Source organism: Carassius carassius, unplaced genomic scaffold (assembly GCF_963082965.1).
Source record: "Carassius carassius unplaced genomic scaffold, fCarCar2.1 SCAFFOLD_78, whole genome shotgun sequence".
In the NCBI taxonomy this organism is placed as follows: domain Eukaryota; kingdom Metazoa; phylum Chordata; class Actinopteri; order Cypriniformes; family Cyprinidae; genus Carassius; species Carassius carassius.
Genome location: NW_026775039.1, coordinates 27,285 through 99,373, shown reverse-complemented (window position 1 = coordinate 99,373; position 72,089 = coordinate 27,285).

The following is a 72,089-nucleotide window of genomic DNA, read 5'->3' as shown; positions in this document are numbered from 1 at the left end:
AGAGAAAGCTGCTTCATTCAATATTCAGTGCAAATCTTGCCAAACTGAAAGATGCTTATGCCTTATGAAATACAATGTTTTTGCAAATGCTGTAAGACAGTTTTTAATGTGTTAAAGGTTATATGCACAAAACCTTATGTTAGGACTTCAATGCTCAAGATTGTCAGTTTACAGGTTTCTGAGACCAGTATTGTTGAAATAGTGCTTCTGTTCAAATGAAGTGAAATCTAGCCTAAATCTGCTCAAAAGCTTGTCTCTCTATGAGAGAAAGCTGCTTCGTTCAATATTCAGTGCAAATCTTGCCAAACTGAAAGATGCTTATGCCTTATGAAAAACAATGTTTTTGCAATGCTGTAAGACAGTTTTTAATGTGTTAGAAGTTATATGCACAAAAACTTATGTTAGGACTTCAATGCTCAAGATTGTCAGTTTACAGGTTTCTGAGACCAGTAATGTTAAAATAGTGCATCTGTTGAAATTAAGTGAAATCTAGCCCAAATCTGCTCAAAAGCTTGTCTCTCTATGAGAGAAAGCTGCTTTATTCAATATTCAGTGCAAATCTTGCCAAACTGAAAGATGCTTATGCCTTATGAAATACAATGTTTTTGCAATGCTGTAAGACAGTTTTTAATGTGTTAGAAGTTATATGCACAAAAACTTATGTTAGGACTTCAATGCTCAAGATTGTCAGTTTACAGGTTTCTGAGACCAGTAATGTTAAAATAGTGTTTCTGTTCAAATGAAGTGAAATCTAGCCTAAATCTGCTCAAAAGCTTGTCTCTCTATGAGAGAAAGCTGCTTCATTCAATATTCAGTGCAAATCTTGCCAAACTGAAAGATGCTTATGCCTTATGAAATACAATGTTTTTGCAATGCTGTAAGACAGTTTTTAATGTGTTAGAAGTTATATGCACAAAAACTTATGTTAGGACTTCAATCCTCAAGATTGTCAGTTTACAGGTTTCTGAGACCAGTAATGTTAAAATAGTGCTCCTGTTCAAATGAAGTGAAATATAGCCCAAATCTGCTCAAAAGCTTGTCTCTCTATGAAAGAAAGCTGCTTCATTCAATATTCAGTGCAAATCTTGCCAAACTGAAAGATTCTTATGCCTTATGAAATACAATGTTTTTGCAATGCTTTAAGACAGTTTTTAATGTGTTAGAAGTTATATGCACAAAAACTTATGTTAGGACTTCAATGCTCAAGATTGTCAGTTTACAGGTTTCTGAGACCAGTAATGTTGAAATAGTGCTTCTGTTCAAATGAAGTGAAATCTAGCCCAAATCTGCTCAAAAGCTTGTCTCTCTATGAGAGAAAGCTGCTTCATTCAATATTCAGTGCAAATCTTGCCAAACTGAAAGATGCTTATGCCTTATGAAATACAATGTTTTTGCAAATGCTGTAAGACAGTTTTTAATGTGTTAGAAGTTATATGCACAAAAACTTATGTTAGGACTTCAATGCTCAAGATTGTCAGTTTACAGGTTTCTGAGACCAGTAATGTTCAAATAGTGCTTCTGTTCAAATGAAGTGAAATCTAGCCCAAATCTGCTCAAAAGCTTCTCTCTCTGTGATTTAGAGCTGCTTCATTCAGTGTTAAGTGCAAATCTTGCCAAACTGAAAGATGCTTATGTCTTATGAAATAAAATGATTTCTGCAATGCAGTGAGACAGTTTTTAATGTGTTAGAAGTTATATGCACAAAAATTTATGTTAGGACTTCAATACTCAAGATTGTCAGTTTACAGGTTTCTGAGACCAGTAATGTTGAAATAGTGCTTCTGTTCAAATGAAGTGAAATCTAACCCAAATCTGCTCAAAAGCTTGTTTCTCTATGAGAGAAAGCCGCTTCATTCAATATTCAGTGCAAATCTTGCCAGACTGAAAGGTGCTTATGCCTTATGAAATACAATGTTTTTGCAAATGCTGTAAGACAGTTTTTAATGTGTTAGAAGTTATATGCACAAAATTTTATGTTAGGACTTCAATGCTCAAGATTGTCAGTTTACAGGTTTCTGAGACCAGTAATGTTCAAATAGTGCTTCTGTTCAAATGAAGTGAAATCTAGCCCAAATCTGCTCAAAAGCTTCTCTCTCTGTGAGTTAGAGCTGCTTCATTCAGTGTTCAATGCAAATCTTGCCAAACTGAAAGATGCTTATGTCTTATGAAATAAAATGATTTCTGCAATGCAGTGATACAGTTTTTAATGTGTTAGAAGTCATATGCACAAAAACTTATGTTAGGACTTCAATGCTCAAGATTGTCAGTTTACAGGTTTCTGAGACCAGTAATGTTGAAATAGTGCTTCTGTTCAAATGAAGAGAAATCTAGCCCAAATCTGCTCAAAAGCTTGTCTCTCTATTAGAGAAAGCTGCTTCATTCAATATTCAGTGCAAATCTTGCCAAACTGAAAGATGCTTATGCCTTATGAAATACAATGTTTTTGCAATGCTTTAAGACAGTTTTTAATGTGTTAGAAGTTATATGCACAAAAACATGTGTTAGGACTTCAATGCTCAAGATTGTCAGTTTACAGGTTTCTGAGACCAGTAATGTTAAAATAGTGCATCTGTTGAAATTAAGTGAAATCTAGCCCAAATCTGCTCAAATGCTTGTCTCTCTATGAGAGAAAGCTGCTTCATTCAATATTCAGTGCAAATCTTGCCAAACTGAAAGATGCTTATGCCTTATGAAATACAATGTTTTTGCAAATGCTGTAAGACAGTTTTTAATGTGTTAAAGGTTATATGCACAAAACCTTATGTTAGGACTTCAATGCTCAAGATTGTCAGTTTACAGGTTTCTGAGACCAGTATTGTTGAAATAGTGCTTCTGTTCAAATGAAGTGAAATCTAGCCTAAATCTGCTCAAAAGCTTGTCTCTCTATGAGAGAAAGCTGCTTCATTCAATATTCAGTGCAAATCTTGCCAAACTGAAAGATGCTTATGCCTTATGAAAAACAATGTTTTTGCAATGCTGTAAGACAGTTTTTAATGTGTTAGAAGTTATATGCACAAAAACTTATGTTAGGACTTCAATGCTCAAGATTGTCAGTTTACAGGTTTCTGAGACCAGTAATGTTAAAATAGTGCATCTGTTGAAATTAAGTGAAATCTAGCCCAAATCTGCTCAAAAGCTTGTCTCTCTATGAGAGAAAGCTGCTTTATTCAATATTCAGTGCAAATCTTGCCAAACTGAAAGATGCTTATGCCTTATGAAATACAATGTTTTTGCAATGCTGTAAGACAGTTTTTAATGTGTTAGAAGTTATATGCACAAAAACTTATGTTAGGACTTCAATGCTCAAGATTGTCAGTTTACAGGTTTCTGAGACCAGTAATGTTAAAATAGTGTTTCTGTTCAAATGAAGTGAAATCTAGCCTAAATCTGCTCAAAAGCTTGTCTCTCTATGAGAGAAAGCTGCTTCATTCAATATTCAGTGCAAATCTTGCCAAACTGAAAGATGCTTATGCCTTATGAAATACAATGTTTTTGCAATGCTGTAAGACAGTTTTTAATGTGTTAGAAGTTATATGCACAAAAACTTATGTTAGGACTTCAATGCTCAAGATTGTCAGTTTACAGGTTTCTGAGACCAGTAATGTTAAAATAGTGCTCCTGTTCAAATGAAGTGAAATATAGCCCAAATCTGCTCAAAAGCTTGTCTCTCTATGAAAGAAAGCTGCTTCATTCAATATTCAGTGCAAATCTTGCCAAACTGAAAGATTCTTATGCCTTATGAAATACAATGTTTTTGCAATGCTTTAAGACAGTTTTTAATGTGTTAGAAGTTATATGCACAAAAACTTATGTTAGGACTTCAATGCTCAAGATTGTCAGTTTACAGGTTTCTGAGACCAGTAATGTTGAAATAGTGCTTCTGTTCAAATGAAGTGAAATCTAGCCCAAATCTGCTCAAATGCTTGTCTCTCTATGAGAGAAAGCTGCTTCATTCAATATTCAGTGCAAATCTTGCCAAACTGAAAGATGCTTATGCCTAATGAAATACAATGTTTTTGCAAATGCTGTAAGACAGTTTTTAATGTGTTAGAAGTTATATGCAAAAAACCTTATGTTAGGACTTCAATGCTCAAGATTGTCAGTTAACAGGTTTCTGAGACCAGTAATGTTGAAATAGTGCTTCTGTTCAAATGAAGTGAAATCTAGCCTAAATCTGCTCAAAAGCTTGTCTCTCTATGAAAGAAAGCTGCTTCATTCAATATTCAGTGCAAATCTTGCCAAACTGAAAGATTCTTATGCCTTATGAAATACAATGTTTTTGCAATGCTGTAAGACAGTTTTTAATGTGTTAGAAGTTATATGCACAAAAACTTATGTTAGGACTTCAATGCTCAAGATTGTCAGTTTGCAGGTTTCTGAGACCAGTAATGTTGAAATAGTGCTTCTGTTCAAATGAAGTGAAATCTAGCCCAAATCTGCTCAAAAGCTTGTCTCTCTATGAGAGAAAGCTGCTTCATTCAATATTCAGTGCAAATCTTGCCAAACTGAAAGATGCTTATGCCTTATGAAATACAATGTTTTTGCAATGCTGTAAGACAGTTTTTAATGTGTTAGAAGTTATATGCACAAAAACTTATGTTAGGACTTCAATGCTCAAGATTGTCAGTTTACAGGTTTCTGAGACCAGTAATGTTAAAATAGGTCTTCTGTTCAAATGAAGTGAAATCTAGCCCAAATCTGCTCAAAAGCTTGTCTCTCTATGAGAGAAAGCTGCTTCATTCAATATTCAGTGCAAATCTTGCCAAACTGAAAGATGCTTATGCCTTATGAAATACAATGTTTTTGCAATGCTGTGAGACAGTTTTTAATGTGTTAGAAGTTATATGCACAAAAACATGTGTTAGGACTTCAATGCTCAAGATTGTCAGTTTACAGGTTTCTGAGACCAGTAATGTTGAAATAGTGCTTCTGTTCAAATGAAGTGAAATCTAGCCCAAATCTGCTCAAAAGCTTGTTTCTCTATGAGAGAAAGCCGCTTCATTCAATATTCAGTGCAAATCTTGCCAGACTGAAAGGTGCTTATGCCTTATGAAATACAATGTTTTTGCAAATGCTGTAAGACAGTTTTTAATGTGTTAGAAGTTATATGCACAAAAACTTATGTTAGGACTTCAATGATCAAGATTGTCAGTTTACAGGTTTCTGAGACCAGTAATGTTAAAATAGTGCATCTGTTGAAATTAAGTGAAATCTAGCCCAAATCTGCTCAAATGCTTGTTTCTCTATGAGAGAAAGCTGCTTCATTCAATATTCAGTGCAAATCTTGCCAAACTGAAAGATGCTTATGCCTTATGAAATACAATGTTTTTGCAAATGCTGTAAGACAGTTTTTAATGTGTTAAAGGTTATATGCACAAAACCTTATGTTAGGACTTCAATGCTCAAGATTGTCAGTTTACAGGTTTCTGAGACCAGTAATGTTGAAATAGTGCTTCTGTTCAAATGAAGTGAAATCTAGCCTAAATCTGCTCAAAAGCTTGTCTCTCTATGAGAGAAAGCTGCTTCATTCAATATTCAGTGCAAATCTTGCCAAACTGAAAGATGCTTATGCCTTATGAAATACAATGTTTTTGCAATGCTGTAAGACAGTTTTTAATGTGTTAGAAGTTATATGCACAAAAACTTATGTTAGGACTTCAATGCTCAAGATTGTCAGTTTACAGGTTTCTGAGACCAGTAATGTTGAAATAGTGCTTCTGTTCAAATGAAGTGAAATCTAGCCTAAATCTGCTCAAAAGCTTGTCTCTCTATGAGAGAAAGCTGCTTCATTCAATATTCAGTGCAAATCTTGCCAAACTGAAAGATGCTTATGCCTTATGAAATACAATGTTTTTGCAATGCTGTAAGACAGTTTTTAATGTGTTAGAAGTTATATGCACAAAAACATGTGTTAGGACTTCAATGCTCAAGATTGTCAGTTTACAGGTTTCTGAGACCAGTAATGTTCAAATAGTGCTTCTGTTCAAATGAAGTGAAATCTAGCCCAAATCTGCTCAAAAGCTTGTCTCTCTATTAGAGAAAGCTGCTTCATTCAATATTCAGTGCAAATCTTGCCAAACTGAAAGATGCTTATGCCTTATAAAATACAATGTTTTTGCAAATGCTGTAAGACAGTTTTTAATGTGTTAGAAGTTATATGCACAAAAACTTATGTTAGGACTTCAATGCTCAAGATTGTCAGTTTACAGGTTTCTGAGACCAGTAATGTTCAAATAGTGCTTCTGTTCAAATGAAGTGAAATCTAGCCCAAATCTGCTCAAAAGCTTCTCTCTATGTGAGTTAGAGCTGCTTCATTCAGTGTTAAGTGCAAATCTTGCCAAACTGAAAGATGCTTATGTCTTATGAAATACAATGTTTTTGCAAATGCTGTAAGACAGTTTTTAATGTGTTAGAAGTTATATGCACAAAAACTTATGTTAGGACTTCAATGCTCAAGATTGTCAGTTTGCAGGTTTCTGAGACCAGTAATGTTCAAATAGTGCTTCTGTTCAAATGAAGTGAAATCTAGCCCAAATCTGCTCAAAAGCTTCTCTCTCTGTGAGTTAGAGCTGCTTCATTCAGTGTTCAATGCAAATCTTGCCAAACTGAAAGATGCTTATGTCTTATGAAATAAAATGATTTCTGCAATGCAGTGAGACAGTTTTTAATGTGTTAGAAGTTATATGCACAAAAACTTATGTTAGGACTTCAATGCTCAAGATTGTCAGTTTACAGGTTTCTGAGACCAGTAATGTTCAAATAGTGCTTCTGTTCAAATGAAGTGAAATCTAGCCCAAATCTGCTCAAAAGCTTCTCTCTCTGTGAGTTAGAGCATTCAGTGTTAAGTGCAAATCTTGCCAAACTGAAAGATGCTTATGTCTTATGAAATAAAATGATTTCTGCAATGCAGTGAGACAGTTTTTAATGTGTTAGAAGTTATATGCACAAAAATTTATGTTAGGACTTCAATACTCAAGATTGTCAGTTTACAGGTTTCTGAGACCAGTAATGTTGAAATAGTGCTTCTGTTCAAATGAAGTGAAATCTAGCCCAAATCTGCTCAAAAGCTTGTTTCTCTATGAGAGAAAGCCGCTTCATTCAATATTCAGTGCAAATCTTGCCAGACTGAAAGGTGCTTATGCCTTATGAAATACAATGTTTTTGCAAATGCTGTAAGACAGTTTTTAATGTGTTAGAAGTTATATGCACAAAAACATGTGTTAGGACTTCAATGCTCAAGATTGTCAGTTTACAGGTTTCTGAGACCAGTAATGTTAAAATAGTGCTTCAGTTGAAATTAAGTGAAATCTAGCCCAAATCTGCTCAAAAGCTTGTCTCTCTATGAGAGAAAGCTGCTTCATTCTATATTCAGTGCAAATCTTGCCAAACTGAAAGATGCTTATGCCTTATGAAATACAATGTTTTTGCAATGCTGTAAGACAGTTTTTAATGTGTTAGAAGTTATATGCACAAAAACTTATGTTAGGACTTCAATGCTCAAGATTGTCAGTTTACAGGTTTCTGAGACCAGTAATGTTAAAATAGTGCTTCTGTTCAAATGAAGTGAAATCTAGCCCAAATCTGCTCAAAAGCTTCTCTCTCTGTGAGTTAGAGCTGCTTCATTCAGTGTTAAGTGCAAATCTTGCCAAACTGAAAGATGCTTATGTCTTATGAAATAAAATGATTTCTGCAATGCAGTGAGACAGTTTTTAATGTGTTAGAAGTTATATGCACAAAAATTTATGTTAGGACTTCAATACTCAAGATTGTCAGTTTACAGGTTTCTGAGACCAGTAATGTTGAAATAGTGCTTCTGTTCAAATGAAGTGAAATCGAGCCCAAATCTGCTCAAAAGCTTGTTTCTCTATGAGAGAAAGCCGCTTCATTCAATATTCAGTGCAAATCTTGCCAGACTGAAAGGTGCTTATGCCTTATGAAATACAATGTTTTTGCAAATGCTGTAAGACAGTTTTTAATGTGTTAGAAGTTATATGCACAAAAACTTATGTTAGGACTTCAATGCTCAAGATTGTCAGTTTACAGGTTTCTGAGACCAGTAATGTTGAAATAGTGCTTCTGTTCAAATGAAGTGAAATCTAGCCTAAATCTGCTCAAAAGCTTGTCTCTCTATGAGAGAAAGAGGCTTCATTCAATATTCAGTGCAAATCTTGCCAAACTGAAAGATGCTTATGCCTTATGAAATACAATGTTTTTGCAATGCTGTAAGACAGTTTTTAATGTGTTAGAAGTTATATGCACAAAAACTTATGTTAGGACTTCAATGCTCAAGATTGTCAGTTTACAGGTTTCTGAGACCAGTAATGTTGAAATAGTGCTTCTGTTCAAATGAAGTGAAATCTAGCCCAAATCTGCTCAAAAGCTTGTCTCTCTATGAGAGAAAGCTGCTTCATTCAATATTCAGTGCAAATCTTGCCAAACTGAAAGATGCTTATGCCTTATGAAATACAATGTTTTTGCAAATGCTGTAAGACAGTTTTTAATGTGTTAGAAGTTATATGCACAAAAACTTATGTTAGGACTTAAATGCTCAAGATTGTCAGTTTACAGGTTTCTGAGACCAGTAATGTTAAAATAGTGCTTCTGTTCAAATGAAGTGAAATCTAGCCCAAATCTGCTCAAAAGCTTGTCTCTCTATGAAAGAAAGCTGCTTCATTCAATATTCAGTGCAAATCTTGCCAAACTGAAATATGCTTATGCCTTATGAAATACAATGTTTTTGCAATGCTGTAAGACAGTTTTTAATGTGTTAGAAGTTATATGCACAAAAACTTATGTTAGGACTTCACTGCTCAAGATTGTCAGTTTACAGGTTTCTGAGACCAGTAATGTTAAAATAGTGCTTCTGTTCAAATGAAGTGAAATCTAGCCCAAATCTGCTCAAAAGCTTGTCTCTCTATGAGAGAAAGCTGCTTCATTCAATATTCAGTGCAAATCTTGCCAAACTGAAAGATGCTTATGCCGTATGAAATACAATGTTTTTGCAATGCTGTAAAACAGTTTTTAATGTGTTAGAAGTTATATGCACAAAAACATGTGTTAGGACTTCAATGCTCAAGATTGTCAGTTTACAGGTTTCTGAGACCAGTAATGTTAAAAAAGTGCATCTGTTGAAATTAAGTGAAATCTAGCCCAAATCTGCTCAAAAGCTTGTCTCTCTATGAGAGAAAGCTGCTTTATTCAATATTCAGTGCAAATCTTGCCAAACTGAAAGATGCTTATGCCTTATGAAATACAATGTTTTTGCAATGCTGTAAGACAGTTTTTAATGTGTTAGAAGTTATATGCACAAAAACTTATGTTAGGACTTCAATGCTCAAGATTGTCAGTTTACAGGTTTCTGAGACCAGTAATGTTAAAATAGTGTTTCTGTTCAAATGAAGTGAAATCTAGCCTAAATCTGCTCAAAAGCTTGTCTCTCTATGAGAGAAAGCTGCTTCATTCAATATTCAGTGCAAATCTTGCCAAACTGAAAGATGCTTATGCCTTATGAAATACAATGTTTTTGCAATGCTGTAAGACAGTTTTTAATGTGTTAGAAGTTATGTGCACAAAAACTTATGTTAGGACTTCAATGCTCAAGATTGTCAGTTTACAGGTTTCTGAGACCAGTAATGTTAAAATAGTGCTTCTGTTCAAATGAAGTGAAATCTAGCCCAAATCTGCTCAACAGCTTGTCTCTCTATGAGAGAAAGCTGCTTCATTCAATATTCAGTGCAAATCTTGCCAAACTGAAAGATGCTTATGCCTTATGAAATACAATGTTTTTGCAATGCTGTAAGACAGTTTTTAATGTGTTAGAAGTTATATGCACAAAAACATGTGTTAGGACTTCAATGCTCAAGATTGTCAGTTTACAGGTTTCTGAGACCAGTAATGTTGAAATAGTGCTTCTGTTCAAATGAAGTGAAATCTAGCCTAAATCTGCTCAAAAGCTTGTCTCTCTATGAGAGAAAGCTGCTTTATTCAATATTCAGTGCAAATCTTGCCAAACAGAAAGATGCTTATGCCTTATGAAATACAATGTTTTTGCAATGCTGTAAGACAGTTTTTAATGTGTTAGAAGTTATATGCACAAAAACTTATGTTAGGACTTCAATGCTCAAGATTGTCAGTTTACAGGTTTCTGAGACCAGTAATGTTAAAATAGTGCTTCTGTTCAAATGAAGTGAAATCTAGCCCAAATCTGCTCAAAAGCTTGTCTCTCTATGAGAGAAAGCTGCTTCATTCAATATTCAGTGCAAATCTTGCCAAACTGAAAGATGCTTATGCCGTATGAAATACAATGTTTTTGCAATGCTGTAAGACAGTTTTTAATGTGTTAGAAGTTATATGCACAAAAACATGTGTTAGGACTTCAATGCTCAAGATTGTCAGTTTACAGGTTTCTGAGACCAGTAATGTTAAAATAGTGCATCTGTTGAAATTAAGTGAAATCTAGCCCAAATCTGCTCAAAAGCTTGTCTCTCTATGAGAGAAAGCTGCTTTATTCAATATTCAGTGCAAATCTTGCCAAACTGAAAGATGCTTATGCCTTATGAAATACAATGTTTTTGCAATGCTGTAAGACAGTTTTTAATGTGTTAGAAGTTATATGCACAAAAAACTTATGTTAGGACTTCAATGCTCAAGATTGTCAGTTTACAGGTTTCTGAGACCAGTAATGTTGAAATAGTGCTTCTGTTCAAATGAAGAGAAATCTAGCCCAAATCTGCTCAAAAGCTTGTCTCTCTATTAGAGAAAGCTGCTTAATTCAATATTCAGTGCAAATCTTGCCAAACTGAAAGATGCTTATGCCTTATGAAATACAATGTTTTTGCAATGCTGTAAGACAGTTTTTAATGTGTTAGAAGTTATATGCACAAAAACTTATGTTAGGACTTCAATGCTCAAGATTGTCAGTTTACAGGTTTCTGAGACCAGTAATGTTCAAATAGTGCTTCTGTTCAAATGAAGTGAAATCTAGCCCAAATCTGCTCAAAAGCTTCTCTCTCTGTGAGTTAGAGCTGCTTCATTCAGTGTTAAGTGCAAATCTTGCCAAACTGAAAGATGCTTATGTCTTATGAAATAAAATGATTTCTGCAATGCAGTGAGACAGTTTTTAATGTGTTAGAAGTTATATGCACAAAAATTTATGTTAGGAATTCAATACTCAAGATTGTCAGTTTACAGGTTTCTGAGACCAGTAATGTTGAAATAGTGCTTCTGTTCAAATGAAGTGAAATCGAGCCTAAATCTGCTCAAAAGCTTGTCTCTCTATGAGAGAAAGAGGCTTCATTCAATATTCAGTGCAAATCTTGCCAAACTGAAAGATGCTTATGCCTTATGAAATACAATGTTTTTGCAATGCTGTAAGACAGTTTTTAATGTGTTAGAAGTTATATGCACAAAAACTTATGTTAGGACTTCAATGCTCAAGATTGTCAGTTTACAGGTTTCTGAGACCAGTAATGTTGAAATAGTGCTTCTGTTCAAATGAAGCGAAATCTAGCTTAAATCTGCTCAAAATCTTGTCTCTCTATGAGAGAAAGCTGCTTCATTCAATATTCAGTGCAAATCTTGCCAAACTGAAAGATGCTTATGCCTTATGAAATACAATGTTTTTGCAATGCTGTAAGACAGTTTTTAATGTGTTAGAAGTTATATGCACAAAAACTTATGTTAGGACTTCAATGCTCAAGATTCAGTTTACAGGTTTCTGAGACCAGTAATGTTGAAATAGTGCTTCTGTTCAAATGAAGAGAAATCTAGCCCAAATCTGCTCAAAAGCTTGTCTCTCTATTAGAGAAAGCTGCTTAATTCAATATTCAGTGCAAATCTTGCCAAACTGAAAGATGCTTATGCCTTATGAAATACAATGTTTTTGCAATGCTGTAAGACAGTTTTTAATGTGTTAGAAGTTATATGCACAAAAACTTATGTTAGGACTTCAATGCTCAAGATTGTCAGTTTACAGGTTTCTGAGACCAGTAATGTTCAAATAGTGCTTCTGTTCAAATGAAGTGAAATCTAGCCCAAATCTGCTCAAAAGCTTCTCTCTCTGTGAGTTAGAGCTGCTTCATTCAGTGTTAAGTGCAAATCTTGCGAAACTGAAAGATGCTTATGTCTTATGAAATAAAATGATTTCTGCAATGCAGTGAGACAGTTTTTAATGTGTTAGAAGTTATATGCACAAAAATTTATGTTAGGACTTCAATACTCAAGATTGTCAGTTTACAGGTTTCTGAGACCAGTAATGTTGAAATAGTGCTTCTGTTCAAATGAAGTGAAATCGAGCCCAAATCTGCTCAAAAGCTTGTTTCTCTATGAGAGAAAGCCGCTTCATTCAATATTCAGTGCAAATCTTGCCAGACTGAAAGGTGCTTATGCCTTATGAAATACAATGTTTTTGCAAATGCTGTAAGACAGTTTTTAATGTGTTAGAAGTTATATGCACAAAAACTTATGTTAGGACTTCAATGCTCAAGATTGTCAGTTTACAGGTTTCTGAGACCAGTAATGTTGAAATAGTGCTTCTGTTCAAATGAAGTGAAATCTAGCCTAAATCTGCTCAAAAGCTTGTCTCTCTATGAGAGAAAGAGGCTTCATTCAATATTCAGTGCAAATCTTGCCAAACTGAAAGATGCTTATGCCTTATGAAATACAATGTTTTTGCAATGCTGTAAGACAGTTTTTAATGTGTTAGAAGTTATATGCACAAAAACTTATGTTAGGACTTCAATGCTCAAGATTGTCAGTTTACAGGTTTCTGAGACCAGTAATGTTGAAATAGTGCTTCTGTTCAAATGAAGCGAAATCTAGCTTAAATCTGCTCAAAAGCTTGTCTCTCTATGAGAGAAAGCTGCTTCATTCAATATTCAGTGCAAATCTTGCCAAACTGAAAGATGCTTATGCCTTATGAAATACAATGTTTTTGCAATGCTGTAAGACAGTTTTAAATGTGTTAGAAGTTATATGCACAAAAACTTATGTTAGGACTTCAATGCTCAAGATTCAGTTTACAGGTTTCTGAGACCAGTAATGTTGAAATAGTGCTTCTGTTCAAATGAAGAGAAATCTAGCCCAAATCTGCTCAAAAGCTTGTCTCTCTATTAGAGAAAGCTGCTTAATTCAATATTCAGTGCAAATCTTGCCAAACTGAAAGATGCTTATGCCTTATGAAATACAATGTTTTTGCAATGCTGTAAGACAGTTTTTAATGTGTTAGAAGTTATATGCACATAAACTTATGTTAGGACTTCAATGCTCAAGATTGTCAGTTTACAGGTTTCTGAGACCAGTAATGTTCAAATAGTGCTTCTGTTCAAATGAAGTGAAATCTAGCCCAAATCTGCTCAAAAGCTTCTCTCTCTGTGAGTTAGAGCTGCTTCATTCAGTGTTAAGTGCAAATCTTGCCAAACTGAAAGATGCTTATGTCTTATGAAATAAAATGATTTCTGCAATGCAGTGAGACAGTTTTTAATGTGTTAGAAGTTATATGCACAAAAATTTATGTTAGGACTTCAATACTCAAGATTGTCAGTTTACAGGTTTCTGAGACCAGTAATGTTGAAATAGTGCTTCTGTTCAAATGAAGTGAAATCGAGCCCAAATCTGCTCAAAAGCTTGTTTCTCTATGAGAGAAAGCCGCTTCATTCAATATTCAGTGCAAATCTTGCCAGACTGAAAGGTGCTTATGCCTTATGAAATACAATGTTTTTGCAAATGCTGTAAGACAGTTTTTAATGTGTTAGAAGTTATAGGCACAAAAACTTATGTTAGGACTTCAATGCTCAAGATTGTCAGTTTACAGGTTTCTGAGACCAGTAATTTTGAAATAGTGCTTCTGTTCAAATGAAGTGAAATCTAGCCTAAATCTGCTCAAAAGCTTGTCTCTCTATGAGAGAAAGAGGCTTCATTCAATATTCAGTGCAAATCTTGCCAAACTGAAAGATGCTTATGCCTTATGAAATACAATGTTTTTGCAATGCTGTAAGACAGTTTTTAATGTGTTAGAAGTTATATGCACAAAAACTTATGTTAGGACTTCAATGCTCAAGATTGTCAGTTTACAGGTTTCTGAGACCAGTAATGTTGAAATAGTGCTTCTGTTCAAATGAAGCGAAATCTAGCTTAAATCTGCTCAAAAGCTTGTCTCTCTATGAGAGAAAGCTGCTTCATTCAATATTCAGTGCAAATCTTGCCAAACTGAAAGATGCTTATGCCTTATGAAATACAATGTTTTTGCAATGCTGTAAGACAGTTTTTTAATGTGTTAGAAGTTATATGCACAAAAACTTATGTTAGGACTTCAATGCTCAAGATTGTCAGTTTACAGGTTTCTGAGACCAGTAATGTTGAAATAGTGCTTCTGTTCAAATGAAGAGAAATCTAGCCCAAATCTGCTCAAAAGCTTGTCTCTCTATTAGAGAAAGCTGCTTCATTCAATATTCAGTGCAAATCTTGCCAAACTGAAAGATGCTTATGCCTTATGAAATACAATGTTTTTGAAATGCTGTAAGACAGTTTTTAATGTGTTAGAAGTTATATGCACAAAAACTTATGTTAGGACTTCAATGCTCAAGATTGTCAGTTTACACGTTTCTGAGACCAGTAATGTTCAAATAGTGCTTCTGTTCAAATGAAGTGAAATCTAGCCCAAATCTGCTCAAAAGCTTCTCTCTCTGTGAGTTAGAGCTGCTTCATTCAGTGTTAAGTGCAAATCTTGCCAAACTGAAAGATGCTTATGTCTTATGAAATAAAATGATTTCTGCAATGCAGTGAGACAGTTTTTAATGTGTTAGAAGTTATATGCACAAAAATTTATGTTAGGACTTCAATACTCAAGATTGTCAGTTTACAGGTTTCTGAGACCAGTAATGTTGAAATAGTGCTTCTGTTCAAATGAAGTGAAATCTAGCCCAAATCTGCTCAAAAGCTTGTTTCTCTATGAGAGAAAGCCGCTTCATTCAATATTCAGTGCAAATCTTGCCAGACTGAAAGGTGCTTATGCCTTATGAAATACAATGTTTTTGCAAATGCTGTAAGACAGTTTTTAATGTGTTAGAAGTTATATGCACAAAAACTTATGTTAGGACTTCAATGCTCAAGATTGTCAGTTTACAGGTTTCTGAGACCAGTAATGTTGAAATAGTGCTTCTGTTCAAATGAAGTGAAATCTAGCCTAAATCTGCTCAAAAGCTTGTCTCTCTACGAGAGAAAGCTGCTTCATTCAATATTCAGTGCAAATCTTGCCAAACTGAAAGATGCTTATGCCTTATGAAATACAATGTTTTTGCAATGCTGTAAGACAGTTTTTAATGTGTTAGAAGTTATATGCACAAAAACTTATGTTAGGACTTCAATGCTCAAGATTGTCAGTTTACAGGTTTCTGAGACCAGTAATGTTGAAATAGTGCTTCTGTTCAAATGAAGCAAAATCTAGCCCAAATCTGCTGAAAAGCTTGTCTCTCTATGAGAGAAAGCTGCTTCATTCAATATTCAGTGCAAATCTTGCCAAACTGAAAGATGCTTATGCCTTATGAAATACAATGTTTTTGCAATGCTGTAAGACAGTTTTTAATGTGTTAGAAGTTATATGCACAAAAACTTATGTTAGGACTTCAATGCTCAAGATTGTCAGTTTACAGGTTTCTGAGACCAGTAATGTTAAAATAGTGCTTCTGTTCAAATGAAGTAAAATATAGCCTAAAATCTGCTCAAAAGCTTGTCTCTCTATGAGAGAAAGCTGCTTCATTCAATATTCAGTGCAAATCTTGCCAAACTGAAAGATGCTTATGCCGTATGAAATACAATGTTTTTGCAATGCTGTAAGACAGTTTTTAATGTGTTAGAAGTTATATGCACAAAAACATGTGTTAGGACTTCAATGCTCAAGATTGTCAGTTTACAGGTTTCTGAGACCAGTAATGTTAAAATAGTGCATCTGTTGAAATTAAGTGAAATCTAGCCCAAATCTGCTCAAAAGCTTGTCTCTCTATGAGAGAAAGCTGCTTTATTCAATATTCAGTGCAAATCTTGCCAAACTGAAAGATGCTTATGCCTTATGAAATACAATGTTTTTGCAATGCTGTAAGACAGTTTTTAATGTGTTAGAAGTTATATGCACAAAAACTTATGTTAGGACTTCAATGCTCAAGATTGTCAGTTTACAGGTTTCTGAGACCAGTAATGTTAAAATAGTGTTTCTGTTCAAATGAAGTGAAATCTAGCCTAAATCTGCTCAAAAGCTTGTCTCTCTATGAGAGAAAGCTGCTTCATTCAATATTCAGTGCAAATCTTGCCAAACTGAAAGATGCTTATGCCTTATGAAATACAATGTTTTTGCAATGCTGTAAGACAGTTTTTAATGTGTTAGAAGTTATATGCACAAAAACTTATGTTAGGACTTCAATGCTCAAGATTGTCAGTTTACAGGTTTCTGAGACCAGTAATGTTAAAATAGTGCTTCTGTTCAAATGAAGTGAAATCTAGCCCAAATCTGCTCAAAAGCTTGTCTCTCTATGAGAGAAAGCTGCTTCATTCAATATTCAGTGCAAATCTTGCCCAAACTGAAAGATGCTTATGCCTTATGAAATACAATGTTTTTGCAATGCTGTAAGACAGTTTTTAATGTGTTAGAAGTTATATGCACAAAAACTTATGTTAGGACTTCAATGCTCAAGATTGTCAGTTTACAGGTTTCTGAGACCAGTAATGTTCAAATAGTGCTTCTGTTCAAATGAAGTGAAATCTAGCCCAAATCTGCTCAAAAGCTTCTCTCTCTGTGAGTTAGAGCTGCTTCATTCAGTGTTAAGTGCAAATCTTGCCAAACTGAAAGATGCTTATGTCTTATGAAATAAAATGATTTCTGCAATGCAGTGAGACAGTTTTTAATGTGTTAGAAGTTATATGCACAAAAATTTATGTTAGGACTTCAATACTCAAGATTGTCAGTTTACAGGTTTCTGAGACCAGTAATGTTGAAATAGTGCTTCTGTTCAAATGAAGTGAAATCTAGCCCAAATCTGCTCAAAAGCTTGTTTCTCTATGAGAGAAAGCCGCTTCATTCAATATTCAGTGCAAATCTTGCCAAACTGAAAGATGCTTATGCCTTATGAAATACAATGTTTTTGCAATGCTGTAAGACAGTTTTTAATGTGTTAGAAGTTATATGCACAAAAACTTATGTTAGGACTTCAATGCTCAAGATTGTCAGTTTACAGGTTTCTGAGACCAGTAATGTTAAAATAGTGCTTCTGTTCAAATGAAGTGAAATCTAGCCCAAATCTGCTCAAAAGCTTGTCTCTCTATGAGAGAAAGCTGCTTCATTCAATATTCAGTGCAAATCTTGCCAAACTGAAAGATGCTTATGCCGTATGAAATACAATGTTTTTGCAATGCTGTAAGACAGTTTTTAATGTGTTAGAAGTTATATGCACAAAAACATGTGTTAGGACTTCAATGCTCAAGATTGTCAGTTTACAGGTTTCTGAGACCAGTAATGTTAAAATAGTGCATCTGTTGAAATTAAGTGAAATCTAGCCCAAATCTGCTCAAAAGCTTGTCTCTCTATGAGAGAAAGCTGCTTTATTCAATATTCAGTGCAAATCTTGCCAAACTGAAAGATGCTTATGCCTTATGAAATACAATGTTTTTGCAATGCTGTAAGACAGTTTTTAATGTGTTAGAAGTTATATGCACAAAAACTTATGTTAGGACTTCAATGCTCAAGATTGTCAGTTTACAGGTTTCTGAGACCAGTAATGTTAAAATAGTTCTTCTGTTCAAATGAAGTGAAATCTAGCCCAAATCTGCTCAAAAGCTTGTCTCTCTATGAGAGAAAGCTGCTTCATTCAATATTCAGTGCAAATCTTGCCAAACTGAAAGATGCTTATGCCTTATGAAATACAATGTTTTTGCAATGCTGTAAGACAGTTTTTAATGTGTTAGAAGTTATATGCACAAAAACATGTGTTAGGACTTCAATGCTCAAGATTGTCAGTTTACAGGTTTCTGAGACCAGTAATGTTAAAATAGTGCTTCTGTTCAAATGAAGTGAAATCTAGCCCAAATCTGCTCAAAAGCTTGTCTCTCTATTAGAGAAAGCTGCTTCATTCAATATTCAGTGCAAATCTTGCCAAACTGAAAGATGCTTATGCCTTATGAAATACAATGTTTTTGCAAATGCTGTAAGACAGTTTTTAATGTGTTAGAAGTTATATGCACAAAAACTTATGTTAGGACTTCTATGCTCAAATTGTCAGTTTACAGGTTTCTGAGACCAGTAATGTTCAAATAGTGCTTCTGTTCAAATGAAGTGAAATCTAGCCCAAATCTGCTCAAAAGCTTCTCTCTCTGTGACTTAGAGCTGCTTCATTCAGTGTTAAGTGCAAATCTTTCCAAACTGAAAGATGCTTATGTCTTATGAAATAAAATGATTTCTGCAATGCAGTGAGACAGTTTTTAATGTGTTAGAAGTTATATGCACAAAAAATTATGTTAGGACTTCAATACTCAAGATTGTCAGTTTACAGGTTTCTGAGACCAGTAATGTTGAAATAGTGCTTCTGTTCAAATGAAGTAAAATCTAGCCCAAATCTGCTCAAAAGCTTGTTTCTCTATGATAGAAAGCCGCTTCATTCAATATTCAGTGCAAATCTTGCCAGACTGAAAGGTGCTTATGCCTTATGAAATACAATGTTTTTGCAAATGCTGTAAGACAGTTTTTAATGTGTTAGAAGTTATATGCACAAAAACTTATGTTAGGACTTCAATGCTCAAGATTGTCAGTTTACAGGTTTCTGAGACCAGTAATGTTAAAATAGTGCTTCTGTTCAAATGAAGTGAAATCTAGCCCAAATCTGCTCAAAAGCTTCTCTCTCTGTGAGTTAGAGCTGCTTCATTCAGTGTTCAATGCAAATCTTGCCAAACTGAAAGATGCTTATGTCTTATGAAATAAAATGATTTCTGCAATGCAGTGAGACAGTTTTTGATGTGTTAGAAATTATATGCACAAAAACTTATGTTAGGACTTCCAATGCTCAAGATTGTCAGTTTACAGGTTTCTGAGACCAGTAATGTTGAAATAGTGCTTCTGTTCAAATGAAGTGAAATCTAGCCTAAATCTGCTCAAAAGCTTGTCTCTCTATGAGAGAAAGCTGCTTCATTCAATATTCAGTGCAAATCTTGCCAAACTGAAAGATGCTTATGCCTTATGAAATACAATGTTTTTGCAATGCTGTAAGACAGTTTTTAATGTGTTAGAAGTTATATGCACAAAAACTTATGTTAGGACTTCAATGCTCAAGATTGTCAGTTTACAGGTTTCTGAGACCAGTAATGTTAAAATAGTGCTTCTGTTCAAATGAAGTGAAATCTAGCCCAAATCTGCTCAAAAGCTTGTCTCTCTAAGAGAGAAAGCTGCTTCATTCAATATTCAGTGCAAATCTTGCCAAACTGAAAGATGCTTATGCCGTATGAAATACAATGTTTTTGCAATGCTGTAAGACAGTTTTTAATGTGTTAGAAGTTATATGCACAAAAACATGTGTTAGGACTTCAATGCTCAAGATTGTCAGTTTACAGGTTTCTGAGACCAGTAATGTTAAAATAGTGCATCTGTTGAAATTAAGTGAAATCTAGCCCAAATCTGCTCAAAAGCTTGTCTCTCTATGAGAGAAAGCTGCTTTATTCAATATTCAGTGCAAATCTTGCCAAACTGAAAGATGCTTATGCCTTATGAAATACAATGTTTTTGCAATGCTGTAAGACAGTTTTTAATGTGTTATAAGTTATATGCACAAAAACTTATGTTAGGACTTCAATGCTCAAGATTGTCAGTTTACAGGTTTCTGAGACCAGTAATGTTAAAATAGTGCTTCTGTTCAAATGAAGTGAAATCTAGCCCAAATCTGCTCAAAAGCTTGTCTCTCTATGAGAGAAAGCTGCTTCATTCAATATTCAGTGCAAATCTTGCCAAACTGAAAGATGCTTATGCCTTATGAAATACAATGTTTTTGCAATGCTGTAAGACAGTTTTTAATGTGTTAGAAGTTATATGCACAAAAACATGTGTTAGGACTTCAATGCTCAAGATTGTCAGTTTACAGGTTTCTGAGACCAGTAATGTTAAAATAGTGCATCTGTTGAAATTAAGTGAAATCTAGCCCAAATCTGCTCAAATGCTTGTCTCTCTATGAGAGAAAGCTGCTTCATTCAATATTCAGTGCAAATCTTGCCAAACTGAAAGATGCTTATGCCTTATGAAATACAATGTTTTTGCAAATGCTGTAAGACAGTTTTTAATGTGTTAGAGGTTATATGCACAAAACCTTATGTTAGGACTTCAATGCTCAAGATTGTCAGTTTACAGGTTTCTGAGACCAGTAATGTTGAAATAGTGCTTCTGTTCAAATGAAGTGAAATCTAGCCTAAATCTGCTCAAAAGCTTGTCTCTCTATGAGAGAAAGCTGCTTCATTCAATATTCAGTGCAAATCTTGCCAAACTGAAAGATGCTTATGCCTTATGAAATACAATGTTTTTGCAAATGCTGTAAGACAGTTTTTAATGTGTTAGAAGTTATATGCACAAAAACTTATGTTAGGACTTCAATGCTCAAATTGTCAGTTTACAGGTTTCTGAGACCAGTAATGTTCAAATAGTGCTTCTGTTCAAATGAAGTGAAATCTAGCCCAAATCTGCTCAAAAGCTTCTCTCTCTGTGACTTAGAGCTGCTTCATTCAGTGTTAAGTGCAAATCTTTCCAAACTGAAAGATGCTTATGTCTTATGAAATAAAATGATTTCTGCAATGCAGTGAGACAGTTTTTAATGTGTTAGAAGTTATATGCACAAAAATTTATGTTAGGACTTCAATACTCAAGATTGTCAGTTTACAGGTTTCTGAGACCAGTAATGTTAAAATAGTGCTTCTGTTCAAATGAAGTGAAATCTAGCCCAAATCTGCTCAAAAGCTTGTCTCTCTATGAGAGAAAGCTGCTTTATTCAATATTCAGTGCAAATCTTTCCAGACTGAAAGGTGCTTATGCCTTATGAAATACAATGTTTTTGCAATGCTGTAAGACAGTTTTTAATGTGTTAGAAGTTATATGCACAAAAACTTATGTTAGGACTTCAATGCTCAAGATTGTCAGTTTACAGGTTTCTGAGACCAGTAATGTTCAAATAGTGCTTCTGTTCAAATGAAGTGAAATCTAGCCCAAATCTGCTCAAAAGCTTCTCTCTCTGTGAGTTAGAGCTGCTTCATTCAGTGTTAAGTGCAAATCTTGCCAAACTGAAAGGTGCTTATGCCTTATGAAATACAATGTTTTTGCAAATGCTGTAAGACAGTTTTTAATGTGTTAGGAGTTATATGCACAAAAACTTATGTTAGGACTTCAATGCTCAAGATTGTCAGTTTACAGGTTTCTGAGACCAGTAATGTTAAAATAGTGCTTCTGTTCAAATGAAGTAAAATCTAGCCTAAATCTGTTCAAAAGCTTGTCTCTCTATGAGAGAAAGCTGCTTCATTCAATATTCAGTGCAAATCTTGCCAAACTGAAAGATGCTTATGCCGTATGAAATACAATGTTTTTGCAATGCTGTAAGACAGTTTTTAATGTGTTAGAAGTTATATGCACAAAAACATGTGTTAGGACTTCAATGCTCAAGATTGTCAGTTTACAGGTTTCTGAGACCAGTAATGTTAAAATAGTGCATCTGTTGAAATTAAGTGAAATCTAGCCCAAATCTGCTCAAAAGCTTGTCTCTCTATGAGAGAAAGCTGCTTTATTCAATATTCAGTGCAAATCTTGCCAAACTGAAAGATGCTTATGCCTTATGAAATACAATGTTTTTGCAATGTTGTAAGACAGTTTTTAATGTGTTAGAAGTTATATGCACAAAAACTTATGTTAGGACTTCAATGCTCAAGATTGTCAGTTTACAGGTTTCTGAGACCAGTAATGTTAAAATAGTGTTTCTGTTCAAATGAAGTGAAATCTAGCCTAAATCTGCTCAAAAGCTTGTCTCTCTATGAGAGAAAGCTGCTTCATTCAATATTCAGTGCAAATCTTGCCAAACTGAAAGATGCTTATGCCTTATGAAATACAATGATTTTGCAATGCTGTAAGACAGTTTTTAATGTGTTAGAAGTTATATGCACAAAAACTTATGTTAGGACTTCAATGCTCAAGATTGTCAGTTTACAGGTTTCTGAGACCAGTAATGTTAAAATAGTGCTTCTGTTCAAATGAAGTGAAATCTAGCCCAAATCTGCTCAAAAGCTTGTCTCTCTATGAGAGAAAGCTGCTTCATTCAATATTCAGTGCAAATCTTGCCCAAACTGAAAGATGCTTATGCCTTATGAAATACAATGTTTTTGCAATGCTGTAAGACAGTTTTTAATGTGTTAGAAGTTATATGCACAAAAACATGTGTTAGGACTTCAATGCTCAAGATTGTCAGTTTACAGGTTTCTGAGACCAGTAATGTTAAAATAGTGCATCTGTTGAAATTAAGTGAAATCTAGCCCAAATCTGCTCAAATGCTTGTCTCTCTATGAGAGAAAGCTGCTTCATTCAATATTCAGTGCAAATCTTGCCAAACTGAAAGATGCTTATGCCTTATGAAATACGATGTATTTGCAAATGCTGTAAGACAGTTTTTAATGTGTTAGAGGTTATATGCACAAAACCTTATGTTAGGACTTCAATGCTCAAGATTGTCAGTTTACAGGTTTCTGAGACCAGTAATGTTGAAATAGTGCTTCTGTTCAAATGAAGTGAAATCTAGCCTAAATCTGCTCAAAAGCTTGTCTCTCTATGAGAGAAAGCTGCTTCATTCAATATTCAGTGCAAATCTTGCCAAACTGAAAGATGCTTATGCCTTATGAAATACAATGTTTTTGCAATGCTGTAAGACAGTTTTTAATGTGTTAGAAGTTATATGCACAAAAACTTATGTTAGGACTTCAATGCTCAAGATTGTCAGTTTACAGGTTTCTGAGACCAGTAATGTTGAAATAGTGCTTCTGTTCAAATGAAGCGAAATCTAGCCTAAATCTGCTCAAAAGCTTGTCTCTCTATGAGAGAAAGCTGCTTCATTCAATATTCAGTGCAAATCTTGCCAAACTGAAAGATGCTTATGCCGTATGAAATACAATGTTTTTGCAATGCTGTAAGACAGTTTTTAATGTGTTAGAAGTTATATGCACAAAAACATGTGTTAGGACTTCAATGCTCAAGATTGTCAGTTTACAGGTTTCTGAGACCAGTAATGTTAAAATAGTGCATCTGTTGAAATTAAGTGAAATCTAGCCCAAATCTGCTCAAAAGCTTGTCTCTCTATTAGAGAAAGCTGCTTCATTCAATATTCAGTGCAAATCTTGCCAAACTGAAAGATGCTTATGCCTTATGAAATACAATGTTTTTGCAATGCTGTAAGACAGTTTTTAATGTGTTAGAAGTTATATGCACAAAAACTTATGTTAGGACTTCAATGCTCAAGATTGTCAGTTTACAGGTTTCTGAGACCAGTAATGTTCAAATAGTGCTTCTGTTCAAATGAAGTGAAATCTAGCCCAAATCTGCTCAAAAGCTTCTCTCTCTGTGAGTTAGAGCTGCTTCATTCAGTGTTAAGTGCAAATCTTGCCAAACTGAAAGATGCTTATGTCTTATGAAATAAAATGATTTCTGCAATGCAGTGAGACAGTTTTTAATGTGTTAGAAGTTATATGCACAAAAATTTATGTTAGGACTTCAATACTCAAGATTGTCAGTTTACAGGTTTCTGAGACCAGTAATGTTAAAATAGTGCTTCTGTTCAAATGAAGTGAAATCTAATCCAAATCTGCTCAAAAAATTGTCTCTCTATGAGAGAAAGCTGCTTCATTCAATATTCAGTGCAAATCTTGCCAAAGTGAAAGATGCTTATGCCTTATGAAATACAATGTTTTTGCAATGCTGTAAGACAGTTTTAATGTGTTAGAAGTTATATGCACAAAAACATGTGTTAGGACTTCAATGCTCAAGATTGTCAGTTTACAGGTTTCTGAGACCAGTAATGTTAAAATAGTGCATCTGTTGAAATTAAGTGAAATCTAGCCCAAATCTGCTCAAATGCTTGTCTCTCTATGAGAGAAAGCTGCTTCATTCAATATTCAGTGCAAATCTTGCCAAACTGAAAGATGCTTATGCCGTATGAAATACAATGTTTTTGCAATGCTGTAAGACAGTTTTTAATGTGTTAGAAGTTATATGCACAAAAACATGTGTTAGGACTTCAATGCTCAAGATTGTCAGTTTACAGGTTTCTGAGACCAGTAATGTTAAAATAGTGCATCTGTTGAAATTAAGTGAAATCTAGCCCAAATCTGCTCAAAAGCTTGTCTCTCTATGAGAGAAAGCTGCTTTATTCAATATTCAGTGCAAATCTTGCCAAACTGAAAGATGCTTATGCCTTATGAAATACAATGTTTTTGCAATGTTGTAAGACAGTTTTTAATGTGTTAGAAGTTATATGCACAAAAACTTATGTTAGGACTTCAATGCTCAAGATTGTCAGTTTACAGGTTTCTGAGACCAGTAATGTTAAAATAGTGTTTCTGTTCAAATGAAGTGAAATCTAGCCTAAATCTGCTCAAAAGCTTGTCTCTCTATGAGAGAAAGCTGCTTCATTCAATATTCAGTGCAAATCTTGCCAAACTGAAAGATGCTTATGCCTTATGAAATACAATGATTTTGCAATGCTGTAAGACAGTTTTTAATGTGTTAGAAGTTATATGCACAAAAACTTATGTTAGGACTTCAATGCTCAAGATTGTCAGTTTACAGGTTTCTGAGACCAGTAATGTTAAAATAGTGCATCTGTTGAAATTAAGTGAAATCTAGCCCAAATCTGCTCAAATGCTTGTCTCTCTATGAGAGAAAGCTGCTTCATTCAATATTCAGTGCAAATCTTGCCAAACTGAAAGATGCTTATGCCTTATGAAATACGATGTATTTGCAAATGCTGTAAGACAGTTTTTAATGTGTTAGAGGTTATATGCACAAAACCTTATGTTAGGACTTCAATGCTCAAGATTGTCAGTTTACAGGTTTCTGAGACCAGTAATGTTGAAATAGTGCTTCTGTTCAAATGAAGTGAAATCTAGCCTAAATCTGCTCAAAAGCTTGTCTCTCTATGAGAGAAAGCTGCTTCATTCAATATTCAGTGCAAATCTTGCCAAACTGAAAGATGCTTATGCCTTATGAAATACAATGTTTTTGCAATGCTGTAAGACAGTTTTTAATGTGTTAGAAGTTATATGCACAAAAACTTATGTTAGGACTTCAATGCTCAAGATTGTCAGTTTACAGGTTTCTGAGACCAGTAATGTTGAAATAGTGCTTCTGTTCAAATGAAGCGAAATCTAGCCTAAATCTGCTCAAAAGCTTGTCTCTCTATGAGAGAAAGCTGCTTCATTCAATATTCAGTGCAAATCTTGCCAAACTGAAAGATGCTTAGCCGTATGAAATACAATGTTTTTGCAATGCTGTAAGACAGTTTTTAATGTGTTAGAAGTTATATGCACAAAAACATGTGTTAGGACTTCAATGCTCAAGATTGTCAGTTTACAGGTTTCTGAGACCAGTAAGGTTAAAATAGTGCATCTGTTGAAATTAAGTGAAATCTAGCCCAAATCTGCTCAAAAGCTTGTCTCTCTATTAGAGAAAGCTGCTTCATTCAATATTCAGTGCAAATCTTGCCAAACTGAAAGATGCTTATGCCTTATGAAATACAATGTTTTTGCAATGCTGTAAGACAGTTTTTAATGTGTTAGAAGTTATATGCACAAAAACTTATGTTAGGACTTCAATGCTCAAGATTGTCAGTTTACAGGTTTCTGAGACCAGTAATGTTCAAATAGTGCTTCTGTTCAAATGAAGTGAAATCTAGCCCAAATCTGCTCAAAAGCTTCTCTCTCTGTGAGTTAGAGCTGCTTCATTCAGTGTTAAGTGCAAATCTTGCCAAACTGAAAGATGCTTATGTCTTATGAAATAAAATGATTTCTGCAATGCAGTGAGACAGTTTTTAATGTGTTAGAAGTTATATGCACAAAAATTTATGTTAGGACTTCAATACTCAAGATTGTCAGTTTACAGGTTTCTGAGACCAGTAATGTTAAAATAGTGCTTCTGTTCAAATGAAGTGAAATCTAATCCAAATCTGCTCAAAAATTGTCTCTCTATGAGAGAAAGCTGCTTCATTCAATATTCAGTGCAAATCTTGCCAAAGTGAAAGATGCTTATGCCTTATGAAATACAATGTTTTTGCAATGCTGTAAGACAGTTTTAATGTGTTAGAAGTTATATGCACAAAAACATGTGTTAGGACTTCAATGCTCAAGATTGTCAGTTTACAGGTTTCTGAGACCAGTAATGTTAAAATAGTGCATCTGTTGAAATTAAGTGAAATCTAGCCCAAATCTGCTCAAATGCTTGTCTCTCTATGAGAGAAAGCTGCTTCATTCAATATTCAGTGCAAATCTTGCCAAACTGAAAGATGCTTATGCCTTATGAAATACAATGTTTTTGCAAATGCTGTAAGACAGTTTTTAATGTGTTAGAGGTTATATGCACAAAACCTTATGTTAGGACTTCAATGCTCAAGATTGTCAGTTTACAGGTTTCTGAGACCAGTAATGTTAAAATAGTGCTTCTGTTCAAATGAAGTGAAATCTAGCCCAAATCTGCTCAAAAGCTTGTCTCTCTATTAGAGAAAGCTGCTTCATTCAATATTCAGTGCAAATCTTGCCAAACTGAAAGATGGTTATGCCTTATGAAATACAATGTTTTTGCAAATGCTGTAAGACAGTTTTTAATGTGTTAGAAGTTATATGCACAAAAACTTATGTTAGGACTTCAATGCTCAAATTGTCAGTTTACAGGTTTCTGAGACCAGTAATGTTCAAATAGTGCTTCTGTTCAAATGAAGTGAAATCTAGCCCAAATCTGCTCAAAAGCTTCTCTCTCTGTGAGTTAGAGCTGCTTCATTCAGTGTTAAGTGCAAATCTTGCCAAACTGAAAGATGCTTATGTCTTATGAAATAAAATGATTTCTGCAATGCAGTGAGACAGTTTTTAATGTGTTAGAAGTTATATGCACAAAAATTTATGTCAGGACTTCAATACTCAAGATTGTCAGTTTACAGGTTTCTGAGACCAGTAATGTTGAAATAGTGCTTCTGTTCAAATGAAGTGAAATCTAGCCCAAATCTGCTCAAAAGCTTGTTTCTCTATGAGAGAAAGCCGCTTCATTCAATATTCAGTGCAAATCTTGCCAGACTGAAAGGTGCTTATGCCTTATGAAATACAATGTTTTTGCAAATGCTGTAAGACAGTTTTTAATGTGTTAGAAGTTATATGCACAATAACTTATGTTAGGACTTCAATGCTCAAGATTGTCAGTTTACAGGTTTCTGAGACCAGTAATGTTAAAATAGTGCTTCTGTTCAAATGAAGTGAAATCTAGCCCAAATCTGCTCAAAAGCTTCTCTCTCTGTGAGTTAGAGCTGCTTCATTCAGTGTTCAATGCAAATCTTGCCAAACTGAAAGATGCTTATGTCTTATGAAATAAAATGATTTCTGCAATGCAGTGAGACAGTTTTTAATGTGTTAGAAGTTATATGCACAAAAACTTATGTTAGGACTTCCAATGCTCAAGATTGTCAGTTTACAGGTTTCTGAGACCAGTAATGTTGAAATAGTGCTTCTGTTCAAATGAAGTGAAATCTAGCCCAAATTTGCTCAAAAGCTTGTCTCTCTATGAGAGAAAGCTGCTTCATTCAATATTCAGTGCAAATCTTGCCAAACTGAAAGATGCTTATGCCTTATGAAATACAATGTTTTTGCAAATGCTGTAAGACAGTTTTTAATGTGTTAGAAGTTATATGCACAAAACCTTATGTTAGGACTTCAATGCTCAAGATTGTCAGTTAACAGGTTTCTGAGACCAGTAATGTTGAAATAGTGCTTCTGTTCAAATGAAGTGAAATCTAGCCTAAATCTGCTCAAAAGCTTGTCTCTCTATGAGAGAAAGCTTCTTCATTCAATATTCAGTGCAAATCTTGCCAAACTGAAAGATGCTTATGCCTTATGAAATACAATGTTTTTGCAATGCTGTAAGACAGTTTTTAATGTGTTAGAAGTTATATGCACAAAAACATGTGTTAGGACTTCAATGCTCAAGATTGTCAGTTTACAGGTTTCTGAGACCAGTAATGTTAAAATAGTGCATCTGTTGAAATTAAGTGAAATCTAGCCCAAATCTGCTCAAATGCTTGTCTCTCTATGAGAGAAAGCTGCTTCATTCAATATTCAGTGCAAATCTTGCCAAACTGAAAGATGCTTATGCCTTATGAAATACAATGTTTTTGCAAATGCTGTAAGACAGTTTTTAATGTGTTAAAGGTTATATGCACAAAACCTTATGTTAGGACTTCAATGCTCAAGATTGTCAGTTTACAGGTTTCTGAGACCAGTAATGTTGAAATAGTGCTTCTGTTCAAATGAAGTGAAATCTAGCCTAAATCTGCTCAAAAGCTTGTCTCTCTATGAGAGAAAGCTGCTTCATTCAATATTCAGTGCAAATCTTGCCAAAATGAAAGATGCTTATGCCTTATGAAATACAATGTTTTTGCAATGCTGTAAGACAGTTTTTAATGTGTTAGAAGTTATATGCACAAAAACTTATGTTAGGACTTCAATGCTCAAGATTGTCAGTTTACAGGTTTCTGAGACCAGTTATGTTAAAATAGTGCTTCTGTTCAAATGAAGTGAAATCTAGCCCAAATCTGCTCAAAAGCTTGTCTCTCTATGAGAGAAAGCTGCTTCATTCAATATTCAGTGCAAATCTTGCCAAACTGAAAGATGCTTATGCCGTATGAAATACAATGTTTTTGCAATGCTGTAAGACAGTTTTTAATGTGTTAGAAGTTATATGCACAAAAACATGTGTTAGGACTTCAATGCTCAAGATTGTCAGTTTACAGGTTTCTGAGACCAGTAATGTTAAAATAGTGCATCTGTTGAAATTAAGTGAAATCTAGCCCAAATCTGCTCAAAAGCTTGTCTCTCTATGAGAGAAAGCTGCTTTATTCAATATTCAGTGCAAATCTTGCCAAACTGAAAGATGCTTAAGCCTTATGAAATACGATGTTTTTGCAATGCTGTAAGACAGTTTTTAATGTGTTAGAAGTTATATGCACAAAAACTTATGTTAGGACTTCAATGCTCAAGATTGTCAGTTTACAGGTTCCTGAGACCAGTAATGTTAAAATAGTGTTTCTGTTCAAATGAAGTGAAATCTAGCCTAAATCTGCTCAAAAGCTTGTCTCTCTATGAGAGAAAGCTGCTTCATTCAATATTCAGTGCAAATCTTGCCAAACTGAAAGATGCTTATGCCTTATGAAAAACAATGTTTTTGCAATGCTGTAAGACAGTTTTTAATGTGTTAGAAGTTATATGCACAAAAACTTATGTTAGGACTTCAATGCTCAAGATTGTCAGTTTACAGGTTTCTGAGACCAGTAATGTTAAAATAGTGCTTCTGTTCAAATGAAGTGAAATCTAGCCCAAATCTGCTCAAAAGCTTGTTTCTCTATGAGAGAAAGCCGCTTCATTCAATATTCAGTGCAAATCTTGCCAGACTGAAAGGTGCTTATGCCTTATGAAATACAATGTTTTTGCAAATGCTGTAAGACAGTTTTTAATGTGTTAGAAGTTATATGCACAAAAACTTATGTTAGGACTTCAATGCTCAAGATTGTCAGTTTACAGGTTTCTGAGACCAGTAATGTTGAAATAGTGCTTCTGTTCAAATTAATTGAAATCTAGCCTAAATCTGCTCAAAAGCTTGTCTCTCTATGAGAGAAAGCTGCTTCATTCAATATTCAGTGCAAATCTTGCCAAACTGAAAGATGCTTATGCCTTATGAAATACAATGTTTTTGCAATGCTGTAAGACAGTTTTTAATGTGTTAGAAGTTATATGCACAAAAACTTATGTTAGGACTTCAATGCTCAAGATTGTCAGTTTACAGGTTTCTGAGACCAGTAATGTTAAAATAGTGCTTCTGTTCAAATGAAGTGAAATCTAGCCCAAATCTGCTCAAAAGCTTGTCTCTCTATGAGAGAAAGCTGCTTCATTCAATATTCAGTGCAAATCTTGCCAAACTGAAAGATGCTTATGCCGTATGAAATACAATGTTTTTGCAATGCTGTAAGACAGTTTTTAATGTGTTAGAAGTTATATGCACAAAAACATGTGTTAGGACTTCAATGCTCAAGATTGTCAGTTTACAGGTTTCTGAGACCAGTAATGTTAAAATAGTGCATCTGTTGAAATTAAGTGAAATCTAGCCCAAATCTGCTCAAAAGCTTGTCTCTCTATGAGAGAAAGCTGCTTTATTCAATATTCAGTGCAAATCTTGCCAAACTGAAAGATGCTTATGCCTTATGAAATACAATGTTTTTGCAATGCTGTAAGACAGTTTTTAATGTGTTAGAAGTTATATGCACAAAAACTTATGTTAGGACTTCAATGCTCAAGATTGTCAGTTTACAGGTTTCTGAGACCAGTAATGTTGAAATAGTGCTTCTGTTCAAATGAAGTGAAATCTAGCCTAAATCTGCTCAAAAGCTGTCTCTCTATGAGAGAAAGCTGCTTCATTCAATATTCAGTGCAAATCTTGCCAAACTGAAAGATGTTTATGCCTTATGAAATACAATGTTTTTGCAATGCTGTAAGACAGTTTTTAATGTGTTAGAAGTTATATGCACAAAAACTTATGTTAGGACTTCAATGCTCAAGATTGTCAGTTTACAGGTTTCTGAGACCAGTAATGTTAAAATAGTGCTTCTGTTCAAATGAAGTGAAATCTAGCCCAAATCTGCTCAAAAGCTTCTCTCTCTGTGAGTTAGAGCTGCTTCATTCAGTGTTAAGTGCAAATCTTGCCAAACTGAAAGATGCTTATGTCTTATGAAATAAAATGATTTCTGCAATGCAGTGAGACAGTTTTTAATGTGTTAGAAGTTATATGCACAAAAATTTATGTTAGGACTTCAATACTCAAGATTGTCAGTTTACAGGTTTCTGAGACCAGTAATGTTGAAATAGTGCTTCTGTTCAAATGAAGTGAAATCTAGCCCAAATCTGCTCAAAAGCTTGTTTCTCTATGAGAGAAAGCCGCTTCATTCAATATTCAGTGCAAATCTTGCCAGACTGAAAGGTGCTTATGCCTTATGAAATACAATGTTTTTGCACATGCTGTAAGACAGTTTTTAATGTGTTAGAAGTTATATGCACAAAAACTTATGTTAGGACTTCAATTCTCAAGATTGTCAGTTTACAGGTTTCTGAGACCAGTAATGTTCAAATAGTGCTTCTGTTCAAATGAAGTGAAATCTAGCCCAAATCTGCTCAAAAGCTTGTCTCTCTATGAGAGAAAGCTGCTTCATTCAATATTCAGTGCAAATCTTGCCTAACTGAAAGATGCTTATGCCTTATGAAATACAATGTTTTTGCAATGCTGTAAGACAGTTTTTAATGTGTTAGAAGTTATATGCGCAAAAACATGTGTTAGGACTTCAATGCTCAAGATTGTCAGTTTACAGGTTTCTGAGACCAGTAATGTTAAAATAGTGCTTCAGTTGAAATTAAGTGAAATCTAGCCCAAATCTGCTCAAAAGCTTGTCTCTCTATGAGAGAAAGCTGCTTCATTCTATATTTAGTGCAAATCTTGCCAAACTGAAAGATGCTTATGCCTTATGAAATACAATGTTTTTGCAATGCTGTAAGACAGTTTTTTAATGTGTTAGAAGTTATATGCACAAAAACTTATGTTAGGACTTCAATGCTCAAGATTGTCAGTTTACAGGTTTCTGAGACCAGTAATGTTAAAATAGTGCTCCTGTTCAAATGAAGTGAAATCTAGCCCAAATCTGCTCAAAAGCTTGTCTCTCTATGAAAGAAAGCTGCTTCATTCAATATTCAGTGCAAATCTTGCCAAACTGAAAGATTCTTATGCCTTATGAAATACAATGTTTTTGCAATGCTGTAAGACAGTTTTTAATGTGTTAGAAGTTATATGCACAAAAACTTATGTTAGGACTTCAATGCTCAAGATTGTCAGTTTACAGGTTTCTGAGACCAGTAATGTTGAAATAGTGCTTCTGTTCAAATGAAGTGAAATCTAGCCCAAATCTGCTCAAAAGCTTGTCTCTCTATGAGAGAAAGCTGCTTCATTCAATATTCAGTGCAAATCTTGCCAAACTGAAAGATGCTTATGCCTTATGAAATACAATGTTTTTGCAAATGCTGTAAGACAGTTTTTAATGTGTTAGAAGTTATATGCACAAAAACTTATGTTAGGACTTCAATGCTCAAGATTGTCAGTTTACAGGTTTCTGAGACCAGTAATGTTAAAATAGTGCTTCTGTTCAAATGAAGTGAAATCTAGCCCAAATCTGCTCAAAAGCTTGTCTCTCTATGAGAGAAAGCTGCTTCATTCAATATTCAGTGCAAATCTTGCCAAACTGAAAGATGCTTATGCCGTATGAAATACAATGTTTTTGCAATGCTGTAAGACAGTTTTTAATGTGTTAGAAGTTATATGCACAAAAACATGTGTTAGGACTTCAATGCTCAAGATTGTCAGTTTACAGGTTTCTGAGACCAGTAATGTTAAAATAGTGCATCTGTTGAAATTAAGTGAAATCTAGCCCAAATCTGCTCAAAAGCTTGTCTCTCTATGAGAGAAAGCTGCTTTATTCAATATTCAGTGCAAATCTTGCCAAACTGAAAGATGCTTATGCCTTATGAAATACAATGTTTTTGCAATGCTGTAAGACAGTTTTTAATGTGTTAGAAGTTATATGCACAAAAACTTATGTTAGGACTTCAATGCTCAAGATTGTCAGTTTACAGGTTTCTGAGACCAGTAATGTTGAAATAGTGCTTCTGTTCAAATGAAGTGAAATCTAGCCTAAATCTGCTCAAAAGCTGTCTCTCTATGAGAGAAAGCTGCTTCATTCAATATTCAGTGCAAATCTTGCCAAACTGAAAGATGTTTATGCCTTATGAAATACAATGTTTTTGCAATGCTGTAAGACAGTTTTTAATGTGTTAGAAGTTATATGCACAAAAACTTATGTTAGGACTTCAATGCTCAAGATTGTCAGTTTACAGGTTTCTGAGACCAGTAATGTTAAAATAGTGCTTCTGTTCAAATGAAGTGAAATCTAGCCCAAATCTGCTCAAAAGCTTCTCTCTCTGTGAGTTAGAGCTGCTTCATTCAGTGTTAAGTGCAAATCTTGCCAAACTGAAAGATGCTTATGTCTTATGAAATAAAATGATTTCTGCAATGCAGTGAGACAGTTTTTAATGTGTTAGAAGTTATATGCACAAAAATTTATGTTAGGACTTCAATACTCAAGATTGTCAGTTTACAGGTTTCTGAGACCAGTAATGTTGAAATAGTGCTTCTGTTCAAATGAAGTGAAATCTAGCCCAAATCTGCTCAAAAGCTTGTTTCTCTATGAGAGAAAGCCGCTTCATTCAATATTCAGTGCAAATCTTGCCAGACTGAAAGGTGCTTATGCCTTATGAAATACAATGTTTTTGCACATGCTGTAAGACAGTTTTTAATGTGTTAGAAGTTATATGCACAAAAACTTATGTTAGGACTTCAATTCTCAAGATTGTCAGTTTACAGGTTTCTGAGACCAGTAATGTTCAAATAGTGCTTCTGTTCAAATGAAGTGAAATCTAGCCCAAATCTGCTCAAAAGCTTGTCTCTCTATGAGAGAAAGCTGCTTCATTCAATATTCAGTGCAAATCTTGCCTAACTGAAAGATGCTTATGCCTTATGAAATACAATGTTTTTGCAATGCTGTAAGACAGTTTTTAATGTGTTAGAAGTTATATGCGCAAAAACATGTGTTAGGACTTCAATGCTCAAGATTGTCAGTTTACAGGTTTCTGAGACCAGTAATGTTAAAATAGTGCTTCAGTTGAAATTAAGTGAAATCTAGCCCAAATCTGCTCAAAAGCTTGTCTCTCTATGAGAGAAAGCTGCTTCATTCTATATTTAGTGCAAATCTTGCCAAACTGAAAGATGCTTATGCCTTATGAAATACAATGTTTTTGCAATGCTGTAAGACAGTTTTTTAATGTGTTAGAAGTTATATGCACAAAAACTTATGTTAGGACTTCAATGCTCAAGATTGTCAGTTTACAGGTTTCTGAGACCAGTAATGTTAAAATAGTGCTCCTGTTCAAATGAAGTGAAATCTAGCCCAAATCTGCTCAAAAGCTTGTCTCTCTATGAAAGAAAGCTGCTTCATTCAATATTCAGTGCAAATCTTGCCAAACTGAAAGATTCTTATGCCTTATGAAATACAATGTTTTTGCAATGCTGTAAGACAGTTTTTAATGTGTTAGAAGTTATATGCACAAAAACTTATGTTAGGACTTCAATGCTCAAGATTGTCAGTTTACAGGTTTCTGAGACCAGTAATGTTGAAATAGTGCTTCTGTTCAAATGAAGTGAAATCTAGCCCAAATCTGCTCAAAAGCTTGTCTCTCTATGAGAGAAAGCTGCTTCATTCAATATTCAGTGCAAATCTTGCCAAACTGAAAGATGCTTATGCCTTATGAAATACAATGTTTTTGCAAATGCTGTAAGACAGTTTTTAATGTGTTAGAAGTTATATGCACAAAAACTTATGTTAGGACTTCAATGCTCAAGATTGTCAGTTTACAGGTTTCTGAGACCAGTAATGTTAAACAGTGCTTCTGTTCAAATGAAGTGAAATCTAGCCCAAATCTGCTCAAAAGCTTGTCTCTCTATGAGAGAAAGCTGCTTCATTCAATATTCAGTGCAAATCTTGCCAAACTGAAAGATGCTTATGCCTTATGAAATACAATGTTTTTGCAATGCTGTAAGACAGTTTTTAATGTGTTAGAAGTTATATGCACAAAAACATGTGTTAGGACTTCAATGCTCAAGATTGTCAGTTTACAGGTTTCTGAGACCAGTAATGTTAAAATAGTGCATCTGTTGAAATTAAGTGAAATCTAGCCCAAATCTGCTCAAATGCTTGTCTCTCTATGAGAGAAAGCTGCTTCATTCAATATTCAGTGCAAATCTTGCCAAACTGAAAGATGCTTATGCCTTATGAAATACAATGTTTTTGCAAATGCTGTAAGACAGTTTTTAATGTGTTAGAGGTTATATGCACAAAACCTTATGTTAGGACTTCAATGCTCAAGATTGTCAGTTTACAGGTTTCTGAGACCAGTAATGTTGAAATAGTGCTTCTGTTCAAATGAAGTGAAATCTAGCCTAAATCTGCTCAAAAGCTTGTCTCTCTATGAGAGAAAGCTGCTTCATTCTATATTTAGTGCAAATCTTGCCAAACTGAAAGATGCTTATGCCTTATGAAATACAATGTTTTTGCAATGCTGTAAGACAGTTTTTTAATGTGTTAGAAGTTATATGCACAAAACCTTATGTTAGGACTTCAATGCTCAAGATTGTCAGTTTACAGGTTTCTGAGACCAGTAATGTTGAAATAGTGCTTCTGTTCAAATGAAGTGAAATCTAGCCTAAATCTGCTCAAAAGCTTGTCTCTCTATGAGAGAAAGCTGCTTCATTCAATATTCAGTGCAAATCTTGCCAAACTGAAAGATGCTTATGCCTTATGAAATACAATGTTTTTGCAATGCTGTAAGACAGTTTTTAATGTGTTAGAAGTTATATGCACAAAAACTTATGTTAGGACTTCAATGCTCAAGATTGTCAGTTTACAGGTTTCTGAGACCAGTAATGTTAAAATAGTGCTTCTGTTCAAATGAAGTGAAATCTAGCCCAAATCTGCTCAAAAGCTTGTCTCTCTATGAGAGAAAGCTGCTTCATTCAATATTCAGTGCAAATCTTGCCAAACTGAAAGATGCTTATGCCTTATGAAATACAATGTTTTTGCAATGCTGTAAGACAGTTTTTAATGTGTTAGAAGTTATATGCACAAAAACATGTGTTAGGACTTCAATGCTCAAGATTGTCAGTTTACAGGTTTCTGAGACCAGTAATGTTAAAATAGTGCATCTGTTGAAATTAAGTGAAATCTAGCCCAAATCTGCTCAAATGCTTGTCTCTCTATGAGAGAAAGCTGCTTCATTCAATATTCAGTGCAAATCTTGCCAAACTGAAAGATGCTTATGCCTTATGAAATACAATGTTTTTGCAAATGCTGTAAGACAGTTTTTAATGTGTTAGAGGTTATATGCACAAAACCTTATGTTAGGACTTCAATGCTCAAGATTGTCAGTTTACAGGTTTCTGAGACCAGTAATGTTGAAATAGTGCTTCTGTTCAAATGAAGTGAAATCTAGCCTAAATCTGCTCAAAAGCTTGTCTCTCTATGAGAGAAAGCTGCTTCATTCAATATTCAGTGCAAATCTTGCCAAACTGAAAGATGCTTATGCCTTATGAAATACAATGTTTTTGCAATGCTGTAAGACCGTTTTTAATGTGTTAGAAGTTATATGCACAAAAACTTATGTTAGGACCTCAATGCTCAAGATTGTCAGTTTACAGGTTTCTGAGACCAGTAATGTTAAAATAGTGCTTCTGTTCAAATGAAGTGAAATCTAGCCCAAATCTGCTCAAAAGCTTGTCTCTCTATTAGAGAAAGCTGCTTCATTCAATATTCAGTGCAAATCTTGCCAAACTGAAAGATGCTTATGCCTTATGAAATACAATGTTTTTGCAAATGCTGTAAGACAGTTTTTAATGTGTTAGAAGTTATATGCACAAAAACATGTGTTAGGACTTCAATGCTCAAGATTGTCAGTTTACAGGTTTCTGAGACCAGTAATGTTAAAATAGTGCATCTGTTGAAATTAAGTGAAATCTAGCCCAAATCTGCTCAAAAGCTTGTCTCTCTATGAGAGAAAGCTGCTTTATTCAATATTCAGTGCAAATCTTGCCAAACTGAAAGATGCTTATGCCTTATGAAATACAATGTTTTTGCAATGCTGTAAGACAGTTTTTAATGTGTTAGAAGTTATATGCACAAAAACTTATGTTAGGACTTCAATGCTCAAGATTGTCAGTTTACAGGTTTCTGAGACCAGTAATGTTAAAATAGTGTTTCTGTTCAAATGAAGTGAAATCTAGCCTAAATCTGCTCAAAAGCTTGTCTCTCTATGAGAGAAAGCTGCTTCATTCAATATTCAGTGCAAATCTTGCCAAACTGAAAGATGCTTATGCCTTATGAAATACAATGTTTTTGCAATGCTGTAAGACAGTTTTTAATGTGTTAGAAGTTATATGCACAAAAACTTATGTTAGGACTTCAATGCTCAAGATTGTCAGTTTACAGGTTTCTGAGACCAGTAATGTTGAAATAGTGCTTCTGTTCAAATTAATTGAAATCTAGCCTAAATCTGCTCAAAAGCTTGTCTCTCTATGAGAGAAAGCTGCTTCATTCAATATTCAGTGCAAATCTTGCCAAACTGAAAGATGCTTATGCCTTATGAAATACAATGTTTTTGCAATGCTGTAAGACAGTTTTTAATGTGTTAGAAGTTATATGCACAAAAACTTATGTTAGGACTTCAATGCTCAAGATTGTCAGTTTACAGGTTTCTGAGACCAGTAATGTTAAAATAGTGCTTCTGTTCAAATGAAGTGAAATCTAGCCCAAATCTGCTCAAAAGCTTGTCTCTCTATGAGAGAAAGCTGCTTCATTCAATATTCAGTGCAAATCTTGCCAAACTGAAAGATGCTTATGCCGTATGAAATACAATGTTTTTGCAATGCTGTAAGACAGTTTTTAATGTGTTAGAAGTTATATGCACAAAAACATGTGTTAGGACTTCAATGCTCAAGATTGTCAGTTTACAGGTTTCTGAGACCAGTAATGTTAAAATAGTGCATCTGTTGAAATTAAGTGAAATCTAGCCCAAATCTGCTCAAAAGCTTGTCTCTCTATGAGAGAAAGCTGCTTCATTCAATATTCAGTGCAAATCTTGCCAAACTGAAAGATGCTTATGCCGTATGAAATACAATGTTTTTGCAATGCTGTAAGACAGTTTTTAATGTGTTAGAAGTTATATGCACAAAAACATGTGTTAGGACTTCAATGCTCAAGATTGTCAGTTTACAGGTTTCTGAGACCAGTAATGTTAAAATAGTGCATCTGTTGAAATTAAGTGAAATCTAGCCCAAATCTGCTCAAAAGCTTGTCTCTCTATGAGAGAAAGCTGCTTTATTCAATATTCAGTGCAAATCTTGCCAAACTGAAAGATGCTTATGCCTTATGAAATACAATGTTTTTGCAATGCTGTAAGACAGTTTTTAATGTGTTAGAAGTTATATGCACAAAAACTTATGTTAGGACTTCAATGCTCAAGATTGTCAGTTTACAGGTTTCTGAGACCAGTAATGTTGAAATAGTGCTTCTGTTCAAATGAAGTGAAATCTAGCCTAAATCTGCTCAAAAGCTGTCTCTCTATGAGAGAAAGCTGCTTCATTCAATATTCAGTGCAAATCTTGCCAAACTGAAAGATGTTTATGCCTTATGAAATACAATGTTTTTGCAATGCTGTAAGACAGTTTTTAATGTGTTAGAAGTTATATGCACAAAAACTTATGTTAGGACTTCAATGCTCAAGATTGTCAGTTTACAGGTTTCTGAGACCAGTAATGTTAAAATAGTGCTTCTGTTCAAATGAAGTGAAATCTAGCCCAAATCTGCTCAAAAGCTTCTCTCTCTGTGAGTTAGAGCTGCTTCATTCAGTGTTAAGTGCAAATCTTGCCAAACTGAAAGATGCTTATATCTTATGAAATAAAATGATTTCTGCAATGCAGTGAGACAGTTTTTAATGTGTTAGAAGTTATATGCACAAAAATTTATGTTAGGACTTCAATACTCAAGATTGTCAGTTTACAGGTTTCTGAGACCAGTAATGTTGAAATAGTGCTTCTGTTCAAATGAAGTGAAATCTAGCCCAAATCTGCTCAAAAGCTTGTTTCTCTATGAGAGAAAGCCGCTTCATTCAATATTCAGTGCAAATCTTGCCAGACTGAAAGGTGCTTATGCCTTATGAAATACAATGTTTTTGCACATGCTGTAAGACAGTTTTTAATGTGTTAGAAGTTATATGCACAAAAACTTATGTTAGGACTTCAATTCTCAAGATTGTCAGTTTACAGGTTTCTGAGACCAGTAATGTTCAAATAGTGCTTCTGTTCAAATGAAGTGAAATCTAGCCCAAATCTGCTCAAAAGCTTGTCTCTCTATGAGAGAAAGCTGCTTCATTCAATATTCAGTGCAAATCTTGCCTAACTGAAAGATGCTTATGCCTTATGAAATACAATGTTTTTGCAATGCTGTAAGACAGTTTTTAATGTGTTAGAAGTTATATGCGCAAAAACATGTGTTAGGACTTCAATGCTCAAGATTGTCAGTTTACAGGTTTCTGAGACCAGTAATGTTAAAATAGTGCTTCAGTTGAAATTAAGTGAAATCTAGCCCAAATCTGCTCAAAAGCTTGTCTCTCTATGAGAGAAAGCTGCTTCATTCTATATTTAGTGCAAATCTTGCCAAACTGAAAGATGCTTATGCCTTATGAAATACAATGTTTTTGCAATGCTGTAAGACAGTTTTTTAATGTGTTAGAAGTTATATGCACAAAAACTTATGTTAGGACTTCAATGCTCAAGATTGTCAGTTTACAGGTTTCTGAGACCAGTAATGTTAAAATAGTGCTCCTGTTCAAATGAAGTGAAATCTAGCCCAAATCTGCTCAAAAGCTTGTCTCTCTATGAAAGAAAGCTGCTTCATTCAATATTCAGTGCAAATCTTGCCAAACTGAAAGATTCTTATGCCTTATGAAATACAATGTTTTTGCAATGCTGTAAGACAGTTTTTAATGTGTTAGAAGTTATATGCACAAAAACTTATGTTAGGACTTCAATGCTCAAGATTGTCAGTTTACAGGTTTCTGAGACCAGTAATGTTGAAATAGTGCTTCTGTTCAAATGAAGTGAAATCTAGCCCAAATCTGCTCAAAAGCTTGTCTCTCTATGAGAGAAAGCTGCTTCATTCAATATTCAGTGCAAATCTTGCCAAACTGAAAGATGCTTATGCCTTATGAAATACAATGTTTTTGCAAATGCTGTAAGACAGTTTTTAATGTGTTAGAAGTTATATGCACAAAAACTTATGTTAGGACTTCAATGCTCAAGATTGTCAGTTTACAGGTTTCTGAGACCAGTAATGTTAAAATAGTGCTTCTGTTCAAATGAAGTGAAATCTAGCCCAAATCTGCTCAAAAGCTTGTCTCTCTATGAGAGAAAGCTGCTTCATTCAATATTCAGTGCAAATCTTGCCAAACTGAAAGATGCTTATGCCGTATGAAATACAATGTTTTTGCAATGCTGTAAGACAGTTTTTAATGTGTTAGAAGTTATATGCACAAAAACATGTGTTAGGACTTCAATGCTCAAGATTGTCAGTTTACAGGTTTCTGAGACCAGTAATGTTAAAATAGTGCATCTGTTGAAATTAAGTGAAATCTAGCCCAAATCTGCTCAAAAGCTTGTCTCTCTATGAGAGAAAGCTGCTTTATTCAATATTCAGTGCAAATCTTGCCAAACTGAAAGATGCTTATGCCTTATGAAATACAATGTTTTTGCAATGCTGTAAGACAGTTTTTAATGTGTTAGAAGTTATATGCACAAAAACTTATGTTAGGACTTCAATGCTCAAGATTGTCAGTTTACAGGTTTCTGAGACCAGTAATGTTGAAATAGTGCTTCTGTTCAAATGAAGTGAAATCTAGCCTAAATCTGCTCAAAAGCTGTCTCTCTATGAGAGAAAGCTGCTTCATTCAATATTCAGTGCAAATCTTGCCAAACTGAAAGATGTTTATGCCTTATGAAATACAATGTTTTTGCAATGCTGTAAGACAGTTTTTAATGTGTTAGAAGTTATATGCACAAAAACTTATGTTAGGACTTCAATGCTCAAGATTGTCAGTTTACAGGTTTCTGAGACCAGTAATGTTAAAATAGTGCTTCTGTTCAAATGAAGTGAAATCTAGCCCAAATCTGCTCAAAAGCTTCTCTCTCTGTGAGTTAGAGCTGCTTCATTCAGTGTTAAGTGCAAATCTTGCCAAACTGAAAGATGCTTATGTCTTATGAAATAAAATGATTTCTGCAATGCAGTGAGACAGTTTTTAATGTGTTAGAAGTTATATGCACAAAAATTTATGTTAGGACTTCAATACTCAAGATTGTCAGTTTACAGGTTTCTGAGACCAGTAATGTTGAAATAGTGCTTCTGTTCAAATGAAGTGAAATCTAGCCCAAATCTGCTCAAAAGCTTGTTTCTCTATGAGAGAAAGCCGCTTCATTCAATATTCAGTGCAAATCTTGCCAGACTGAAAGGTGCTTATGCCTTATGAAATACAATGTTTTTGCACATGCTGTAAGACAGTTTTTAATGTGTTAGAAGTTATATGCACAAAAACTTATGTTAGGACTTCAATTCTCAAGATTGTCAGTTTACAGGTTTCTGAGACCAGTAATGTTCAAATAGTGCTTCTGTTCAAATGAAGTGAAATCTAGCCCAAATCTGCTCAAAAGCTTGTCTCTCTATGAGAGAAAGCTGCTTCATTCAATATTCAGTGCAAATCTTGCCTAACTGAAAGATGCTTATGCCTTATGAAATACAATGTTTTTGCAATGCTGTAAGACAGTTTTTAATGTGTTAGAAGTTATATGCGCAAAAACATGTGTTAGGACTTCAATGCTCAAGATTGTCAGTTTACAGGTTTCTGAGACCAGTAATGTTAAAATAGTGCTTCAGTTGAAATTAAGTGAAATCTAGCCCAAATCTGCTCAAAAGCTTGTCTCTCTATGAGAGAAAGCTGCTTCATTCTATATTTAGTGCAAATCTTGCCAAACTGAAAGATGCTTATGCCTTATGAAATACAATGTTTTTGCAATGCTGTAAGACAGTTTTTTAATGTGTTAGAAGTTATATGCACAAAAACTTATGTTAGGACTTCAATGCTCAAGATTGTCAGTTTACAGGTTTCTGAGACCAGTAATGTTAAAATAGTGCTCCTGTTCAAATGAAGTGAAATCTAGCCCAAATCTGCTCAAAAGCTTGTCTCTCTATGAAAGAAAGCTGCTTCATTCAATATTCAGTGCAAATCTTGCCAAACTGAAAGATTCTTATGCCTTATGAAATACAATGTTTTTGCAATGCTGTAAGACAGTTTTTAATGTGTTAGAAGTTATATGCACAAAAACTTATGTTAGGACTTCAATGCTCAAGATTGTCAGTTTACAGGTTTCTGAGACCAGTAATGTTGAAATAGTGCTTCTGTTCAAATGAAGTGAAATCTAGCCCAAATCTGCTCAAAAGCTTGTCTCTCTATGAGAGAAAGCTGCTTCATTCAATATTCAGTGCAAATCTTGCCAAACTGAAAGATGCTTATGCCTTATGAAATACAATGTTTTTGCAAATGCTGTAAGACAGTTTTTAATGTGTTAGAAGTTATATGCACAAAAACTTATGTTAGGACTTCAATGCTCAAGATTGTCAGTTTACAGGTTTCTGAGACCAGTAATGTTAAACAGTGCTTCTGTTCAAATGAAGTGAAATCTAGCCCAAATCTGCTCAAAAGCTTGTCTCTCTATGAGAGAAAGCTGCTTCATTCAATATTCAGTGCAAATCTTGCCAAACTGAAAGATGCTTATGCCTTATGAAATACAATGTTTTTGCAATGCTGTAAGACAGTTTTTAATGTGTTAGAAGTTATATGCACAAAAACATGTGTTAGGACTTCAATGCTCAAGATTGTCAGTTTACAGGTTTCTGAGACCAGTAATGTTAAAATAGTGCATCTGTTGAAATTAAGTGAAATCTAGCCCAAATCTGCTCAAATGCTTGTCTCTCTATGAGAGAAAGCTGCTTCATTCAATATTCAGTGCAAATCTTGCCAAACTGAAAGATGCTTATGCCTTATGAAATACAATGTTTTTGCAAATGCTGTAAGACAGTTTTTAATGTGTTAGAGGTTATATGCACAAAACCTTATGTTAGGACTTCAATGCTCAAGATTGTCAGTTTACAGGTTTCTGAGACCAGTAATGTTGAAATAGTGCTTCTGTTCAAATGAAGTGAAATCTAGCCTAAATCTGCTCAAAAGCTTGTCTCTCTATGAGAGAAAGCTGCTTCATTCTATATTTAGTGCAAATCTTGCCAAACTGAAAGATGCTTATGCCTTATGAAATACAATGTTTTTGCAATGCTGTAAGACAGTTTTTTAATGTGTTAGAAGTTATATGCACAAAACCTTATGTTAGGACTTCAATGCTCAAGATTGTCAGTTTACAGGTTTCTGAGACCAGTAATGTTGAAATAGTGCTTCTGTTCAAATGAAGTGAAATCTAGCCTAAATCTGCTCAAAAGCTTGTCTCTCTATGAGAGAAAGCTGCTTCATTCAATATTCAGTGCAAATCTTGCCAAACTGAAAGATGCTTATGCCTTATGAAATACAATGTTTTTGCAATGCTGTAAGACAGTTTTTAATGTGTTAGAAGTTATATGCACAAAAACTTATGTTAGGACTTCAATGCTCAAGATTGTCAGTTTACAGGTTTCTGAGACCAGTAATGTTAAAATAGTGCTTCTGTTCAAATGAAGTGAAATCTAGCCCAAATCTGCTCAAAAGCTTGTCTCTCTATGAGAGAAAGCTGCTTCATTCAATATTCAGTGCAAATCTTGCCAAACTGAAAGATGCTTATGCCTTATGAAATACAATGTTTTTGCAATGCTGTAAGACAGTTTTTAATGTGTTAGAAGTTATATGCACAAAAACATGTGTTAGGACTTCAATGCTCAAGATTGTCAGTTTACAGGTTTCTGAGACCAGTAATGTTAAAATAGTGCATCTGTTGAAATTAAGTGAAATCTAGCCCAAATCTGCTCAAATGCTTGTCTCTCTATGAGAGAAAGCTGCTTCATTCAATATTCAGTGCAAATCTTGCCAAACTGAAAGATGCTTATGCCTTATGAAATACAATGTTTTTGCAAATGCTGTAAGACAGTTTTTAATGTGTTAGAGGTTATATGCACAAAACCTTATGTTAGGACTTCAATGCTCAAGATTGTCAGTTTACAGGTTTCTGAGACCAGTAATGTTGAAATAGTGCTTCTGTTCAAATGAAGTGAAATCTAGCCTAAATCTGCTCAAAAGCTTGTCTCTCTATGAGAGAAAGCTGCTTCATTCAATATTCAGTGCAAATCTTGCCAAACTGAAAGATGCTTATGCCTTATGAAATACAATGTTTTTGCAATGCTGTAAGACCGTTTTTAATGTGTTAGAAGTTATATGCACAAAAACTTATGTTAGGACCTCAATGCTCAAGATTGTCAGTTTACAGGTTTCTGAGACCAGTAATGTTAAAATAGTGCTTCTGTTCAAATGAAGTGAAATCTAGCCCAAATCTGCTCAAAAGCTTGTCTCTCTATTAGAGAAAGCTGCTTCATTCAATATTCAGTGCAAATCTTGCCAAACTGAAAGATGCTTATGCCTTATGAAATACAATGTTTTTGCAAATGCTGTAAGACAGTTTTTAATGTGTTAGAAGTTATATGCACAAAAACATGTGTTAGGACTTCAATGCTCAAGATTGTCAGTTTACAGGTTTCTGAGACCAGTAATGTTAAAATAGTGCATCTGTTGAAATTAAGTGAAATCTAGCCCAAATCTGCTCAAAAGCTTGTCTCTCTATGAGAGAAAGCTGCTTTATTCAATATTCAGTGCAAATCTTGCCAAACTGAAAGATGCTTATGCCTTATGAAATACAATGTTTTTGCAATGCTGTAAGACAGTTTTTAATGTGTTAGAAGTTATATGCACAAAAACTTATGTTAGGACTTCAATGCTCAAGATTGTCAGTTTACAGGTTTCTGAGACCAGTAATGTTAAAATAGTGTTTCTGTTCAAATGAAGTGAAATCTAGCCTAAATCTGCTCAAAAGCTTGTCTCTCTATGAGAGAAAGCTGCTTCATTCAATATTCAGTGCAAATCTTGCCAAACTGAAAGATGCTTATGCCTTATGAAATACAATGTTTTTGCAATGCTGTAAGACAGTTTTTAATGTGTTAGAAGTTATGTGCACAAAAACTTATGTTAGGACTTCAATGCTCAAGATTGTCAGTTTACAGGTTTCTGAGACCAGTAATGTTAAAATAGTGCTTCTGTTCAAATGAAGTGAAATCTAGCCCAAATCTGCTCAACAGCTTGTCTCTCTATGAGAGAAAGCTGCTTCATTCAATATTCAGTGCAAATCTTGCCAAACTGAAAGATGCTTATGCCTTATGAAATACAATGTTTTTGCAATGCTGTAAGACAGTTTTTAATATGTTAGAAGTTATATGCACAAAAACTTATGTCCGGACTTCAATGCTCAAGATTGTCAGTTTACAGGTTTCTGAGACCAGTAATGTTGAAATAGTGCTTCTGTTCAAATGAAGTGAAATCGAGCCCAAATCTGCTCAAAAGCTTGTTTCTCTATGAGAGAAAGCCGCTTCATTCAATATTCAGTGCAAATCTTGCCAGACTGAAAGGTGCTTATGCCTTATGAAATACAATGTTTTTGCAATGCTGTAAGACAGTTTTTAATGTGTTAGAAGTTATATGCACAAAAACATGTGTTAGGACTTCAAAGCTCAAGATTGTCAGTTTACAGGTTTCTGAGACCAGTAATGTTGAAATAGTGCTTCTGTTCAAATGAAGTGAAATCTAGCCTAAATCTGCTCAAAAGCTTGTCTCTCTATGAGAGAAAGCTGCTTCATTCAATATTCAGTGCAAATCTTGCCAAACAGAAAGATGCTTATGCCTTATGAAATACAATGTTTTTGCAATGCTGTAAGACAGTTTTTAATGTGTTAGAAGTTATATGCACAAAAACTTATGTTAGGACTTCAATGCTCAAGATTGTCAGTTTACAGGTTTCTGAGACCAGTAATGTTAAAATAGTGCTTCTGTTCAAATGAAGTGAAATCTAGCCCAAATCTGCTCAAAAGCTTGTCTCTCTATGAGAGAAAGCTGCTTCATTCAATATTCAGTGCAAATCTTGCCAAACTGAAAGATGCTTATGCCGTATGAAATACAATGTTTTTGCAATGCTGTAAGACAGTTTTTAATGTGTTAGAAGTTATATGCACAAAAACATGTGTTAGGACTTCAATGCTCAAGATTGTCAGTTTACAGGTTTCTGAGACCAGTAATGTTAAAATAGTGCATCTGTTGAAATTAAGTGAAATCTAGCCCAAATCTGCTCAAAAGCTTGTCTCTCTATGAGAGAAAGCTGCTTTATTCAATATTCAGTGCAAATCTTGCCAAACTGAAAGATGCTTATGCCTTATGAAATACAATGTTTTTGCAATGCTGTAAGACAGTTTTTAATGTGTTAGAAGTTATATGCACAAAAACTTATGTTAGGACTTCAATGCTCAAGATTGTCAGTTTACAGGTTTCTGAGACCAGTAATGTTGAAATAGTGCTTCTGTTCAAATGAAGAGAAATCTAGCCCAAATCTGCTCAAAAGCTTGTCTCTCTATTAGAGAAAGCTGCTTAATTCAATATTCAGTGCAAATCTTGCCAAACTGAAAGATGCTTATGCCTTATGAAATACAATGTTTTTGCAATGCTGTAAGACAGTTTTTAATGTGTTAGAAGTTATATGCACAAAAACTTATGTTAGGACTTCAATGCTCAAGATTGTCAGTTTACAGGTTTCTGAGACCAGTAATGTTCAAATAGTGCTTCTGTTCAAATGAAGTGAAATCTAGCCCAAATCTGCTCAAAAGCTTCTCTCTCTGTGAGTTAGAGCTGCTTCATTCAGTGTTAAGTGCAAATCTTGCCAAACTGAAAGATGCTTATGTCTTATGAAATAAAATGATTTCTGCAATGCAGTGAGACAGTTTTTAATGTGTTAGAAGTTATATGCACAAAAATTTATGTTAGGACTTCAATACTCAAGATTGTCAGTTTACAGGTTTCTGAGACCAGTAATGTTGAAATAGTGCTTCTGTTCAAATGAAGTGAAATCGAGCCCAAATCTGCTCAAAAGCTTGTTTCTCTATGAGAGAAAGCCGCTTCATTCAATATTCAGTGCAAATCTTGCCAGACTGAAAGGTGCTTATGCCTTATGAAATACAATGTTTTTGCAAATGCTGTAAGACAGTTTTTAATGTGTTAGAAGTTATATGCACAAAAACTTATGTTAGGACTTCAATGCTCAAGATTGTCAGTTTACAGGTTTCTGAGACCAGTAATGTTGAAATAGTGCTTCTGTTCAAATGAAGTGAAATCTAGCCTAAATCTGCTCAAAAGCTTGTCTCTCTATGAGAGAAAGAGGCTTCATTCAATATTCAGTGCAAATCTTGCCAAACTGAAAGATGCTTATGCCTTATGAAATACAATGTTTTTGCAATGCTGTAAGACAGTTTTTAATGTGTTAGAATTATATGCACAAAAACTTATGTTAGGACTTCAATGCTCAAGATTGTCAGTTTACAGGTTTCTGAGACCAGTAATGTTGAAATAGTGCTTCTGTTCAAATGAAGCGAAATCTAGCTTAAATCTGCTCAAAAGCTTGTCTCTCTATGAGAGAAAGCTGCTTCATTCAATATTCAGTGCAAATCTTGCCAAACTGAAAGATGCTTATGCCTTATGAAATACAATGTTTTTGCAATGCTGTAAGACAGTTTTTAATGTGTTAGAAGTTATATGCACAAAAACTTATGTTAGGACTTCAATGCTCAAGATTCAGTTTACAGGTTTCTGAGACCAGTAATGTTGAAATAGTGATTCTGTTCAAATGAAGAGAAATCTAGCCCAAATCTGCTCAAAAGCTTGTCTCTCTATTAGAGAAAGCTGCTTAATTCAATATTCAGTGCAAATCTTGCCAAACTGAAAGATGCTTATGCCTTATGAAATACAATGTTTTTGCAATGCTGTAAGACAGTTTTTAATGTGTTAGAAGTTATATGCACAAAAACTTATGTTAGGACTTCAATGCTCAAGATTGTCAGTTTACAGGTTTCTGAGACCAGTAATGTTCAAATAGTGCTTCTGTTCAAATGAAGTGAAATCTAGCCCAAATCTGCTCAAAAGCTTCTCTCTCTGTGAGTTAGAGCTGCTTCATTCAGTGTTAAGTGCAAATCTTGCCAAACTGAAAGATGCTTATGTCTTATGAAATAAAATGATTTCTGCAATGCAGTGAGACAGTTTTTAATGTGTTAGAAGTTATATGCACAAAAATTTATGTTAGGACTTCAATACTCAAGATTGTCAGTTTACAGGTTTCTGAGACCAGTAATGTTGAAATAGTGCTTCTGTTCAAATGAAGTGAAATCGAGCCCAAATCTGCTCAAAAGCTTGTTTCTCTATGAGAGAAAGCCGCTTCATTCAATATTCAGTGCAAATCTTGCCAGACTGAAAGGTGCTTATGCCTTATGAAATACAATGTTTTTGCAAATGCTGTAAGACAGTTTTTAATGTGTTAGAAGTTATATGCACAAAAACTTATGTTAGGACTTCAATGCTCAAGATTGTCAGTTTACAGGTTTCTGAGACCAGTAATGTTGAAATAGTGCTTCTGTTCAAATGAAGCGAAATCTAGCTTAAATCTGCTCAAAAGCTTGTCTCTCTATGAGAGAAAGCTGCTTCATTCAATATTCAGTGCAAATCTTGCCAAACTGAAAGATGCTTATGCCTTATGAAATACAATGTTTTTGCAATGCTGTAAGACAGTTTTTAATGTGTTAGAAGTTATATGCACAAAAACTTATGTTAGGACTTCAATGCTCAAGATTGTCAGTTTACAGGTTTCTGAGACCAGTAATGTTGAAATAGTGCTTCTGTTCAAATGAAGAGAAATCTAGCCCAAATCTGCTCAAAAGCTTGTCTCTCTATTAGAGAAAGCTGCTTCATTCAATATTCAGTGCAAATCTTGCCAAACTGAAAGATGCTTATGCCTTATGAAATACAATGTTTTTGAAATGCTGTAAGACAGTTTTTAATGTGTTAGAAGTTATATGCACAAAAACTTATGTTAGGACTTCAATGCTCAAGATTGTCAGTTTACACGTTTCTGAGACCAGTAATGTTGAAATAGTGCTTCTGTTCAAATGAAGCGAAATCTAGCTTAAATCTGCTCAAAAGCTTGTCTCTCTATGAGAGAAAGCTGCTTCATTCAATATTCAGTGCAAATCTTGCCAAACTGAAAGATGCTTATGCCTTATGAAATACAATGTTTTTGCAATGCTGTAAGACAGTTTTTAATGTGTTAGAAGTTATATGCACAAAAACTTATGTTAGGACTTCAATGCTCAAGATTCAGTTTACAGGTTTCTGAGACCAGTAATGTTGAAATAGTGATTCTGTTCAAATGAAGAGAAATCTAGCCCAAATCTGCTCAAAAGCTTGTCTCTCTATTAGAGAAAGCTGCTTAATTCAATATTCAGTGCAAATCTTGCCAAACTGAAAGATGCTTATGCCTTATGAAATACAATGTTTTTGCAATGCTGTAAGACAGTTTTTAATGTGTTAGAAGTTATATGCACAAAAACTTATGTTAGGACTTCAATGCTCAAGATTGTCAGTTTACAGGTTTCTGAGACCAGTAATGTTCAAATAGTGCTTCTGTTCAAATGAAGTGAAATCTAGCCCAAATCTGCTCAAAAGCTTCTCTCTCTGTGAGTTAGAGCTGCTTCATTCAGTGTTAAGTGCAAATCTTGCCAAACTGAAAGATGCTTATGTCTTATGAAATAAAATGATTTCTGCAATGCAGTGAGACAGTTTTTAATGTGTTAGAAGTTATATGCACAAAAATTTATGTTAGGACTTCAATACTCAAGATTGTCAGTTTACAGGTTTCTGAGACCAGTAATGTTGAAATAGTGCTTCTGTTCAAATGAAGTGAAATCGAGCCCAAATCTGCTCAAAAGCTTGTTTCTCTATGAGAGAAAGCCGCTTCATTCAATATTCAGTGCAAATCTTGCCAGACTGAAAGGTGCTTATGCCTTATGAAATACAATGTTTTTGCAAATGCTGTAAGACAGTTTTTAATGTGTAAGAAGTTATATGCACAAAAACTTATGTTAGGACTTCAATGCTCAAGATTGTCAGTTTACAGGTTTCTGAGACCAGTAATGTTGAAATAGTGCTTCTGTTCAAATGAAGCGAAATCTAGCTTAAATCTGCTCAAAAGCTTGTCTCTCTATGAGAGAAAGCTGCTTCATTCAATATTCAGTGCAAATCTTGCCAAACTGAAAGATGCTTATGCCTTATGAAATACAATGTTTTTGCAATGCTGTAAGACAGTTTTTAATGTGTTAGAAGTTATATGCACAAAAACTTATGTTAGGACTTCAATGCTCAAGATTGTCAGTTTACAGGTTTCTGAGACCAGTAATGTTGAAATAGTGCTTCTGTTCAAATGAAGAGAAATCTAGCCCAAATCTGCTCAAAAGCTTGTCTCTCTATTAGAGAAAGCTGCTTCATTCAATATTCAGTGCAAATCTTGCCAAACTGAAAGATGCTTATGCCTTATGAAATACAATGTTTTTGAAATGCTGTAAGACAGTTTTTAATGTGTTAGAAGTTATATGCACAAAAACTTATGTTAGGACTTCAATGCTCAAGATTGTCAGTTTACACGTTTCTGAGACCAGTAATGTTCAAATAGTGCTTCTGTTCAAATGAAGTGAAATCTAGCCCAAATCTGCTCAAAAGCTTCTCTCTCTGTGAGTTAGAGCTGCTTCATTCAGTGTTAAGTGCAAATCTTGCCAAACTGAAAGATGCTTATGTCTTATGAAATAAAATGATTTCTGCAATGCAGTGAGACAGTTTTTAATGTGTTAGAAGTTATATGCACAAAAATTTATGTTAGGACTTCAATACTCAAGATTGTCAGTTTACAGGTTTCTGAGACCAGTAATGTTGAAATAGTGCTTCTGTTCAAATGAAGTGAAATCTAGCCCAAATCTGCTCAAAAGCTTGTTTCTCTATGAGAGAAAGCTGCTTCATTCAATATTCAGTGCAAATCTTGCCAAACTGAAAGATGCTTATGCCTTATGAAATACAATGTTTTTGCAATGCTGTAAGACCGTTTTTAATGTGTTAGAAGTTATATGCACAAAAACTTATGTTAGGACCTCAATGCTCAAGATTGTCAGTTTACAGGTTTCTGAGACCAGTAATGTTAAAATAGTGCTTCTGTTCAAATGAAGTGAAATCTAGCCCAAATCTGCTCAAAAGCTTGTCTCTCTATTAGAGAAAGCTGCTTCATTCAATATTCAGTGCAAATCTTGCCAAACTGAAAGATGCTTATGCCTTATGAAATACAATGTTTTTGCAAATGCTGTAAGACAGTTTTTAATGTGTTAGAAGTTATATGCACAAAAACATGTGTTAGGACTTCAATGCTCAAGATTGTCAGTTTACAGGTTTCTGAGACCAGTAATGTTAAAATAGTGCATCTGTTGAAATTAAGTGAAATCTAGCCCAAATCTGCTCAAAAGCTTGTCTCTCTATGAGAGAAAGCTGCTTTATTCAATATTCAGTGCAAATCTTGCCAAACTGAAAGATGCTTATGCCTTATGAAATACAATGTTTTTGCAATGCTGTAAGACAGTTTTTAATGTGTTAGAAGTTATATGCACAAAAACTTATGTTAGGACTTCAATGCTCAAGATTGTCAGTTTAGAGGTTTCTGAGACCAGTAATGTTAAAATAGTGTTTCTGTTCAAATGAAGTGAAATCTAGCCTAAATCTGCTCAAAAGCTTGTCTCTCTATTAGAGAAAGCTGCTTCATTCAATATTCAGTGCAAATCTTGCCAAACTGAAAGATGCTTATGCCGTATGAAATACAATGTTTTTGCAATGCTGTAAGACAGTTTTTAATGTGTTAGAAGTTATATGCACAAAAACATGTGTTAGGACTTCAATGCTCAAGATTGTCAGTTTACAAGTTTCTGAGACCAGTAATGTTAAAATAGTGCATCTGTTGAAATTAAGTGAAATCTAGCCCAAATCTGCTCAAAAGCTTGTCTCTCTATGAGAGAAAGCTGCTTTATTCAATATTCAGTGCAAATCTTGCCAAACTGAAAGATGCTTAAGCCTTATGAAATACGATGTTTTTGCAATGCTGTAAGACAGTTTTTAATGTGTTAGAAGTTATATGCACAAAAACTTATGTTAGGACTTCAATGCTCAAGATTGTCAGTTTACAGGTTTCTGAGACCAGTAATGTTAAAATAGTGTTTCTGTTCAAATGAAGTGAAATCTAGCCTAAATCTGCTCAAAAGCTTGTCTCTCTATGAGAGAAAGCTGCTTCATTCAATATTCAGTGCAAATCTTGCCAAACTGAAAGATGCTTATGCCTTATGAAAAACAATGTTTTTGCAATGCTGTAAGACAGTTTTTAATGTGTTAGAAGTTATATGCACAAAAACTTATGTTAGGACTTCAATGCTCAAGATTGTCAGTTTACAGGTTTCTGAGACCAGTAATGTTAAAATAGTGCTTCTGTTCAAATGAAGTGAAATCTAGCCCAAATCTGCTCAAAAGCTTGTTTCTCTATGAGAGAAAGCCGCTTCATTCAATATTCAGTGCAAATCTTGCCAGACTGAAAGGTGCTTATGCCTTATGAAATACAATGTTTTTGCAAATGCTGTAAGACAGTTTTTAATGTGTTAGAAGTTATATGCACAAAAACTTATGTTAGGACTTCAATGCTCAAGATTGTCAGTTTACAGGTTTCTGAGACCAGTAATGTTGAAATAGTGCTTCTGTTCAAATTAATTGAAATCTAGCCTAAATCTGCTCAAAAGCTTGTCTCTCTATGAGAGAAAGCTGCTTCATTCAATATTCAGTGCAAATCTTGCCAAACTGAAAGATGCTTATGCCTTATGAAATACAATGTTTTTGCAATGCTGTAAGACAGTTTTTAATGTGTTAGAAGTTATATGCACAAAAACTTATGTTAGGACTTCAATGCTCAAGATTGTCAGTTTACAGGTTTCTGAGACCAGTAATGTTAAAATAGTGCTTCTGTTCAAATGAAGTGAAATCTAGCCCAAATCTGCTCAAAAGCTTGTCTCTCTATGAGAGAAAGCTGCTTCATTCAATATTCAGTGCAAATCTTGCCAAACTGAAAGATGCTTATGCCGTATGAAATACAATGTTTTTGCAATGCTGTAAGACAGTTTTTAATGTGTTAGAAGTTATATGCACAAAAACATGTGTTAGGACTTCAATGCTCAAGATTGTCAGTTTACAGGTTTCTGAGACCAGTAATGTTAAAATAGTGCATCTGTTGAAATTAAGTGAAATCTAGCCCAAATCTGCTCAAAAGCTTGTCTCTCTATGAGAGAAAGCTGCTTTATTCAATATTCAGTGCAAATCTTGCCAAACTGAAAGATGCTTATGCCTTATGAAATACAATGTTTTTGCAATGCTGTAAGACAGTTTTTAATGTGTTAGAAGTTATATGCACAAAAACTTATGTTAGGACTTCAATGCTCAAGATTGTCAGTTTACAGGTTTCTGAGACCAGTAATGTTGAAATAGTGCTTCTGTTCAAATGAAGTGAAATCTAGCCTAAATCTGCTCAAAAGCTGTCTCTCTATGAGAGAAAGCTGCTTCATTCAATATTCAGTGCAAATCTTGCCAAACTGAAAGATGTTTATGCCTTATGAAATACAATGTTTTTGCAATGCTGTAAGACAGTTTTTAATGTGTTAGAAGTTATATGCACAAAAACTTATGTTAGGACTTCAATGCTCAAGATTGTCAGTTTACAGGTTTCTGAGACCAGTAATGTTAAAATAGTGCTTCTGTTCAAATGAAGTGAAATCTAGCCCAAATCTGCTCAAAAGCTTCTCTCTCTGTGAGTTAGAGCTGCTTCATTCAGTGTTAAGTGCAAATCTTGCCAAACTGAAAGATGCTTATGTCTTATGAAATAAAATGATTTCTGCAATGCAGTGAGACAGTTTTTAATGTGTTAGAAGTTATATGCACAAAAATTTATGTTAGGACTTCAATACTCAAGATTGTCAGTTTACAGGTTTCTGAGACCAGTAATGTTGAAATAGTGCTTCTGTTCAAATGAAGTGAAATCTAGCCCAAATCTGCTCAAAAGCTTGTTTCTCTATGAGAGAAAGCCGCTTCATTCAATATTCAGTGCAAATCTTGCCAGACTGAAAGGTGCTTATGCCTTATGAAATACAATGTTTTTGCACATGCTGTAAGACAGTTTTTAATGTGTTAGAAGTTATATGCACAAAAACTTATGTTAGGACTTCAATTCTCAAGATTGTCAGTTTACAGGTTTCTGAGACCAGTAATGTTCAAATAGTGCTTCTGTTCAAATGAAGTGAAATCTAGCCCAAATCTGCTCAAAAGCTTGTCTCTCTATGAGAGAAAGCTGCTTCATTCAATATTCAGTGCAAATCTTGCCAAACTGAAAGATGCTTATGCCTTATGAAATACAATGTTTTTGCAATGCTGTAAGACAGTTTTTAATGTGTTAGAAGTTATATGCGCAAAAACATGTGTTAGGACTTCAATGCTCAAGATTGTCAGTTTACAGGTTTCTGAGACCAGTAATGTTAAAATAGTGCTTCAGTTGAAATTAAGTGAAATCTAGCCCAAATCTGCTCAAAAGCTTGTCTCTCTATGAGAGAAAGCTGCTTCATTCTATATTTAGTGCAAATCTTGCCAAACTGAAAGATGCTTATGCCTTATGAAATACAATGTTTTTGCAATGCTGTAAGACAGTTTTTTAATGTGTTAGAAGTTATATGCACAAAAACTTATGTTAGGACTTCAATGCTCAAGATTGTCAGTTTACAGGTTTCTGAGACCAGTAATTTTAAAATAGTGCTCCTGTTCAAATGAAGTGAAATCTAGCCCAAATCTGCTCAAAAGCTTGTCTCTCTATGAAAGAAAGCTGCTTCATTCAATATTCAGTGCAAATCTTGCCAAACTGAAAGATTCTTATGCCTTATGAAATACAATGTTTTTGCAATGCTGTAAGACAGTTTTTAATGTGTTAGAAGTTATATGCACAAAAACTTATGTTAGGACTTCAATGCTCAAGATTGTCAGTTTACAGGTTTCTGAGACCAGTAATGTTGAAATAGTGCTTCTGTTCAAATGAAGTGAAATCTAGCCCAAATCTGCTCAAAAGCTTGTCTCTCTATGAGAGAAAGCTGCTTCATTCAATATTCAGTGCAAATCTTGCCAAACTGAAAGATGCTTATGCCTTATGAAATACAATGTTTTTGCAAATGCTGTAAGACAGTTTTTAATGTGTTAGAAGTTATATGCACAAAAACTTATGTTAGGACTTCAATGCTCAAGATTGTCAGTTTACAGGTTTCTGAGACCAGTAATGTTAAACAGTGCTTCTGTTCAAATGAAGTGAAATCTAGCCCAAATCTGCTCAAAAGCTTGTCTCTCTATGAGAGAAAGCTGCTTCATTCAATATTCAGTGCAAATCTTGCCAAACTGAAAGATGCTTATGCCTTATGAAATACAATGTTTTTGCAATGCTGTAAGACAGTTTTTAATGTGTTAGAAGTTATATGCACAAAAACATGTGTTAGGACTTCAATGCTCAAGATTGTCAGTTTACAGGTTTCTGAGACCAGTAATGTTAAAATAGTGCATCTGTTGAAATTAAGTGAAATCTAGCCCAAATCTGCTCAAATGCTTGTCTCTCTATGAGAGAAAGCTGCTTCATTCAATATTCAGTGCAAATCTTGCCAAACTGAAAGATGCTTATGCCTTATGAAATACAATGTTTTTGCAAATGCTGTAAGACAGTTTTTAATGTGTTAGAGGTTATATGCACAAAACCTTATGTTAGGACTTCAATGCTCAAGATTGTCAGTTTACAGGTTTCTGAGACCAGTAATGTTGAAATAGTGCTTCTGTTCAAATGAAGTGAAATCTAGCCTAAATCTGCTCAAAAGCTTGTCTCTCTATGAGAGAAAGCTGCTTCATTCTATATTTAGTGCAAATCTTGCCAAACTGAAAGATGCTTATGCCTTATGAAATACAATGTTTTTGCAATGCTGTAAGACAGTTTTTTAATGTGTTAGAAGTTATATGCACAAAAACTTATGTTAGGACTTCAATGCTCAAGATTGTCAGTTTACAGGTTTCTGAGACCAGTAATGTTAAAATAGTGCTCCTGTTCAAATGAAGTGAAATCTAGCCCAAATCTGCTCAAAAGCTTGTCTCTCTACGAAAGAAAGCTGCTTCATTCAATATTCAGTGCAAATCTTGCCAAACTGAAAGATTCTTATGCCTTATGAAATACAATGTTTTTGCAATGCTGTAAGACAGTTTTTAATGTGTTAGAAGTTATATGCACAAAACCTTATGTTAGGACTTCAATGCTCAAGATTGTCAGTTTACAGGTTTCTGAGACCAGTAATGTTGAAATAGTGCTTCTGTTCAAATGAAGTGAAATCTAGCCTAAATCTGCTCAAAAGCTTGTCTCTCTATGAGAGAAAGCTGCTTCATTCAATATTCAGTGCAAATCTTGCCAAACTGAAAGATGCTTATGCCTTATGAAATACAATGTTTTTGCAAATGCTGTAAGACAGTTTTTAATGTGTTAGAAGTTATATGCACAAAAACTTATGTTAGGACTTCAATGCTCAAGATTGTCAGTTTACAGGTTTCTGAGACCAGTAATGTTAAACAGTGCTTCTGTTCAAATGAAGTGAAATCTAGCCCAAATCTGCTCAAAAGCTTGTCTCTCTGTGAGTTAGAGCTGCTTCATTCAGTGTTAAGTGCAAATCTTGCCAAACTGAAAGATGCTTATGTCTTATGAAATAAAATGATTTCTGCAATGCAGTGAGACAGTTTTTAATGTGTTAGAAGTTATATGCACAAAAACTTATGTTAGGACTTCAATGCTCAAGATTGTCAGTTTACAGGTTTCTGAGACCAGTAATGTTGAAATAGTGCTTCTGTTCAAATGAAGTGAAATCTAGCCCAGAAGATGCTTATGCCTTATGAAATACAATGTTTTTGCAAATGCTGTGAGACAGTTTTTAATGTGTTAGAGGTTATATGCACAAAACCTTATGTTAGGACTTCAATGCTCAAGATTGTCAGTTTACAGGTTTCTGAGACCAGTAATGTTGAAATAGTGCTTCTGTTCAAATGAAGTGAAATCTAGCCTAAATCTGCTCAAAAGCTTGTCTCTCTATGAGAGAAAGCTGCTTCATTCAATATTCAGTGCAAATCTTGCCAAACTGAAAGATGCTTATGCCTTATGAAATACAATGTTTTTGCAATGCTGTAAGACCGTTTTTAATGTGTTAGAAGTTATATGCACAAAAACTTATGTTAGGACCTCAATGCTCAAGATTGTCAGTTTACAGGTTTCTGAGACCAGTAATGTTAAAATAGTGCTTCTGTTCAAATGAAGTGAAATCGAGCCCAAATCTGCTCAAAAGCTTGTTTCTCTATGAGAGAAAGCCGCTTCATTCAATATTCAGTGCAAATCTTGCCAGACTGAAAGGTGCTTATGCCTTATGAAATACAATGTTTTTGCAAATGCTGTAAGACAGTTTTTAATGTGTTAGAAGTTATATGCACAAAAACTTATGTTAGGACTTCAATGCTCAAGATTGTCAGTTTACAGGTTTCTGAGACCAGTAATGTTGAAATAGTGCTTCTGTTCAAATGAAGTGAAATCTAGCCTAAATCTGCTCAAAAGCTTGTCTCTCTATGAGAGAAAGAGGCTTCATTCAATATTCAGTGCAAATCTTGCCAAACTGAAAGATGCTTATGCCTTATGAAATACAATGTTTTTGCAATGCTGTAAGACAGTTTTTAATGTGTTAGAAGTTATATGCACAAAAACTTATGTTAGGACTTCAATGCTCAAGATTGTCAGTTTACAGGTTTCTGAGACCAGTAATGTTGAAATAGTGCTTCTGTTCAAATGAAGCGAAATCTAGCTTAAATCTGCTCAAAAGCTTGTCTCTCTATGAGAGAAAGCTGCTTCATTCAATATTCAGTGCAAATCTTGCCAAACTGAAAGATGCTTATGCCTTATGAAATACAATGTTTTTGCAATGCTGTAAGACAGTTTTTAATGTGTTAGAAGTTATATGCACAAAAACTTATGTTAGGACTTCAATGCTCAAGATTCAGTTTACAGGTTTCTGAGACCAGTAATGTTGAAATAGTGCTTCTGTTCAAATGAAGAGAAATCTAGCCCAAATCTGCTCAAAAGCTTGTCTCTCTATTAGAGAAAGCTGCTTAATTCAATATTCAGTGCAAATCTTGCCAAACTGAAAGATGCTTATGCCTTATGAAATACAATGTTTTTGCAATGCTGTAAGACAGTTTTTAATGTGTTAGAAGTTATATGCACAAAAACTTATGTTAGGACTTCAATGCTCAAGATTGTCAGTTTACAGGTTTCTGAGACCAGTAATGTTCAAATAGTGCTTCTGTTCAAATGAAGTGAAATCTAGCCCAAATCTGCTCAAAAGCTTCTCTCTCTGTGAGTTAGAGCTGCTTCATTCAGTGTTAAGTGCAAATCTTGCCAAACTGAAAGATGCTTATGTCTTATGAAATAAAATGATTTCTGCAATGCAGTGAGACAGTTTTTAATGTGTTAGAAGTTATATGCACAAAAATTTATGTTAGGACTTCAATACTCAAGATTGTCAGTTTACAGGTTTCTGAGACCAGTAATGTTGAAATAGTGCTTCTGTTCAAATGAAGTGAAATCGAGCCCAAATCTGCTCAAAAGCTTGTTTCTCTATGAGAGAAAGCCGCTTCATTCAATATTCAGTGCAAATCTTGCCAGACTGAAAGGTGCTTATGCCTTATGAAATACAATGTTTTTGCAAATGCTGTAAGACAGTTTTTAATGTGTTAGAAGTTATATGCACAAAAACTTATGTTAGGACTTCAATGCTCAAGATTGTCAGTTTACAGGTTTCTGAGACCAGTAATGTTGAAATAGTGCTTCTGTTCAAATGAAGTGAAATCTAGCCTAAATCTGCTCAAAAGCTTGTCTCTCTATGAGAGAAAGAGGCTTCATTCAATATTCAGTGCAAATCTTGCCAAACTGAAAGATGCTTATGCCTTATGAAATACAATGTTTTTGCAATGCTGTAAGACAGTTTTTAATGTGTTAGAAGTTATATGCACAAAAACTTATGTTAGGACTTCAATGCTCAAGATTGTCAGTTTACAGGTTTCTGAGACCAGTAATGTTGAAATAGTGCTTCTGTTCAAATGAAGCGAAATCTAGCTTAAATCTGCTCAAAAGCTTGTCTCTCTATGAGAGAAAGCTGCTTCATTCAATATTCAGTGCAAATCTTGCCAAACTGAAAGATGCTTATGCCTTATGAAATACAATGTTTTTGCAATGCAGTAAGACAGTTTTTAATGTGTTAGAAGTTATATGCACAAAAACTTATGTTAGGACTTCAATGCTCAAGATTGTCAGTTTACAGGTTTCTGAGACCAGTAATGTTGAAATAGTGCTTCTGTTCAAATGAAGTGAAATCTAGCCTAAATCTGCTCAAAAGCTTGTCTTTCTATGAGAGAAAGCTGCTTCATTCAATATTCAGTGCAAATCTTGCCAAACAGAAAGATGCTTATGCCTTATGAAACACAATGTTTTTGCAATGCTGTAAGACAGTTTTTAATGTGTTAGAAGTTATATGCACAAAAACTTATGTTAGGACTTCAATGCTCAAGATTGTCAGTTTACAGGTTTCTGAGACCAGTAATGTTGAAATAGTGCTTCTGTTCAAATGAAGAGAAATCTAGCCCAAATCTGCTCAAAAGCTTGTCTCTCTATTAGAGAAAGCTGCTTAATTCAATATTCAGTGCAAATCTTGCCAAACTGAAAGATGCTTATGCCTTATGAAATACAATGTTTTTGCAATGCTGTAAGACAGTTTTTAATGTGTTAGAAGTTATATGCACAAAAACTTATGTTAGGACTTCAATGCTCAAGATTGTCAGTTTACAGGTTTCTGAGACCAGTAATGTTCAAATAGTGCTTCTGTTCAAATGAAGTGAAATCTAGCCCAAATCTGCTCAAAAGCTTCTCTCTCTGTGAGTTAGAGCTGCTTCATTCAGTGTTAAGTGCAAATCTTGCCAAACTGAAAGATGCTTATGTCTTATGAAATAAAATGATTTCTGCAATGCAGTGAGACAGTTTTTAATGTGTTAGAAGTTATATGCACAAAAATTTATGTTAGGACTTCAATACTCAAGATTGTCAGTTTACAGGTTTCTGAGACCAGTAATGTTGAAATAGTGCTTCTGTTCAAATGAAGTGAAATCGAGCCCAAATCTGCTCAAAAGCTTGTTTCTCTATGAGAGAAAGCCGCTTCATTCAATATTCAGTGCAAATCTTGCCAGACTGAAAGGTGCTTATGCCTTATGAAATACAATGTTTTTGCAATGCTGTAAGACAGTTTTTAATGTGTTAGAAGTTATATGCACAAAAACATGTGTTAGGACTTCAAAGCTCAAGATTGTCAGTTTACAGGTTTCTGAGACCAGTAATGTTGAAATAGTGCTTCTGTTCAAATGAAGTGAAATCTAGCCTAAATCTGCTCAAAAGCTTGTCTCTCTATGAGAGAAAGCTGCTTCATTCAATATTCAGTGCAAATCTTGCCAAACAGAAAGATGCTTATGCCTTATGAAATACAATGTTTTTGCAATGCTGTAAGACAGTTTTTAATGTGTTAGAAGTTATATGCACAAAAACTTATGTTAGGACTTCAATGCTCAAGATTGTCAGTTTACAGGTTTCTGAGACCAGTAATGTTAAAATAGTGCTTCTGTTCAAATGAAGTGAAATCTAGCCCAAATCTGCTCAAAAGCTTGTCTCTCTATGAGAGAAAGCTGCTTCATTCAATATTCAGTGCAAATCTTGCCAAACTGAAAGATGCTTATGCCGTATGAAATACAATGTTTTTGCAATGCTGTAAGACAGTTTTTAATGTGTTAGAAGTTATATGCACAAAAACATGTGTTAGGACTTCAATGCTCAAGATTGTCAGTTTACAGGTTTCTGAGACCAGTAATGTTAAAATAGTGCATCTGTTGAAATTAAGTGAAATCTAGCCCAAATCTGCTCAAAAGCTTGTCTCTCTATGAGAGAAAGCTGCTTTATTCAATATTCAGTGCAAATCTTGCCAAACTGAAAGATGCTTATGCCTTATGAAATACAATGTTTTTGCAATGCTGTAAGACAGTTTTTAATGTGTTAGAAGTTATATGCACAAAAACTTATGTTAGGACTTCAATGCTCAAGATTGTCAGTTTACAGGTTTCTGAGACCAGTAATGTTGAAATAGTGCTTCTGTTCAAATGAAGAGAAATCTAGCCCAAATCTGCTCAAAAGCTTGTCTCTCTATTAGAGAAAGCTGCTTAATTCAATATTCAGTGCAAATCTTGCCAAACTGAAAGATGCTTATGCCTTATGAAATACAATGTTTTTGCAATGCTGTAAGACAGTTTTTAATGTGTTAGAAGTTATATGCACAAAAACTTATGTTAGGACTTCAATGCTCAAGATTGTCAGTTTACAGGTTTCTGAGACCAGTAATGTTCAAATAGTGCTTCTGTTCAAATGAAGTGAAATCTAGCCCAAATCTGCTCAAAAGCTTCTCTCTCTGTGAGTTAGAGCTGCTTCATTCAGTGTTAAGTGCAAATCTTGCCAAACTGAAAGATGCTTATGTCTTATGAAATAAAATGATTTCTGCAATGCAGTGAGACAGTTTTTAATGTGTTAGAAGTTATATGCACAAAAATTTATGTTAGGACTTCAATACTCAAGATTGTCAGTTTACAGGTTTCTGAGACCAGTAATGTTGAAATAGTGCTTCTGTTCAAATGAAGTGAAATCGAGCCCAAATCTGCTCAAAAGCTTGTTTCTCTATGAGAGAAAGCCGCTTCATTCAATATTCAGTGCAAATCTTGCCAGACTGAAAGGTGCTTATGCCTTATGAAATACAATGTTTTTGCAAATGCTGTAAGACAGTTTTTAATGTGTTAGAAGTTATATGCACAAAAACTTATGTTAGGACTTCAATGCTCAAGATTGTCAGTTTACAGGTTTCTGAGACCAGTAATGTTGAAATAGTGCTTCTGTTCAAATGAAGTGAAATCTAGCCTAAATCTGCTCAAAAGCTTGTCTCTCTATGAGAGAAAGAGGCTTCATTCAATATTCAGTGCAAATCTTGCCAAACTGAAAGATGCTTATGCCTTATGAAATACAATGTTTTTGCAATGCTGTAAGACAGTTTTTAATGTGTTAGAATTATATGCACAAAAACTTATGTTAGGACTTCAATGCTCAAGATTGTCAGTTTACAGGTTTCTGAGACCAGTAATGTTGAAATAGTGCTTCTGTTCAAATGAAGCGAAATCTAGCTTAAATCTGCTCAAAAGCTTGTCTCTCTATGAGAGAAAGCTGCTTCATTCAATATTCAGTGCAAATCTTGCCAAACTGAAAGATGCTTATGCCTTATGAAATACAATGTTTTTGCAATGCTGTAAGACAGTTTTTAATGTGTTAGAAGTTATATGCACAAAAACTTATGTTAGGACTTCAATGCTCAAGATTCAGTTTACAGGTTTCTGAGACCAGTAATGTTGAAATAGTGATTCTGTTCAAATGAAGAGAAATCTAGCCCAAATCTGCTCAAAAGCTTGTCTCTCTATTAGAGAAAGCTGCTTAATTCAATATTCAGTGCAAATCTTGCCAAACTGAAAGATGCTTATGCCTTATGAAATACAATGTTTTTGCAATGCTGTAAGACAGTTTTTAATGTGTTAGAAGTTATATGCACAAAAACTTATGTTAGGACTTCAATGCTCAAGATTGTCAGTTTACAGGTTTCTGAGACCAGTAATGTTCAAATAGTGCTTCTGTTCAAATGAAGTGAAATCTAGCCCAAATCTGCTCAAAAGCTTCTCTCTCTGTGAGTTAGAGCTGCTTCATTCAGTGTTAAGTGCAAATCTTGCCAAACTGAAAGATGCTTATGTCTTATGAAATAAAATGATTTCTGCAATGCAGTGAGACAGTTTTTAATGTGTTAGAAGTTATATGCACAAAAATTTATGTTAGGACTTCAATACTCAAGATTGTCAGTTTACAGGTTTCTGAGACCAGTAATGTTGAAATAGTGCTTCTGTTCAAATGAAGTGAAATCGAGCCCAAATCTGCTCAAAAGCTTGTTTCTCTATGAGAGAAAGCCGCTTCATTCAATATTCAGTGCAAATCTTGCCAGACTGAAAGGTGCTTATGCCTTATGAAATACAATGTTTTTGCAAATGCTGTAAGACAGTTTTTAATGTGTTAGAAGTTATATGCACAAAAACTTATGTTAGGACTTCAATGCTCAAGATTGTCAGTTTACAGGTTTCTGAGACCAGTAATGTTGAAATAGTGCTTCTGTTCAAATGAAGCGAAATCTAGCTTAAATCTGCTCAAAAGCTTGTCTCTCTATGAGAGAAAGCTGCTTCATTCAATATTCAGTGCAAATCTTGCCAAACTGAAAGATGCTTATGCCTTATGAAATACAATGTTTTTGCAATGCTGTAAGACAGTTTTTAATGTGTTAGAAGTTATATGCACAAAAACTTATGTTAGGACTTCAATGCTCAAGATTGTCAGTTTACAGGTTTCTGAGACCAGTAATGTTGAAATAGTGCTTCTGTTCAAATGAAGAGAAATCTAGCCCAAATCTGCTCAAAAGCTTGTCTCTCTATTAGAGAAAGCTGCTTCATTCAATATTCAGTGCAAATCTTGCCAAACTGAAAGATGCTTATGCCTTATGAAATACAATGTTTTTGAAATGCTGTAAGACAGTTTTTAATGTGTTAGAAGTTATATGCACAAAAACTTATGTTAGGACTTCAATGCTCAAGATTGTCAGTTTACACGTTTCTGAGACCAGTAATGTTCAAATAGTGCTTCTGTTCAAATGAAGTGAAATCTAGCCCAAATCTGCTCAAAAGCTTCTCTCTCTGTGAGTTAGAGCTGCTTCATTCAGTGTTAAGTGCAAATCTTGCCAAACTGAAAGATGCTTATGTCTTATGAAATAAAATGATTTCTGCAATGCAGTGAGACAGTTTTTAATGTGTTAGAAGTTATATGCACAAAAATTTATGTTAGGACTTCAATACTCAAGATTGTCAGTTTACAGGTTTCTGAGACCAGTAATGTTGAAATAGTGCTTCTGTTCAAATGAAGTGAAATCTAGCCCAAATCTGCTCAAAAGCTTGTTTCTCTATGAGAGAAAGCTGCTTCATTCAATATTCAGTGCAAATCTTGCCAAACTGAAAGATGCTTATGCCTTATGAAATACAATGTTTTTGCAATGCTGTAAGACCGTTTTTAATGTGTTAGAAGTTATATGCACAAAAACTTATGTTAGGACCTCAATGCTCAAGATTGTCAGTTTACAGGTTTCTGAGACCAGTAATGTTAAAATAGTGCTTCTGTTCAAATGAAGTGAAATCTAGCCCAAATCTGCTCAAAAGCTTGTCTCTCTATTAGAGAAAGCTGCTTCATTCAATATTCAGTGCAAATCTTGCCAAACTGAAAGATGCTTATGCCTTATGAAATACAATGTTTTTGCAAATGCTGTAAGACAGTTTTTAATGTGTTAGAAGTTATATGCACAAAAACATGTGTTAGGACTTCAATGCTCAAGATTGTCAGTTTACAGGTTTCTGAGACCAGTAATGTTAAAATAGTGCATCTGTTGAAATTAAGTGAAATCTAGCCCAAATCTGCTCAAAAGCTTGTCTCTCTATGAGAGAAAGCTGCTTTATTCAATATTCAGTGCAAATCTTGCCAAACTGAAAGATGCTTATGCCTTATGAAATACAATGTTTTTGCAATGCTGTAAGACAGTTTTTAATGTGTTAGAAGTTATATGCACAAAAACTTATGTTAGGACTTCAATGCTCAAGATTGTCAGTTTACAGGTTTCTGAGACCAGTAATGTTAAAATAGTGTTTCTGTTCAAATGAAGTGAAATCTAGCCTAAATCTGCTCAAAAGCTTGTCTCTCTATTAGAGAAAGCTGCTTCATTCAATATTCAGTGCAAATCTTGCCAAACTGAAAGATGCTTATGCCTTATGAAATACAATGTTTTTGCAATGCTGTAAGACAGTTTTTAATGTGTTAGAAGTTATGTGCACAAAAACTTATGTTAGGACTTCAATGCTCAAGATTGTCAGTTTACAGGTTTCTGAGACCAGTAATGTTAAAATAGTGCTTCTGTTCAAATGAAGTGAAATCTAGCCCAAATCTGCTCAACAGCTTGTCTCTCTATGAGAGAAAGCTGCTTCATTCAATATTCAGTGCAAATCTTGCCAAACTGAAAGATGCTTATGCCTTATGAAATACAATGTTTTTGCAATGCTGTAAGACAGTTTTTAATGTGTTAGAAGTTATATGCACAAAAACATGTGTTAGGACTTCAATGCTCAAGATTGTCAGTTTACAGGTTTCTGAGACCAGTAATGTTGAAATAGTGCTTCTGTTCAAATGAAGTGAAATCTAGCCTAAATCTGCTCAAAAGCTTGTCTCTCTATGAGAGAAAGCTGCTTCATTCAATATTCAGTGCAAATCTTGCCAAACAGAAAGATGCTTATGCCTTATGAAATACAATGTTTTTGCAATGCTGTAAGATAGTTTTTAATGTGTTAGAAGTTATATGCACAAAAACTTATGTTAGGACATCAATGCTCAAGATTGTCAGTTTACAGGTTTCTGAGACCAGTAATGTTAAAATAGTGCTTCTGTTCAAATGAAGTGAAATCTAGCCCAAATCTGCTCAAAAGCTTGTCTCTCTATGAGAGAAAGCTGCTTCATTCAATATTCAGTGCAAATCTTGCCAAACTGAAAGATGCTTATGCCGTATGAAATACAATGTTTTTGCAATGCTGTAAGACAGTTTTTAATGTGTTAGAAGTTATATGCACAAAAACATGTGTTAGGACTTCAATGCTCAAGATTGTCAGTTTACAGGTTTCTGAGACCAGTAATGTTAAAATAGTGCATCTGTTGAAATTAAGTGAAATCTAGCCCAAATCTGCTCAAAAGCTTGTCTCTCTATGAGAGAAAGCTGCTTTATTCAATATTCAGTGCAAATTTTGCCAAACTGAAAGATGCTTATGCCTTATGAAATACAATGTTTTTGCAATGCTGTAAGACAGTTTTTAATGTGTTAGAAGTTATATGCACAAAAACTTATGTTAGGACTTCAATGCTCAAGATTGTCAGTTTACAGGTTTCTGAGACCAGTAATGTTGAAATAGTGCTTCTGTTCAAATGAAGAGAAATCTAGCCCAAATCTGCTCAAAAGCTTGTCTCTCTATTAGAGAAAGCTGCTTAATTCAATATTCAGTGCAAATCTTGCCAAACTGAAAGATGCTTATGCCTTATGAAATACAATGTTTTTGCAATGCTGTAAGACAGTTTTTAATGTGTTAGAAGTTATATGCACAAAAACTTATGTTAGGACTTCAATGCTCAAGATTGTCAGTTTACAGGTTTCTGAGACCAGTAATGTTCAAATAGTGCTTCTGTTCAAATGAAGTGAAATCTAGCCCAAATCTGCTCAAAAGCTTCTCTCTCTGTGAGTTAGAGCTGCTTCATTCAGTGTTAAGTGCAAATCTTGCCAAACTGAAAGATGCTTATGTCTTATGAAATAAAATGATTTCTGCAATGCAGTGAGACAGTTTTTAATGTGTTAGAAGTTATATGCACAAAAATTTATGTTAGGACTTCAATACTCAAGATTGTCAGTTTACAGGTTTCTGAGACCAGTAATGTTGAAATAGTGCTTCTGTTCAAATGAAGTGAAATCGAGCCCAAATCTGCTCAAAAGCTTGTTTCTCTATGAGAGAAAGCCGCTTCATTCAATATTCAGTGCAAATCTTGCCAGACTGAAAGGTGCTTATGCCTTATGAAATACAATGTTTTTGCAAATGCTGTAAGACAGTTTTTAATGTGTTAGAAGTTATATGCACAAAAACTTATGTTAGGACTTCAATGCTCAAGATTGTCAGTTTACAGGTTTCTGAGACCAGTAATGTTGAAATAGTGCTTCTGTTCAAATGAAGTGAAATCTAGCCTAAATCTGCTCAAAAGCTTGTCTCTCTATGAGAGAAAGAGGCTTCATTCAATATTCAGTGCAAATCTTGCCAAACTGAAAGATGCTTATGCCTTATGAAATACAATGTTTTTGCAATGCTGTAAGACAGTTTTTAATGTGTTAGAAGTTATATGCACAAAAACTTATGTTAGGACTTCAATGCTCAAGATTGTCAGTTTACAGGTTTCTGAGACCAGTAATGTTGAAATAGTGCTTCTGTTCAAATGAAGCGAAATCTAGCTTAAATCTGCTCAAAAGCTTGTCTCTCTATGAGAGAAAGCTGCTTCATTCAATATTCAGTGCAAATCTTGCCAAACTGAAAGATGCTTATGCCTTATGAAATACAATGTTTTTGCAATGCTGTAAGACAGTTTTTAATGTGTTAGAAGTTATATGCACAAAAACTTATGTTAGGACTTCAATGCTCAAGATTCAGTTTACAGGTTTCTGAGACCAGTAATGTTGAAATAGTGCTTCTGTTCAAATGAAGAGAAATCTAGCCCAAATCTGCTCAAAAGCTTGTCTCTCTATTAGAGAAAGCTGCTTAATTCAATATTCAGTGCAAATCTTGCCAAACTGAAAGATGCTTATGCCTTATGAAATACAATGTTTTTGCAATGCTGTAAGACAGTTTTTAATGTGTTAGAAGTTATATGCACAAAAACTTATGTTAGGACTTCAATGCTCAAGATTGTCAGTTTACAGGTTTCTGAGACCAGTAATGTTCAAATAGTGCTTCTGTTCAAATGAAGTGAAATCTAGCCCAAATCTGCTCAAAAGCTTCTCTCTCTGTGAGTTAGAGCTGCTTCATTCAGTGTTAAGTGCAAATCTTGCCAAACTGAAAGATGCTTATGTCTTATGAAATAAAATGATTTCTGCAATGCAGTGAGACAGTTTTTAATGTGTTAGAAGTTATATGCACAAAAATTTATGTTAGGACTTCAATACTCAAGATTGTCAGTTTACAGGTTTCTGAGACCAGTAATGTTGAAATAGTGCTTCTGTTCAAATGAAGTGAAATCGAGCCCAAATCTGCTCAAAAGCTTGTTTCTCTATGAGAGAAAGCCGCTTCATTCAATATTCAGTGCAAATCTTGCCAGACTGAAAGGTGCTTATGCCTTATGAAATACAATGTTTTTGCAAATGCTGTAAGACAGTTTTTAATGTGTTAGAAGTTATATGCACAAAAACTTATGTTAGGACTTCAATGCTCAAGATTGTCAGTTTACAGGTTTCTGAGACCAGTAATGTTGAAATAGTGCTTCTGTTCAAATGAAGTGAAATCTAGCCTAAATCTGCTCAAAAGCTTGTCTCTCTATGAGAGAAAGAGGCTTCATTCAATATTCAGTGCAAATCTTGCCAAACTGAAAGATGCTTATGCCTTATGAAATACAATGTTTTTGCAATGCTGTAAGACAGTTTTTAATGTGTTAGAAGTTATATGCACAAAAACTTATGTTAGGACTTCAATGCTCAAGATTGTCAGTTTACAGGTTTCTGAGACCAGTAATGTTGAAATAGTGCTTCTGTTCAAATGAAGCGAAATCTAGCTTAAATCTGCTCAAAAGCTTGTCTCTCTATGAGAGAAAGCTGCTTCATTCAATATTCAGTGCAAATCTTGCCAAACTGAAAGATGCTTATGCCTTATGAAATACAATGTTTTTGCAATGCTGTAAGACAGTTTTTAATGTGTTAGAAGTTATATGCACAAAAACTTATGTTAGGACTTCAATGCTCAAGATTGTCAGTTTACAGGTTTCTGAGACCAGTAATGTTGAAATAGTGCTTCTGTTCAAATGAAGAGAAATCTAGCCCAAATCTGCTCAAAAGCTTGTCTCTCTATTAGAGAAAGCTGCTTCATTCAATATTCAGTGCAAATCTTGCCAAACTGAAAGATGCTTATGCCTTATGAAATACAATGTTTTTGAAATGCTGTAAGACAGTTTTTAATGTGTTAGAAGTTATATGCACAAAAACTTATGTTAGGACTTCAATGCTCAAGATTGTCAGTTTACACGTTTCTGAGACCAGTAATGTTCAAATAGTGCTTCTGTTCAAATGAAGTGAAATCTAGCCCAAATCTGCTCAAAAGCTTCTCTCTCTGTGAGTTAGAGCTGCTTCATTCAATATTCAGTGCAAATCTTGCCAAACTGAAAGATGCTTATGCCTTATGAAACACAATGTTTTTGCAATGCTGTAAGACAGTTTTTAATGTGTTAGAAGTTATATGCACAAAAACATGTGTTAGGACTTCAATGCTCAAGATTGTCAGTTTACAGGTTTCTGAGACCAGTAATGTTGAAATAGTGCTTCTGTTCAAATGAAGTGAAATCTAGCCTAAATCTGCTCAAAAGCTTGTCTCTATGAGAGAAAGCTGCTTCATTCAATATTCAGTGCAAATCTTGCCAAACAGAAAGATGCTTATGCCTTATGAAATACAATGTTTTTGCAATGCTGTAAGACAGTTTTTAATGTGTTAGAAGTTATATGCACAAAAACTTATGTTAGGACTTCAATGCTCAAGATTGTCAGTTTACAGGTTTCTGAGACCAGTAATGTTAAAATAGTGCTTCTGTTCAAATGAAGTGAAATCTAGCCCAAATCTGCTCAAAAGCTTGTCTCTCTATGAGAGAAAGCTGCTTCATTCAATATTCAGTGCAAATCTTGCCAAACTGAAAGATGCTTATGCCGTATGAAATACAATGTTTTTGCAATGCTGTAAGACAGTTTTTAATGTGTTAGAAGTTATATGCACAAAAACATGTGTTAGGACTTCAATGCTCAAGATTGTCAGTTTACAGGTTTCTGAGACCAGTAATGTTAAAATAGTGCATCTGTTGAAATTAAGTGAAATCTAGCCCAAATCTGCTCAAAAGCTTGTCTCTCTATGAGAGAAAGCTGCTTTATTCAATATTCAGTGCAAATTTTGCCAAACTGAAAGATGCTTATGCCTTATGAAATACAATGTTTTTGCAATGCTGTAAGACAGTTTTTAATGTGTTAGAAGTTATATGCACAAAAACTTATGTTAGGACTTCAATGCTCAAGATTGTCAGTTTACAGGTTTCTGAGACCAGTAATGTTGAAATAGTGCTTCTGTTCAAATGAAGAGAAATCTAGCCCAAATCTGCTCAAAAGCTTGTCTCTCTATTAGAGAAAGCTGCTTAATTCAATATTCAGTGCAAATCTTGCCAAACTGAAAGATGCTTATGCCTTATGAAATACAATGTTTTTGCAATGCTGTAAGACAGTTTTTAATGTGTTAGAAGTTATATGCACAAAAACTTATGTTAGGACTTCAATGCTCAAGATTGTCAGTTTACAGGTTTCTGAGACCAGTAATGTTCAAATAGTGCTTCTGTTCAAATGAAGTGAAATCTAGCCCAAATCTGCTCAGAAGCTTCTCTCTCTGTGAGTTAGAGCTGCTTCATTCAGTGTTAAGTGCAAATCTTGCCAAACTGAAAGATGCTTAAGTCTTATGAAATAAAATGATTTCTGCAATGCAGTGAGACAGTTTTTAATGTGTTAGAAGTTATATGCACAAAAATTTATGTTAGGACTTCAATACTCAAGATTGTCAGTTTACAGGTTTCTGAGACCAGTAATGTTGAAATAGTGCTTCTGTTCAAATGAAGTGAAATCGAGCCCAAATCTGCTCAAAAGCTTGTTTCTCTATGAGAGAAAGCCGCTTCATTCAATATTCAGTGCAAATCTTGCCAGACTGAAAGGTGCTTATGCCTTATGAAATACAATGTTTTTGCAAATGCTGTAAGACAGTTTTTAATGTGTTAGAAGTTATATGCACAAAAACTTATGTTAGGACTTCAATGCTCAAGATTGTCAGTTTACAGGTTTCTGAGACCAGTAATGTTGAAATAGTGCTTCTGTTCAAATGAAGTGAAATCTAGCCTAAATCTGCTCAAAAGCTTGTCTCTCTATGAGAGAAAGAGGCTTCATTCAATATTCAGTGCAAATCTTGCCAAACTGAAAGATGCTTATGCCTTATGAAATACAATGTTTTTGCAATGCTGTAAGACAGTTTTTAATGTGTTAGAAGTTATATGCACAAAAACTTATGTTAGGACTTCAATGCTCAAGATTGTCAGTTTACAGGTTTCTGAGACCAGTAATGTTGAAATAGTGCTTCTGTTCAAATGAAGCGAAATCTAGCTTAAATCTGCTCAAAAGCTTGTCTCTCTATGAGAGAAAGCTGCTTCATTCAATATTCAGTGCAAATCTTGCCAAACTGAAAGATGCTTATGCCTTATGAAATACAATGTTTTTGCAATGCTGTAAGACAGTTTTTACTGTGTTAGAAGTTATATGCACAAAAACTTATGTTAGGACTTCAATGCTCAAGATTCAGTTTACAGGTTTCTGAGACCAGTAATGTTGAAATAGTGCTTCTGTTCAAATGAAGAGAAATCTAGCCCAAATCTGCTCAAAAGCTTGTCTCTCTATTAGAGAAAGCTGCTTAATTCAATATTCAGTGCAAATCTTGCCAAACTGAAAGATGCTTATGCCTTATGAAATACAATGTTTTTGCAATGCTGTAAGACAGTTTTTAATGTGTTAGAAGTTATATGCACAAAAACTTATGTTAGGACTTCAATGCTCAAGATTGTCAGTTTACAGGTTTCTGAGACCAGTAATGTTCAAATAGTGCTTCTGTTCAAATGAAGTGAAATCTAGCCCAAATCTGCTCAAAAGCTTCTCTCTCTGTGAGTTAGAGCTGCTTCATTCAGTGTTAAGTGCAAATCTTGCCAAACT